This window comes from Diabrotica undecimpunctata, chromosome 9 (genome assembly GCF_040954645.1).
Source record: "Diabrotica undecimpunctata isolate CICGRU chromosome 9, icDiaUnde3, whole genome shotgun sequence".
In the NCBI taxonomy this organism is placed as follows: domain Eukaryota; kingdom Metazoa; phylum Arthropoda; class Insecta; order Coleoptera; family Chrysomelidae; genus Diabrotica; species Diabrotica undecimpunctata.
In genome coordinates, this window is record NC_092811.1 from 68,395,093 (window position 1) to 68,467,181 (window position 72,089).

The window sequence follows — 72,089 nt, forward strand, 5'->3', positions numbered from 1 at the left end:
TTGAGTAATGTGAAAATAATAAACTAAATAAGTATTATATAAACGTGATTTAATTGCTGAAAAACGTGGTGTATGCGTAATGATCATCATCAGAATTTTTTTCAAGAATACAGCATTTTCATTTCTACTCCCTGAAATTGAAGAATAAAATGGAATTGGAGGACTTGTTTTGAATATGTTTTAGTTATACAATAAAGCATCTTAAAAACAATAGTTACTAAGTTTATTTCATTAAAACAGTGTAACCTTAACCTAATATTAAACAATTAAAAATTTTGGCTTGATAGATATCTTAACACAACCAAATTATTAGAAAAAAAAACAAATAAGTAATATATTAAAATTATAAGCCCCAATAATGCTTATCAATATCTTGTAAAAATAACAGTTTTGATAGCAGCTTTCCTTTTATTCTGTTTCGTTGCTGGGTTACTGTTTGACCAGTTTTAGAAAAGAGTCGTTCAGACGGTACGGATGTGGCTACAACTGCTAAATATTTATTTTCTTTCCACCATTTAATTGGTTCTACTTTTATTGATAAAACTGAGCTTTTTAAATAAAGAGATAACTCAGATGAAGGGGCAGATGTTGATATTTCTTTTGTGTTTTCAGAGATTAATCTTGAATGATCTTCCCATAAATCAAATACTTCGGGTATAGCTAAAACAATTAAAATTTAGATTAATTATCATTCAACAAATTAAGGCAAAAAATGTTTACCTGGTTCTTTTTCTTTTTGTTCATTGACGATACAAAAGCTTTGTTGAGAGACGTCCATTTTCAGTTGCAGTTCCTCTTGTATATTTTGAATTGCTTTTGCACAATCTAATGGAGAAGTAAAATACATCTTCTTAAAGCGAGGATCAAGAAGCGTGGAAACTGATAGTAAATGAACTTGTTCTGCCATTCCAAAACGTTTGTTACATTCTCCTAAGAGAGATTCTTTTAATTACTTCCCAATTTAGTATTTAGGTGTACTTCCTTCAATTTTCTTCTTTATATTAAAAATCATTGGAATGACAATGCTACTAGTTGTGTATTTTTCACCAGACAGTTGTTTTGTAGCAGTTTCAAGGGGAAGCAATATATCTTGAACCTCTTTTAGCTCTTCTGCTTCTCGAGCATTAATCATTCCTGGTGCTGATGAATGTCGATTGACAATTTGATTAATTATATCTCTTAATTCGAGAAATCTAGTAATGGAATAATATATTGAATTCCATCTAGTGGAAACTTCTTGAATTAGTTTTTTCATATTATCTGGGTCTTGGGCTTTTCTTAACTCATCACTAGCATTTACACTGTGCTTAAACCACGTTATTATTTGTTTCATTTTTTTTTAAAGTTCTGTTAAGGGTTCATAAGATCCAATGGCTCGTTCAGCGATTAAATTAATTTGATGTGCAAAACAGTGCAGATGTTTTTTTTCCCAAAAATTGTCTCCACTGCATTATTGATGTTTGCAGCTCCATCAGTGATTATGGCCGAAACACGTTCCGTCATAATATGCCAATCTTCCATAATGGTAGTCAATACTTCCCGCAAATATTTTCCTGTATGTGACTGACATAACTCAGTGACTCCCAATACCACAGAATCTATTTTAAGATCATCAACAAAATGTAATGTTAACCCAATAAAACTTTTAGACTGCATCGTTTCAGTCCATATATCTGTGGTTATAGTATACGATGTTAAAGACTGTATTTTTTGGCGAAACAAATTTGACACAGCGATGTACTTTTTATCTAAAAAAGCATTAATAGTTTTCCTGGAAGGTATTTTGTAGAGGCCACTAGAGAGCTGCTTAATTAGGTTTTGAAATCCCTCATTATCGACAATGGATATCGGCTGGTAATCCCGACAAATCATATATAGAATGGAATTTGTTATTTTTAAATATTTTGTACCACTTTCACTATAAGATTCTAACCTTTTAATAGACTCTACTATTGTTTTTTGTCTTTTGTAAGGAGTGGGTGCATAATAGCCACTTGTACTAGGTTGTTGAGTAAAAGAAGATGATGATGTTGATATTTCTGAAAGTGAAGAAGTACTTCGAGTGTCGTCGTTATACTCTGTATCAGTAATTACATCTACACTTTCTTGTACATCACTGTTGACTTTTTTTATAGAAGAATTACCATTTTTGAAAGAAAATTCTTTATGTGTGCTCTTTAGGTGGCATTTTAAATTGGATGTATTGCCACATGTTTTAATTGTTTTAGAACATAATCGGCATTTTGCATAATTTTTATCTTCAATGCATTTATCAAAGTATTTCCACAAATCACTTTTAGGTGGCATGTCTGTTTACACAATTATAAACACTACTTTAAATAAAACTTTAAAATGGTACGTAACTCTAACTAATAGCTCCGATTTCGCCTTTCAGCCTCACAATTGAAGTCAAACTATAATAGAGGAACAAGGATATGAAACTATAACACAATACATACCCACCATGTGGTTATATAATATGAACTATAAATTGAAATTTAATTTTTAAAGTATACATACCCCATAGGGAATTCACAGATTCACAGGTCGGGGAACCCCGGACCTACACAGGTGGTTCATAATAGATGACAGAGTCAGGGAACCCCAGGCAATATCATTGTTCGCGGTAGCGGTAATTTACCAAAATGTATTGAGTGTGGCCTATATGTGGAATCAGTCATCACGATCTTGTCGTTGTAATACATTTAATATTCACATAATTACTGGACTTTCTAAAATAACTATTTTTTACTAAATTTAATAACATATTTTAGCCAGTTTGATTTCCCCAGATATTAGTCATTTTAAAAAAGTTTTTCCCCAGTCCCCAAAGATTATCAATTTTCCCCAGTTCTGAGGAAAAATCCCCAGACCTGGCATCCCTGCTATAAATAGAGGGATAAGGACGAAGGACAAGATAAAAATAAGTACACCCAGAATTTAGCCACAATTATGGACATGGAACAAAATATTTGAGTTTGGCAGTGATGAAATTTATGTTAAAAATGAAACACATGCAATCAAAAGCAATAAAGGCAGCTTTACATCTAGGCTATGCAAGTCTCATGCTATGCAAGTCCGTCTTGCATGGCACATCTCTTGCCTAGCTTGACCTTTTTACATCAGAGATATTTCTGTGCAATTTTAGATCCCACTTTCATTGTTGCCAACAGAGAAAATATTTATCAATTTGAGGTTATTTTATTTTAAATAAATATAATTAAGTACTAAAATAAATAATATAATAAATAAATATACACTATTTATGGTTATTAAAAGGGTGAAGGATGTCAACCAAAGAAAAGAAAACATTGTTATTGTTGAATATTGCTGTTGTAGCAACAATCATGAAAAATAATAAAAAAATAAAACCTAGAAAATGCTGGGTCAAACCTTGGTTGAATGCAGGACTGGGAAATTTGAAGTTACCCCAAGAGTTCTTGGATGCTAGAGACCTTCAAAGTTTTAAAAACTTTCTTCGAATGAACGAGTCCACTTTCCTTAAGCTCCTGGAAAAAATTAATCCCTTAATTCAGAAAAGAGATACCAATTTTCGCCAGTGCATTCCATCAAGGACAAAATTAATTATAACTTTAAGGTATCTGGCAACTGGTGAAACGTTTCGATCTCTAATGTACAATTTTAAAGTATCAGAATCAGCTATATCTCAATTTATTCCCATTGTGTGTAGGGCAATTTATGATATACGCTAAAGATAGAGATAAGGTTATGTTTTATTCTGTAATCTATTATAAATTGTTATGTTGGCAACATGAATTTTAACGATAAATTGCAAGAAAATAGCATGAACAATAGAACATGTTCTAATTTTTCGTCTAGCACAGGAATTGCATGGAAATAGCCCGTGGGCATGCGCAGTTCCATGATCTGTCTTGCATGGCTCTTGCCTAGCATGAAAATAGCATAATGTAAAACTGTCTTAAGACATATAAAACTTAATAGTTTAGAATTACCAAGAAAGAAAAAGTAAATAGTTTTTAAAAAGTAAACAGTAAAATTTCAGTATAAATAATAAAGTTAAAAAGACATCTCTTGCAATTATAGCAACTAGTTTTGGCACTGTTGACAAATCTATCCGCTAATCTATCAAAGGACATTTACCCAAAAATCTCTAATAATCAACTGCAATTAATCTCGAAAGGAACAAATATTTACTCGTTCTTGTTTTATATAAAACATTGCAGAATCCATAAAATAATATAATCAAAATGTACTTTTTAAAAGCATTCTTTTATATTTGAAGCATACAACATATACATTCTAAGGACATGGCAATACTGCCAATTCTAAATATTTTGTTGTTTGTTCCAGGGTCTGACATTACGTCTATATTCTGGGTGTACTTATTTTTACCTTGTCCAATACCATCATAATGATACTGATAATTACTAAAAATAGAATAGACTAAACAATGAGATGTGAGATTTACCGGGTAACTTCATTCAGCGATATAAATTGTCAGCCGGTAATCTATACTTGTTATACTTTACTGGTGTTCGATGTTTTCATTTAACATCGATGTTACCATCGATGTTAACGAATACTCAATATCGATGGCAAAACATCGACCATCGAGCGTTCAACATTGATGTTTTTCAATCATCGATGAACATCGCGCATCCCTACCGTACGCGCAACTGGTTCGCGCATTCTATTGCATGCGGGTGTACGGGTCAGATGTGCGGAGCGTTACACGTCTGTTCGCTTCGGAGGTCGGAGAGCAACTGATGGGGGACATGAGTGAGGGTTGTTCGTTCCATCGATTCGTTTGTCCACTCCGAGGAGTGCACAAACCAATCGTGGCCCTGGTCTGCCTACCTTTCGGCATACGACCTGTTCTAACCAATATCTAGGGAAGCTCTGTCAAGCGAACTCATCCCATCGCCGCACTCCAAAAATTTGCGGCGAAAGAAGAGTCCCCTTTTTTTCCTTTATTAAACCCAAAAACAAATACAATGGTACAAAATTAAAGTTTTTCTAAATGTTACATAAATTTCCTAAATCTAGTTTCTAGCTGTTATCTATTCTATTCTAATCTAGTTTTATAGTCCATTTCTATTTATGTTTTCCTAATCTACATCCTAATCTATACTATTCGCTACTAGTATCCTGTCACTGGGGGGTTTAAGATCGCACTTATTCGTGATCGCGGGGGGTCACTTTTTATTAGTGGTCCCGGGGCAAGGGCAGTTTGTGTATGAGGGTAATTGTGTATGTGTGAGTATGTGTGTGTGTGTTTTATTATGTGTTGTGTTGGTTATGGGATATGTGAATGTGTGTCCATGATTTTATTGGTCGGCTTCTTCGTCGTCTAGTATCATTTGTTCTCCCCAGTCATTTATCCATTGTACTATTTCCTTGTTTGTGGTGTCGATGTTCGTTGGTGGATATGTCATGTGTATTTGTGTTAGTTTGTTTGTCAGGGTCTGTCTCGCTGTGGTTCTCTGTGGCAGTGTGCAGTCGTTTATTATGTGTTGTTGGTCTTCTAGTGTGTTGCAATGTGTACAGTTCCCGTTGGTGTTTCTTAGGTTAAATCTATTGTAATATTCCTGTGTATGTCCGTGTCCCGTGAGAAGTTGTGTGGTTTTCCAGTTAAATTTTGGTTCTGTCAGTTTCAATTGTTGTATTATGTTGTATGTTTTGCGTCCTGTTGTTGCGTTGTCCCAGTATTGTTGCCTTTTGTTTAGTTTTGTATTCAGCTTTATTTGTTTTATATCTTGTCTTGTGTTTACTGATCTTGTGTTTTGTGGATTTAGGTGAGCTTGGTTTGCCAGGTTATGTGCAATTTTGTGGCCTGGTTCGTTCTTATTTGTTTTGGCAACAGTGTAGAGTATATTGTGTTTTGTGAGTATTTCTAGGTGCTTTTTTATTTTTATGATCGTTTTATTTCTGTTGTTTCCGTCCTGGAGTTGTTGTAATACTATTTGTGAGTCTGTGTAAAAGGTTATTGTTTTATTTTGGTATTCCAGTATGTTTTGTGTAATGTTTTCGGTGTTTATGTGTAGTGCCATGGTTTCTAAGTCATTTATGTTTCCAGTGGTGTCGATTCTGTAATTTGTTCTAACGTTGGTCTGGGTTATTTCTATATTGGTACCTATTGTTTTACTGGTGTTGTCTTCTATGTTTTTGACGCTCGCATCTGCTAACGCCCTTATGTCCGGTGTAGTAGTGTCATGGAGTTTTTGTATAATGCGTGCTGTCGGGTGTGGTGTCTCTATGGTTCTGATTTTGTGTGTGACTATTGTGTTTTTGTGTTCCGTGTAGGTTTGGTGTGCTGCCAAGGCATCTACGCTTAGCGGAGTCGTTCCGGCGAGTACATGGAGAGCCGATGTGGGGGCGGTGTTATATGCCCTCGTGATCGCTCGCAGAAATGGTCTTTCTGCGGCGGCCAATTGTTTAGCGATTCTGCTGTCTGTCGCTCTCTTTCCCCAGATCTCTGCTCCGTATAGGAGCATGGGTTTTATCGCGCCTTCGTAGATGGCCTTGAGTGTCTGTGCTTTGCGGCCCCAGTCTTTTCCTGCTATTATGAAGAGCTTGTGACCAATGTCGGCTGCTTTTTGTCTGTTCAACTTAACATGATCCATCCATTGAAGGCCCGTGTCTATGGTCAGTCCTAAGTACTTTAGGTTTGCTGACGGTGTTATTAAATCATCTTTGATTCTGACTCGGGGGGGCCTGGTTGGTTTATGCGGGATGAACAGAGCTTCAGTCTTACTACTGTTGTATAACAGTTTGTAAGACTCAGCCCATTTTTCACAAGCCGTCCATATTTGTGCCCATTTGCGTTCTATTTGGCCTAGAGATTTCCCAGTTAGCAGGATTATCTGGTCGTCCGCAAAAGCCTGTATTATGTCGTATTCTGTTGTCACGTTAGTTTGCTCGATCGCTTCGAACCAGGATTCCATGAGGAGGATCCAAAGTATGGGACCCAGGCTCGACCCCCTGCGGGCAACCTTTTTCTGTCTTATTTTGTATGTGTTCTGTCTTGATAGTTCGGTTTTTGAGGAAGTTTGTGCAAAGTTTGAGGATGTTCTGTGGTGTGCGTGCTTTATATAAACTGTTTGTTATGGCCGGTGTCCATGCCGAGTTAAAAGCGTTTTGTAAGTCCAGTGTTATTATAAGTGTATGGAATTTGTGTTTTTTGTTGTAGTTGATTTTATCTGTAATTTGGTTTATCGCGTCGATTGTCGTGTCTTGTCTAAAGCCAAATTGGTTTGTGTTGAGTTTTTGTTCTGTTTCTAAGTAGTGTGTTAGTCTTTTGGCTGTGAGTTTGTCTATTATTTTCCCTAGTGTCGGAAGGAGGCAGATCGGCCTTTTGCCCCCGTCTTTTTTGGGTAGCCAGACCATGTCCGCCTTCTTCCAGCACTCTGGGAATTCACCAGTCTGTAGGCATTCGTTATATAGTTCCGTCAGTAGTTCTGGTTTTGTGTTGTGTATTAACTCAATTAGCTCTTTGCTGAGTCCGTCTGTCGCTGTGGCTTTCTTGTTTTTCATGTCGCGAATGGTGTTATTTATTTCTTGTTGTGTAAATTTTGTGTCGTTTTCGGTGTCGTGTGTGTATTCTTTTTCCCTAAGTGCTTTGTGTGTTTCCTTGTCGTCATCCTCGCTATCGTGTGGGAAGTATTTAGTGTGGAGATGTTTTATTGTGTCGTCTCTGTTTGTCGTGTATGTTCCGTCTGGTTTTCTGATGGTGTTTAGTGTACTGTTGCTGTCCTCTTTCTTCTTTATTATTTTGTACCCTAGATTCCAGGGGTTGTCAGGGTCGTGATTTGTCAGGTACTGCCTAATTGCTGTCTTTTTTGTTTGTTTTATTGTGTCCTTGTATCTTCTTCTGCTAGCGATGTAAGCTAGTTCGTCTCTGCGCTTATTTATCGGGTCTGTTTCCTTTTGATACTTTCTTCTACATTTGTTGGTCGCTTTTTTAAGTTTGTGTCTAATTCCTCAGACCACCAAATTTGATTTGGTGTTCTGTTTTTCTGTTTTCTCCTGGATGATTATTTTGCAATTTGGATTATGTCCTGTTGTAGTCTTTCAGCTTTTAGGTTTATGGTACCTGACAGATCCCAATCCTTTGTGTTTATGAGTGTGTTCAGTTTGTCCTTGTTTATGTGGGTAATGTTTAGTTTGTGTTTGTTTATGTTTAAGTTATTTTGTGTTCGTCTATGTATGTTGAATGTAATGTATTGGTGGTCGCTGAGGGTTTCCTCCTCCACGACCATCCAATCGTTGACTGTAGTATTTTTGGTCAGTGTTAAGTCTATCCAACTTTTCCCCCTCAAGGTGAGAAAAATTGGAGGACTATTGTGTTTATTGTGTATGTATATGTGGTGTAGGGTCGTCCAGTCTATTATGTCTTGTCGTCTGGAGTCGGTTGTATTACCTCCCCAGCTTGTATATTTCGCGTTAAAGTCCCCTAGTATAATTGTTTTGTTGGAGTCCGTTTCTAATTGTGTTTTGTGTTTGTCTAGAGTGACGTTATTGTCTCCTCCTGGTGCGTCGTAAATGTTTGTAATTGTGTAAATGGTGTTGCCCGATTGGAGGTGTATCGTGGTTGTGTTTTGGTCGGTCCTGTTTGTAATAAGTGTAACTTGTTTTGTCAGTTTTTTGTTTACGAGGATAGGAGCTTTTGAATAGCCCTACGGTATTATAATCAGTATTTTGCCAGATGTTATGGCCGGGTTCTTGTATGAGGGCTATATCAATTTTCTCGTTGGTCATTTTATTTATGAGCTTATCTGTGGCCTCGAGACCTCTTCCAGCATTAAATTGAATGAAAGAGGTCATCGTAGTGTTGTGTTGTGTGTGTTTGTTTGTTTTGTTTTGTGTTTGTTTGTGTTTTGTTTTTGTTGTGTGTGGTTTAGTTGTCTAGTTGTTATAGTCCGTTTGTTGTTTTGCTTCGTCCATCTTTTTTATCTGAATGGGGCATTTCATGTCTTTTGCCATGTGTCCCCGCGGCTGCAGATCCATGATCTGGCAATTGGCACAGTTGTACGTCTTGCTGGAGCAGGACGCACCCTCGTGTTTGCCAGCACACTTGAAACATATTGGGTGTTGTGCACCGCAATATTTTTGTGAGTGGTTAAATCTGCAGCATCGGAAACACATGCTGACTCGAATATACTCCTGGACGTAAAACTTGGTAAGGTCAAAATAGATGAAACCATCCTTCAATATTTGTTTAATTACATCGGTCGGTCCCTCCACTATAACATTTTCAACCCATGCATTGCGGCAGGGTTTTGCGTGTATAATCTTTAGATTTTCGAGTTGATCGCCAAATTTCTCGTCCAGTGAGTCGTTCTCTGCCCTTATTGCTTTCGCAAAATTGTCTCTGTTCTGTCTTTTGTCCATTCCAGTGATCATAATAAGTGGGTCTTTGGTCCTTGTGACGTCTTTTGTTTCTATGTTCTCGCATTGTTGTGTCCTTCGTTTCAGTTCCCTGTGTTTGTTTTGGTCCTCAGTTGTTATGATTATTGTGTTGTCGTCTTTGGTTCTTTTTATCGTCCTATCGTCTTATCGTCGTTTTCTAGGTCCTTAGGTTTTATTGTATGTCTTAGTTCGTCCATTGGTTTCCCCTTGTCTCCGTGTTTTAGTTTGATCATCGTGTCGTAACGTCTTCTAGTTTTGGGTGTGGTCCATGGTTCTTTTTCTTACGGTTTTTCGGTCGTTGTTTTTGTGATTGTGGCGTATGTTTTAGCCGGAGTTGGTAGTACTGGTGTTGTTGTGTCTTTCTGTGTTTTTGGTGCCTGTGTAGATGTTGATGGCCTTTGTGTTGGTGTTGGCTGTGCTTGTTGTGTAGCCTGTGTAGGTTGGGTTTCTGGGGTGTGTTTGTGTGTTTGTTTGGGTATAGAGGGTGTGTGTGTTTTTGTGTGTTTGTTACCAATTGTTTCAGATCGTGTAGTTCTTTTAATAGCAGCTTGTTTGTGTGTGTCTCTTGTGTTTCAAATTCAGTTGTGTTTTTGTCGTTCATCATTGTTATTAATTTATCCTGTAGGTCCGTGATTTTGTTTTCCTGAAGGTAAAGGTGCGTGATTAATTGGTCGTATATGTGTATGATAGAGTTTGTATTTTCGATAACTGTATTGCGGTCCTTGGTGTTAAATGAGATTTTGCCCCTGCCCTCGGGTGTTGTTCGTGAGACTGAGGCAATTGTCAGTTCTCTTAGTTCCTGTATCTTTACGGCATTTTCCATGATAATTTCCCTCGTGGATTTGTTGAAATTTATATGTTGGTCTATGATTTGATCTTTTGTTTTGATTTCTTGATCCGTATTGTTAACTAATTCTAGATCAGTGTTGGTTTGACAAGAGGAGGAGGGTGGGCCTACGCTTAGGCTCCTTGCTCTTGTTGGAGTCCGTTGTAATCCAACGGACGCCCGAGGTATTTCCTCTTCCATAACTTTTGTCCGTATGAGTTTTAGTTAAAGTCTAAGTCTGTGTTTGTTAATAAATAGTTCATAAAATAGAATAAATGTCAATTGAAATAAATGTCCATTAAATACACTGATATATAGGTTATTTTATTAAAGAATGTCACTATGTTTATTAATTGTAAAATTAATCGGCACAGAATGTTTTACCCGATTATCAAAAGCACTTTTAGTTTAAAAGATAGTTTTGTGAAATGAAATGTTTATGTTGAGTCTATTAGATTTGCTACTAATTTAAATAATAAAGTCTATATAGAAGCATAAGAGTCTATTTGTTAAAAAGTTTTTATTTTCACTCGCAAAAATTTTTTATTTTTATTTTGTTTATTTTGTTTTTATTATGTTGAAAATGTGATTTAGTGTGTGAATTTGTGAGTCTATTAATTTATAGGACTTACATTGTTCCGTGATTTATCCAATTTCACTTGTCACTTACACTTCCACTTTTGTGAACTTCACTTTTCTAGTTTTGATTTTTACGAATTTAATGTGTATTCACTTAACTCCGGAAATATTTATTTACTGCACATGTCTGTGACGTAACTATTACGTATGTAGTTTACCGCACATCCTATTATTGCCAGATAGGGCGTTTCTTCGAGGTACCGAACGCGCATCGGCGCCTCGCACACGGATGCGCGGGCGGACGGGTCGGTGCTGTGACCGTCCTCTACGGTGTACTAGGCGCAACTGAGAAAAGACCCGTACGCGCAACTGGTTTCGCGCATCACCTTCGGGCGGGTCGGTCTAGCGGAGCGATTTCACGTGTACGTCCGCTCTGTACGGAGGTCGGCGGTAAACTGACTGATGGGGGACATGAAAGTGAGTTCTTCGGACCTCCGATTTGTTTGCCCGCTCCGAGGAGTGTGCAAACCCATCGTGGTCCTGGTCTGCCTATCTTGCGACATACGACCTGTAACTACTCAATACTTAACGAAACTCTGTCAAGGGAACCCACCCCAACACCGCACTCCAAAAATTGCGATGAAAAGAAGTCCCCCCGATATCTTTATTGAAAATAAAATAAAAGTATACATTCTTAAAATTATTATTTTTTTTTTTTTTTTTTTTGTTTTTTTTGTGGCATTGACTTTCGTCATTCAGCCAGTCTCGAAGGTTATAATATATCATTCTTAATCTGCAGCTAATCTATCTAACTAAGGTAGTGTCTTTTCACTGTTTTCGTGCCGTTTATTAGTGTTTTTCGCTTTCAGCACTTTTAGGTTTGCTTTTCGCGGCGCACTTTGCACGTTTGTTTACTATTGGTTCACATTTACTCCGTTTTGTCTTTTATTCGGAAGATTTTGCGTTTATTGCGCTGAGTATTTTACGGAATACACTTTGTCACTATGAGTTAGTGTTTTCCTTCGGGCAAAGGTATTGTCGGTTTTTGATTTTTATTTTTATATAGGTGTGTTGGTGTAGGTGTGTGTGTTATTTTATTTTAGGTGTCTTGTGTGTCTTCGTCGTCGAGGATCATGTCTTCTCCCCATTCGTTTATCCATAGGGTGATTTCTTTGTCCGTGATGTCTATGTTGGTAGGTGGATATGTCATCTGTTTTTGTGTTAGTCTTTGTGTTAAAGTTTGTCTGGCTGTTTGTCTTTGTGTGATTGTGCAGGTGTTGATTATATGATGTTGGTCTTCGGGTACTTTACAGTGTTGGCAATTGCCATCTGTGTCCCGAAGATTGAATCTATGATAGTAGCCTTGCATGTGTCCGTGTCCTGTGAGTAGTTGAATTGTTTTCCAGGTGTATGTCGGTTCTGCAAGTTTCACGTTTTTTATTATATTGTATGTTTTCCTGCCCTTGTCTGTGCTGTCCCAGTGTTGTTGCCATGTGTTTAGTTGTATGTTTTGTCTTGTTGCTTTTATGTCTTGTTTAGTGGTGATGTGTATTGTATCTTGTGGGTTTGTGTGTGCCGTTTTGGCTAGGTTATGTGCAATTTTGTGCCCTGTATCATTTCTGTTTATTTTTGTGATGTTGTATTTTATGTGGTGATCGGTCATTTTTTCGAGGTTCTTTTTTATTTTTATTGTTTTGTTACGGTTGTTACCGTTTTCTAGCTGCATTAACAGTGCGGTAGAGTCTGTGTGAAATATGATGTTTTTGTTTGTGTGTTCGTGTATGTTTTGTGTGATTATGTCTGTTCCTGTTTCTAGTGCTATGGCTTCTAAGTTATTTATGTTCTCTGTTGTGTCTATCTTGCGGTTTATTCTGATTGTGTTTATGGGTTTTTCTATGTAAATGCCGATTGTTTTGCTTGTTGTGTTGTTGTGTGTTTTGATGCTAGCATCAGTGTATATCTTTATGTCCGGTGATTCTATGTCTTGTGCTGTTTTGATTATTTTGTTTGTCGGGTGAGGTATGTCTGAAGTTTTGAGTTTTAGTCCTGTTATTGTGTCTTTGTTGTCTGTGTATGTCTTGTGTATTGCGAAGGCATCTACGCTGAGCGGTGTTGTTCCGGCCAGTATATGCAGGGCCGATGTTGGAGCGGTCTTGTATGCTCTGGTGATCGCTCGCAGAAATGGTCTTTCTGCGGCGGCCAACTGTTTGGCGATGCGAGTGTCTTTCGCCCTATTTCCCCAGATCTCTGCTCCGTAGAGGAGCATGGGTTTTATCGCTCTTTCGTATATTGCCTTCAGTATTTTCGGTGTTCGTCCCCAGTCTTTGCCGGCAATAATGAACAACTTGTGCCCAATGTCGGCTGCTTTTTGTCTGTTTATCTTTACATGGTCCAACCAGAGCAGTCCCGTGTCAAAAGTCAGCCCCAGGTACTTGAGGTTATCTGACGGTGTTATTATTTTGTCGTTTATTCGGATTCTGGGTGGTCTGGTTGGCTTGTGCGGTATAAACATGACTTCTGTCTTATCTCTATTGTAGTTTAGTTTATAAGTTTTAGCCCATTGTTCACAAGCTGTCCATATTTTGTCCCATTTCGTCTCTATGTTGTTCAGAGATTTTCCTGTTAGTAGGATGATTTGATCATCAGCAAAGGCCTGGATGACGTCGTATTCTGTTGGTGTTTCGGTCTGCTCGATGGCATCGAACCAGGATTCCATTAGGAGTATTCATAATATGGGTCCCAGGCTCGATACCTGCGGGCAGCCTTTTTGTGTTTTGTCCGTGATGTTTTCTGTTATTATGCGTCTATTTCGTAGGAAATCGACGCACAACGCTTGTATGTTATGTGGAGTGTTGGCTTTGTGTAAATTGTCTATTATGTTCGGTATCCAGGCAGAGTTGAAGGCATTCTGTAGGTCTAGTGCTATAATTGCTGTGTGATATTTATGTTTTTTATTGTATTTTATTTTACTGTTTATCTGGTCTATTGCATCTATTGTGGATCTGCCCTGCCTGAAACCGTATTGGTTGTCGTGTAGTTTTTCGTGTTGTTCGAGGTGATGTGTTAGTCGTCTAGCTGTTAGTTTGTCGAGGACTTTTCCGAGTGTTGGGAGGAGGCAGATTGGTCTTTTGCCACCGTCTTTCTTCGGTAACCAAACCATGTCCGCTCCCTTCCAACACTCAGGAAACTCTCCCGTGTTTAGACAGTCATTGTATAGGTTCGTTAGTATATTTGGGTTTATTTCGTGTATTATTTGTATGATTTCTTTGGATAACCCGTCAGAGGCTGTTGCTTTTTTGTTTTTCATCTCTGCTATTGTGTGTTTGATTTCGTCTGTCGTGAAGTGTTTGTCGTTCGTTGTGTGATGTTGATATTGTTTATACCTGATATGTGTGTATTCTTTGTGTATTTTTTCGTCTTCCTGTTCTTTGTCATCTGGGAAGTATTTCGTATGCAGATAACGTATTGTTTCTTCCCTGTCTTGAGTGTAGGTGCCGTCTGGTTTTTTTATGGTGTTTATTGTGTTGTTATTATCGCCGTTTTTACGGATAATTTTATATCCGATATTCCACGGATTGTCTGGATCATGGTTAGTCAGGTATTCCCTGATAGCCATTTTCTTCGTGTTCTTAATTTGGTCCTTGTAGTGTCTTCTTTGTGTGGTGTACTCGATTTTCGCTCTTCTTCTGTTTATAATATCTGTTTCCTTTTGGTACGCCCTTCTCATTTTATTTGTTTTCTTCTTTTGGTTTTCCAAATCGTTGTTCCACCATATTTGATTTGACTTTTTTTCTTTATTCCTTTTTTTCGTGGTGTTTTGTACTAAGGTTATAATTTGGTTTTGTGTTTGTGCGGCTTTTTCGTGTATTGTACCTGTTGTGTTCCAAGTTTCCTCTAGTGTGGTCCTGTTTAGTTTTGTTTTGTCTATGTCTGTAATATTGTATTTTCTGTGTATTATGTTGTTCTTGTGTTTTTGTTGTCTTTTCGTACTCAAGGTGATGTACTGGTGGTCACTTAGAGTTTCCTCTTCGCTGACCTTCCAGTCCATCACCCTCAGGTCTTTTGACAACGTGAGATCAACCCAGCTTCTTCCTCTTGTCGAGAGGAAGGTAGGAGGGCTGTTGTGTGTGTTATTTATGTATATGTTATTTAATGTCGTCCACTCAATGATGTCCTGTCCACGTTTGTCTGTGATATTTCCTCCCCAACTGGGGTCCTTCGCGTTGAAGTCACCCGCAATTAGGGATTTGTTTTTGTCGGTTTCTATGTGTAGTTTTTGTGAGTCGAGTGTGGTGTTTATGTCACCTCCTGGTTTGTCGTAGATGTTCGTTATTGTCGTGTTTGTGTCGTTTGTTCTGAGGTGTATTGTCGTGGTATTTTCGTTTGTACGGTTTGTAATGAGTGTGACTTGTTTTGTAAGTGATTTACGTATCAGTATTGGTGCTTTTGATGTCTTGTTTTGTCCTAGTATTATGTAGTCCGTGCTTTGCCAGGCGTTGTATCCTGGCTCCTGTAGTAATGCTATGTCAATGTTTTCTAAGTATAGTTTATGTAGAAGTTTGTCTGTCGCTTCAAGGCCTCTTCCCGCATTGAATTGGATAAAAGAGGCCATGTTGCTTTGTGTTGTGTTGTGTGTGGTGTTAGTTAGTTAGTTGTGTGTTGTTGTGTGTGTTTTTGTTGTGTTTTGTTTAGTTTGAGTAATTTGTCTGTTGTTTCGTCTCTTCCGTTTTTTTATGTATATAGGGCATTTCATGTCCCTTGCTTGATGGTTCCTAGGGTGGAGTCCCATGATCTGACAGTTGATACAATTATAGTTAGTGGTCTTGCATGCGCCCGCTTCGTGTTTTTGTCCACATTTATAGCACGTCGGTTGAGCCTCTTTACAATACTTGGTTACGTGGTTATACCTACAGCATCTATAGCATATGCTGATCCGCACGTATTCTTCCACGTAACATTTCGATAGGTCGTAATAGATATATCCGTTCTTTAGGATATCCTTGACTATGTCAGTTGGTCCTGTAACTATTAGGTTTTCCTTCCACGGGCTCCTACATTGCTTTTTGTGCACAATTTTTAGTTTGTCTAGTTCGTCGTTGTATTTTTCGTTTAGAGATTCGTTTTCTAGCTTTAGCGCTTTTATAAACTGATCTTGATCCTGTCCTTTTGGCATGCCGGTAATTAGTAGTGTAGGGTCCTTTGTTTTCGTAATATCTTTCGTTTCCAGTTTCTCGCATGTTGTTGTCCTTTGTTTAATTCTGTCGTGCTGTTTCTTGTCCTCTGTGGTAAGTATTATCGTATTTTCATTTCTTGTTCGTCTAACTGTGATATTGCTTAATTCCGTGGGCTTTACGACCATTCTCATGGTATCCATGATTTTACCATTGTCACTGTTTTTTAGTTTGATCATTGTATCATATCTTCTTTTCGTTTTTGGTGTTGTCCATGGAGTCTCTTCCGGTTTTTGTTTTGGGGTCGTGTCTTTGGTTATTGTGGCATAGGTTTTAGCTTTTGGAATTGTCCCTGTTGTGTTTGATGGTTGTGTAGGGTTTTGTGTCGGTTGTTTTTGTGTTGGTGTCTGGTGTTGTGTGTTTATAGGTTGTGTGTTTTTTAATAAATTTTTGATCTCTAGGAAATGATTATTCAATTTATTGTCAAAATCTAAATTCTGTGTTTTACTTACGGACAAATTATTTATTATTGTATTTTGGAGCTCAGTTATTCTGCTCTCCTGCGCGTAAAGATGAGTTATTAAGTTATCGTACAAAGAGATTAATTTGTCCGTATGTTCTATAACCGTGATTCTGTCTTTACTATTAAATTGGATCTTACCTTTGCCCTCCGGAGTAGTTCGCGACACTGTGGCTAGGATAATTTCCTTGATCTGTTGAATTGTCTCTGCATTCTGCATGATAGCGTCCCTTGTTGATTTTTCTGTCGTTGGTTTTTCGTGTTTCGTCAGTTTTTGTGTCGATGTTGTTGTCGTTCTTCTTCTATTCCTTGTCTCGTCCTCTTCGGTCTCGTATTCCGTACTATCGTACCTTGTCCTTGTCATAGGTGGAGGTGTCCTTCTGAGGCCCATCGATACTCTGGGCATCTCGTCTTCTTCAAAATTTAGCGATGTCGCCATCACTTTTCCGTGGTTCACTTTTCACTTATCACTCGATATGCAATTTGTAAGTATAGACAAATTGAATTTTGCCAAATAAAAAACCAGATCCGAGTTATGATCTCGAATCTGGTTTACTTTGTTTTTATCCCGCACTGGTCCTAATTTGTAAATAGGGGGAAATGAAATTTTTTCATAAAAAAGCTGGATCCGAGTAAATACTCGGCATCCAGCTGTCTTAAAATGTTTTAAGAGTTTTATTTATGCAAACACTCCGGCGTGCTCCGGACGGTAGTTAATGTCGGTAAGGTTCGTTTGCAAATGAGCTTTTTGCTTCAGCTGCGCATTTGCACGCGCACGTCCAATCCGAAAATTAACGGTGGGCGTGGCCACACGTGCAGCGCAACGTCCGACTAGCACTTTACACTCCGGTCACTTTTAACACACTGAACTTTTTTGGTTACTGCGCATCACGGCGCGCGTCTTTACACTCCCACGGTTTGTGCGTGTTGGCTTTGCAGAGCGTTCGCCCGGACACGTCCGCTCTGGTTGAAGTCTCGATGCAAACTGACTGATGGGGGACATGAGAGAGGGTTGTTCGTTCCATCGATCCATTTGTCCACTCCGAGAGGAGTATACAAACCGATCGGGGCCCAGGTCTACCTGCCTTTCGGCATACGACCTGGTCTAACCAATATCTAGTGAAGCCCTGTCAAGCGAACCCATCCCATCGCCGCACTCCAAAAATTCGCGGTGAAAGAAGAGCCCCCCTGATTTTCTTTATTTATAAAATACGTGGTTTACAATTGTTACAGAGTTTACATATAATGTGTCTTTAATTTCTATTGTGGAAGTTATTTACTATTGTGGATGGATTGGTGAGGTGAAAAGGGTTATATGTTGATCTATTTCTACTTACATTACTAGTTTGTCCTAATTAAACTATTCTAGCTGTGCTAATTTAACTAAAATCTATTTGTTTCTATTAAAATAAAATTTGAATTCTTATAATTATTCTATGTCCTATTTTATTCTATGTCCCTATTCTATTTTATTATCTACTGGTTATCCTACTATTCTAAGTTTAGTGTCCTGTCACTTTTGGTGTCCTGTCACTTTTAAAGTTTGTGTCCTATCACTTTCACTTTGCAACTGTCCTGCTGTGCACTAAAGTCTTTTGTACCGTGTCTCCAGCCGCAGAGGGCAAAGGTAATTTATTTGTGGCCTGAGGCCGATTTTACTGGCTTTACTGATGCCCGATTTTATGTAGGTGTGTATGTGTGGTTGTGTGTGTGTTTTGTGTGTGTGGGTGTGTGTGCGTGTGTGTGTGTGTATGTAGATGTGTTTTGATTGTGTATTAATTTGTGGGCTTGTATGTGTGTTCTACTGATCCATTTCGTCGTCATCTTGTATTAGTTGCTCTCCCCAGTCGTTTATCCATTTTGTTAGTTCTTTGTTTGTGGTGTCAACGTTCGTTGGTGGGTAAGTCATGTGTATTTGTGTTAATTTGTCTGTGAGTATGCGTCTTGCTGTTACTCTTTGGGGTATTGTGCAGTCATTTATTATGTGTCGTTGGTCTTCGGTTGTGTTACAGTGTGTACAGTTTCCGTTGGTGTCTCTTAGGTTGAATCGTTGGTAGTACTCTTGTGTGTGTCCGTGTCCGGTGAGAAGTTGTGTGGTTTTCCAATTGAATTTTGGATCCGTTAGTCTTACTTGTTGTATTATATTGTAGGTCTTGCGTCCTTTTGTCGTAGTGTTCCAGTCTTGTTGCCATTTTTCTAGTTTTGTATTTAGTTTGATCTGTTTTATGTCGTCTTTAGTGGTTATTGTTATTGTGTTTTGTGCCTGATTTGCTAGATTGTGCGCAATTTTGTGTCCTTGCTCGTTTCTATTTATTTTTGTGATGGTGTACAGGATATTGTGTTTTGTGAGCGTCTCCAGGTTCTTTTTTATTTTAATGATGTATTTGTTTCTGTTATTTCCGTTATACAGTTGTTGTATAAGGATTTGTGAGTCTGTATAAAATGAGATTGTTTTGTCTCTGTATTCTAGTATGTTCCGTGTGATGTTTTCGGTGTTAATGTGTAGAGCAAGGGTTTCCAGGTCGTTTATGTTTCCACTTGTTAGTATTTTGTAGATAGTTCTAATGTTTGTTCGTGTTGTTTCTATGTTTGTTCCTATTGTCTTGCTTGTGTTGTCTCCTGTAGTTTTGACACTTGCATCTGCGTATGCTTTTATGTCAGGTGTATTTGTGTTATGTAGTTGTTTTATAATTCGTACTGTCGGGTGTGGTGTCTCTATCGTACTAGTTTTTAATGTATTTATTGCGTCCTTGTGTTCTGTGTAAGTTTTATGTGTTGCCAAGGCATCTACGCTCAGCGGAGTTGTTCCGGCTAGTATATGGAGGGCCGATGTGGGGGCGGTGTTATATGCCCTCGTGATTGCTCGCAAGAATGGTCTCTCTGTGGCAGCCAGTTGTTTTGCGATTCTCGAGTCTGTCGCTCTTTTTCCCCAGATCTCTGCTCCGTATAGGAGCATGGGTTTTATCGCGCCTTCGTAGATAGCCTTGAGTGTGTGTGCTTTGTGACCCCAGTCTTTGCCTGCAATTATGAACAGCTTGTGTCCAATGTCGGCTGCTTTCTGCCTGTTAAACTTGACATGTTCCAACCATTGAAGGCCCGTGTCTATGGTCAGCCCTAGGTATTTTAGGGTTGCTGACGGTGTTATTAAATCATTGCTGATTCTGACTCGGGGGGCCCTGGTTGGTCTATGTGGGATGAACAAGGCTTCTGTCTTTCTACTGTTGTATAACAGTTTGTAAGACTCAGCCCATTTTTCACACGCTGTCCATATCTGCGACCATTTGTGTTCAATTTGGTTTAGAGATTTTCCTGTAAGCAAAATTATCTGGTCGTCGGCGAAAGCTTGTACTATGTCATAGTCGGTTGTGACGTTTGTTTGCTCTATGGTGTCGAACCAAGACTCCATCAGTAGAATCCACAAGATGGGGTCCAGGCTCGACCCCTGAGGGCAACCTTTTTCTGTCTTGTCTTGTATGTTTTCGGTCGTGATCGTACGGTTTTCTAGAAAATTCGTACAAAGTCCAAGTATGTTGTGTGGTGTGTGTACTTCGTGTAATTTGTTTTTTATGGCTGGTATCCATGCTGAATTGAAGGCATTCTGGAGATCCAGCGTTATTACAAGTGTATGGAATTTGTGTTGTTTGTTGAAGTTTATTTTGTCTATGATTTGTGTTATGGCGTCTATTGTCGAGTGTCCCTATCTGAAACCAAATTGGTTTTTATTTAGTTTCTCGTTTGTTTCTAAGTAATGTGTCAGTCTTCTGGCCGTTAGCTTGTCTAGGATCTTCCCCAGTGTTGGAAGGAGGCAGATCGGCCTTTTGCCCCCATCTTTTTTGGGTAGCCAGACCATGTCCGCCCTCTTCCAACACTCTGGGAATTCACCTGTGTGTAGGCAGTGGTTGTACAGTTCCGTCAGTAATTCTGGTTTTATATTGTGTATGATTTCAACTATTTCTTTACTGAGTCCGTCAGTGGCCGTGGCTTTTTTGTTTTTCATGTCTCGTATTGTGGTCTGTATCTCGTCCTGTGTAAAATCTATGTCATTTTCTGTATTGTGCGTGTATTCTTTCGTTCTCAGTGTTTTGTGTGTGTCGTTGTCATCTTCCTCATTGTCTTTTGGAAAGTATTTCGTGTGTAGGTATTTTATCGTGTCCTCCCTGTTTGTTGTGTATGTTCCATCTGATCTTTTGATGGTGTTTATTGTACTGTTGCTGTCTTCTCTTTTTTTGATTATTGTGTAGCCTATGTTCCAGGGATTGTCTGGGTCGTGATTTGTCAGGTACTGCCTAATTGCTGTTCTTTTTGCTAGTTTAATAGCGTCTTTATATTTTCTTTTGTTTATTGTATATGCTATTTCGTCCCTTCTTCTGTTTATGGGATCCCTTTCCTGTTGGTAACGTCTTCTACTTTTATTTGTTTCCCTTTTTAATCTGTCTAGTTCCTCATTCCACCAAACTTGGTTTGGCTTCCTGTTTCTTGTTATTCTTCTCGAAGCTTCCTTTGTGATTTGGATAAAGTCTTTTTGTATGTTTTCAGCTTTTAGGTCGGTAGTACCTGACAGATCCCAAGCCTTTGTGTTCACGAGTGTGTTTAGTTTGTTTCTGTCTATGTGTGCTATGTTGAGTTTGGGTTTGTTTGTGTTTAGGTTGTGTTGTGTATGTCTTTTGATGTTAAAGGTAATGTATTGGTGGTCGCTAAGAGTTTCCTCCTCCACGACCATCCAATCATTTACTGACATGTTTTTAGTCAACGTCAAGTCTATCCAACTTTTCCCCCTCAAGGTGAGAAAAGTTGGAGGACTATTGTGTTTGTTGTGTATGTATATATGTTTTGTGGTTGTCCAGTCTATTAAGTTTTGTCCTCTGGTGTCGGTTATGTTACCTCCCCAGCTTGTGTGCTTCGCGTTAAAGTCTCCTGTGATTATTGTCTTGTTTGTGTCTGTTTCTATTTGTGTTTTGTGTTTGTTTAATATGTTGTTGTTGTCTCCTCCGGGTGGGTCGTAAATGTTTGTGATTGTGTAAATAGTATTGCCGGATTGGAGGTGTATAGTTGTTGAATTTTGGTCCGTTCTGTTTGTTATTAGTGTAACTTGTTTTGTGAGTTTTTTGTGTACTAATATAGGCGCTTTTGAGATTTTGTATAGCCCTACTGCGCTATATTCGCTATTTTGCCAGATGTTATGGCCTGATTCGTGTACGAGGGCTATATCTATCTTCTCGTTGTTCATTTTATTTATCAGTTTGTCTATCGCCTCTGGACCTCTTCCAGCGTTGAACTGGATGAAAGAGGTCATACTGGTGTTGTGTTTGCTGTGTGTGTGTGTGTTTAGTTTTGTGTGAGTTGTGTTTTGTCTTGTCTTGTCTTGTTTTGTCTTGTCTTGTTTAGTGTTCGTAGTCCGTTTGTTGTGTGGCTTCTTCTAGTTTTTTCATTTGTATAGGGCATTTAGTGTCTTTTGCCATGTGCGATCTGGGTACTAGGCCCATAATCTGGCAATTTGCGCAGTTGAAAACCTTGCTAGAGCATGTTGCTCCTTCATGTTTCCCCGCGCATTTGAAGCAGATCGGGTCTTTTGCGGTACAGTACTTTTTGGAATGGTTGTACTTGCAGCATTTGAAGCACATACTTACTCGTATGTACTCCGTTACATAGTATTTAGTGAGGTCGAAGTATATGTATCCGTTTTTTAATATATCTTTGATGATCCTTGTTGGACCTTCAACTATTACATTCTCAAGCCATGGATTTCTACATGGCTTGGAATGTATGATTTTTAGATTGTCGAGTTCATCGCCGAATTTTTCTTCGAGCGACTCATTTTCTGCTCTGATGGCTCCAGCAAAGTTTTCTCTTGTCTGTCTTTTGTCCATGCCCGTTATCATAAGTAACGGGTCTTTTGTTCGGGTCACGTCTGTTGTTTCAATGCTGTTGCATGTGGCCGTTTTTTGTTTTAGTTCTAAATGTTTTGTCCTGTCCTCTGTAGAGATTATTATGGTATTGTCGTCTCTTGTTCTTTTGATTGACATATTTTCTAGGTCTTTAGGTTTAATAGTCTGTCTTAGTTTGTCCATAAGTTTTCCGTCGTTTCCTTTCAGTTTTATCATCGTGTCATATTTCTTTTTTGTTTTTGGCGTGGTCCAAGGTTGTTCCTGCTGTGGTTTTGCTACGGTCGTTTTTGTAATCGTAGCGTATGTTCTTGTTGGTTGTGTATTTGTTGTGTTCTGTGTTTCCGTGTGTTCGGTTGTGTTTGTATTTGGCTGTGTGGATGGGTGTGTGTTTGGTTGTGTGCTTTTGTGTGTGGATGAGTGTGTGGTCTCTTGTGTTTGTGTGCCTAGTATTTGTGTAGGTTTTGGTGTTGTGGCCGGTGTTTGTGTTTTGTGTGCATTTATAATTGTGTTCTTGATTTCGTTTAGCTCTTTCGCTAAGTATTTTTGTGTTTGTTGGTTTGTTGTTTCAAACTCGGTTGTGTTCTTTTTATTTAGGAGGTCGATTAGACTGTCCTGTAGTTCAGTGATTTTATTTTCCTGAAGATATAGCTGTGTTATGAGTGCATCATACATCTCAATAAGCTTGTTGGTGTTGTCCAGGACATTTATTCTGTCTTTCGTATTAAAAGAAATTTTACCTCTGCCCTCTGGTGTTGTTCTAGAGACAGAGGCGATCATGTTTTCTTTAATTATTTGTATTCTTGTGGCGTTTTCAATTATAATTTCCCTCGTTGGCCGGTCAAAGTTGTAACTATTTTCAGGGTTTTGCTCCCTGTTGGTGGTCAAGGATTCGTGTTTGCTTCCAGAAGCCGAGTCTCTGCTGTGACTCCTGCTTCTACTCATTTTTGTGGGCGCCATGGAGACGCGTGGCGCGTCTTCGTCCATATTTGCCGTATCACTTATGTTTATTTGTGTTGTGTGTTTTCACTTGTCAGTGTAAAGTATGTGTTTATTTTATAAAGTTTGAAAAAAGTTTTAGATAGTTTCAAAATAAAAGTTTTATTCACTGTGCACTATCAGAATATATATATATATTAAAATATTAAAAATGTCTTGGAATATATGCAAAAGTTAGTATTCTCGATAATAGAGTTCAATTATATTATTTAATTTAATAATAAAGTTCAATCATTTATTTAATTTAATTTTAATGTCGTATATTGTTTCAATGTTCATTTAATACTTTAAAATATCTTACGTAAGTTCATTTTAATCCTTTTGCATTAACACTATACCACAGTAACTTAACTTAAACTTATTTTTAGATTTCACTTAACTATTATTTTATTGTCACTAAAACTAATTTACCATTGTCACTTAAAAACTAAAGTTTTATTTCCGCACGAAAATTCGAGTTTATAATTGTCTATACATGTTTATGACGTATTTAATTTGTCAATCGCGCGCTTCCCGTTTAGAAAGGAGCTGCAGAGTCGGTCCGCCGGCTAGGTACCGAACGCGCATCGCCGCCGCGCAACTGGATGCGCGGACGATCGCACGTGCGGGCGGGAGGCTGCTCCCGATATCCTCTCCTCGCGGTGCGCGGTGGTCACTGACTAACTAAAAATTGAACCGTACGCGCAACTGGTTCGCGCATTCTTTTTCATGCATGTATGCGGGTCAGATGTGCGGAGCGTAACACGTCTGATCGCTTCGGAGGTCGAAGAGCAACTGTCTGATGGGGGACATGAGAGAGGGTTGTTCGTTCCATCGATCCATTTGTCCACTCCGAGAGGAGTGTACAAACCGATCGTGGCCCTGGTCTACCTGCCTTTCGGCATACGACCTACTGATGGGGGACATTGCTAAAATGGCGTGCCCTCCAAGTAAAGACTTGGCCGGACCCTGAGCTTCCTGGCCTTTCGGCATACGCTCTTAGCGAAACCTCTGCCCCTACGAGTCCGACACCAAAGTGAAGGTGCCACGGGGCGCGTACCAAAGACGTCCCGTGGGTCCCCCCGTGGGGGTACCCCGTAGGGTTACCACGACACGTCTAGCACACGCAACCCGCGGGGGCTCCACCTTCCCCGTAGTACCTGTGTTGTGAGTACCTTGCCTACCCGTTACTCCCACACTACGGGCGGGTAGGTTCGGCAGGCGGAGGAATTTCCACCTCACACGTAGACAGGTCGCCGCCGAGGATCTCTCCTCTACCACTCTTGGATCTCCCGGTGGGTACGTGCCGGGGCACCTACACCGCTCCTGACCGCCGTCAGGAACGGTGTGTCCACACCCCTCCTGACCAAGGTCAGGAGAGGTATTTACGGGCCCAGCTCGTTCAACCTCACCAGGCTCTTTTGGAATGGGAGTAGAGTGGTCCCACGAGTAGTCTCGTCTCGGATACTAGGAGTGTAGACCGGTGACCGTGTCGCCGAAGCGACCGTGTGCGTTTCTACAAACCCGACACCTCTAGCGACGGCTCTCCACCTCCCTATTCCTACTCATTAGTCGCCTCTTACGACAGGCAGGGCTTTCTGACCCCGGCCGTATTCTTATCTCCGCGGGCCGGACGGAGACTGATGGGGGACAGTGGGAATCTCGTTAGTCCATTCATGCGCATCATGACGAGGCATTTGCCTATCAAGGTGGAGCCATACCTCTTTTGGGCTGCAGGCCGGGTGATGCCGGCTGGGTGGCTACGATTATCACGCAACCAAACCCCCGCCATCCGGAAACCGGCCTTTTCCTGCTGGTCTGTTCCGATCCGGAAAGTAACAAACCAGCAGCGTATCGCCCTTTATAGTCCGATGAATGGCCAGCTAAAAATCGCTCGAGATCCACCACCCTTCTCTTCACTTACTAACTTGACCAAGCCAAATCGAAGGCAAATAATATAATAATAGAAAGTTTAAAATAGTAAATATAGGAAAATAGAATATATCTCGGTAGCGGGATGTTTTAAGTACCAGCAATTTTTGTGTTGATCTGTGTCTATAGCTCGTTGAAGGCTACCCTGGTCTGTCCTAGTGCATTATACCTTCAGTCTAGGTATCCAATCAGTTCACTCGGTTGCAGCTGCCGAATCCTGTCATTGCCGACAGAGAAGAGCGAACGCGTCACGCAGTAAGAGTGCTTATTACCACGATTAACATTAACCGTAACAGCTGCACTCTTAAGGCGCAGTTACCCATATTTATTTATATATTTATATTTATAAGTTATTCTATCCATTGTTGTTTAGTTTCGGGAATCTAAAAAGAAATAATAAACCATCGTAAAAATAAACAAACTACTGATAAATTGTTACATATTATTTATTGTATCTTTTGAGAGTACAAATGAAGGCTCTGAAGACGAGACTGTTTTAGAACCGATTGAGAACGAAGGTGCACTATCACATTCACCTTCTGCTTCTAGTGCTATTCAAAATCAGGATGATATAGAAGGTGGAGATAAAACACCGTCCAACCAGTTGTCATAAAAACGGCTAGAGGAAAAAAAAGAAGAAAAGTAACTCCAACAGAGCAAGTACAACATCAAATGGATGAGGCCCTTAAAATTTTAAAGGCAAATGTTAATTGCAAGCCGGAAAAGGATATTTTACAATTATTCGTTGAACCGATTCTCACCAAATTGAGGGCAATTGATGGAAACACTCAACAATTAGCCATGCATGAGATAGAAACATAATGTTTCGGTTGAGAAATTCAAACCATCATAGGTCAATTCTGCAGAATAATATAGGACAACAAACAGCAGCTCATACATCACAATCACATTAACATCAATCTCAACCTTCCCCATACTCTCAGCAGATGTCGCCATATTCTCAACATTCTCTACCCTGTCCAATGTCTGAACCAACTACCTATGCTCAAAACCTTGGTGGCTCTACACAATGGCAATTTCAAGCACATGATCCACGCTATGATGAATCAACCCAATCAACTTTAAACAATCAAACAAACGATTCATACAATGCCTGTTAAAACTATGTTATTCGAATTAATATTTTTCGTTTATAATTTACTGATATGTTTATTTTCGCTTACGTTGTAATAAAAAATAGAGGTTATAACTAAAATAATATACATACCTTTATTTCATCCCTTAGTTCTTGATTTAAAGCTTTACATACTTATTGAACACAATTTGCAACAGTTTGTCTGGAACATTTGAAGAGGAATCCCAAACTTCTATAACTATCACCTATAGCTACAAATCGTAACGTAATCGCCAGTCTTTGATCGATTGGCACACTCATCCTCATATTCGTATCCTGTTGTTTGAATCTAAGGTCCAACTTTTGTCCATCAAAATTCGAAGTCGGCTGCAGCCATTCTGCAGAAATTTTCAAAATATCCGGAAGGCTCTTTTAAAAACTCTGATTACATTGAGACCTACTGTATCTACAATATCATAAAAACTCAAATAAGTATATATTTTTTTAAAATACACAGTCTCAAACTGTTATTGGCATAGCCTAAAAAATAAATTTACAATGGATGTAATTTAGGTTACGTACACAATTTGAAAGTCTTATTTTTTTACTTACCTCTGCCGACCTCTCATATACGATGTCACCCACCACCTCTTCCTTTTGCGTTTTTTCATTTTATTTTGTAATATAATTCCCGCATAAATATTGCACATGCTAGCAGACGCAATAACTTGTTGCCTAGGGTCCATGGCCGTTGTTGCAGCACTGATATTGGTTTCGCATTGGAAAGGCGAACTAAATGCGTCACATATCTGTATGAACCACATACCATTTTGACACACCTGGTTTGCACAATGGCAAGCCAATGCGAACTACGCACCACTTTCGTGGTTCGCTGAACCACGCGCCGTGTAACTGCGCCTTTACCAGCGTTAATCGCCATTCCCCTCTTCTCGAAGAATTCGACGGCTGTCCAGAGCTGTTCTATGGCTCCTGCCTCTTGTAGGGGTTCTTTGAAGCCCCATGGGGTATGTCCTCTTCCATGGTGCACTTTGTTTATATCATCTGTCACTTTTACTGTTTAGGTTACCGTTCACGGCAGTGTTTGTTTACGGTTTGTTTATATTAGCTTATTTTGGCTATTTATTATTATTTGTTATGGGTGTTTATTATTTCAACTCTTTTCACCAACTTATTGCTTATTATTGTTTTGGGTATTTATTAATTTTACTATTTACACTAACTTATTATTTATAGTTTAACTGTTTATTATTTTCACTAATCACTAAAAGTATATTAGTTTTGTTGTCGCTAGTTTCTTCTTTAATTAAAATTAATTCACTGGGTGCGCGATTTGAATAATGCTATATTTGCATTGTTTTTGCCTGCCGCATTTCACTAATTCACGTCTTGGCCGGCGAGGTACCGGACGCGCATCGGCACCGCGCAACTGGCCGTCGGGCGGGTCGCTGTTGCGTCTGCCTCTCACGGAGTATTAAATTCGACTAAATTTTATACCCTACGTGCCTACGTGCAAACAAGCGTCTACCGACAGCGTGTACCAAATGGCTCTCAGATATGTACATAGGCAACTCACAATACATATTTCAAAAAATTACACTACAAGACACGTTTAATCGATCAAACTATTCAACGTATTTTAAGCATGATTGTGCGTGGAGACTGTAGGTCGTGGGCTTTTATTTTAAAATTATTTTGTATGAAACTATTTGCCCAGTAGCAAAATTACGCGAAAAATATTTGAATAATTTAATCCATTAAATTTGTAGGTCTATTGGTATACCTACCTACGGCTAGATTATTTCTCGAATAATGAAATCACAATTTTCTGAATGGCCAAATAAATGTTTTTGAGAATATTTATTAAAACTTGTGAATTTATTTTCACTTTAAATGTAATCACGATTATACATAGTATATTACATAATGCGTCTTGTAAATATTACGCATGTAAAGTAAATAAAATTATCTGGTTATTTAAAAATCAAAATGATTACCTACCTATTTCAGACCAATACCTATTTATACTATTAACGCACGTGGATATAAAAGCATGGTATAAAATACATACATTTTTTTAAACAATATAGTAGCATTTTGTATACCGGTACCTGCAAAAAAAACAAGGATTTCAAATTACAACTTATTTACTTCATACTGTAACTATTAAACAAAATATATTTATTTTTCATAAGAGCACTAATAGAAATACGTTGGCTTTCTTCATTATTAGGCTTAGCTAGACATACAGTTTGGGGTTTTCTTTTCTTGTTTGTAGAGAAGAGTCTACGTTGCTGTGTGATTTTTTTATTATGCGGAAAATTAACGTTTTCTTTTTATCAAGTTATAAGTTCTGTCTGTAGAGGTTTGCTTTAAAGCATCTACTATTCTTGAAACTTGGATGGAACTATTGGATTTTCATAAACTTGCAGTATGGGACTCTCAGTACCTATTGAAAAAAAAAAACTAAATCTAATGTCCTACTACTGACTGCGGGGGCCAAGATGGAATGAATGATTAAAAGAAACATAAATCTGACCCCTATTACAGTAAAATACACATCCATGAAACGCCAATAAACTTTATTACCAATGTAAGTTTAATAATAAAATGCTTGCCCCTCTGTTACCTGTTAACACCCATAACAATAGTTCATACTTTACCTATATATTCATTGATATTACAGCATAATAATATCCTATAACATGAAATGAGCTTAAAAATATACTATTAATTTTTAATTAATAAGCCAGTTGATGTTGTCAATTCTGGACAATATACCTACATTATATTTTTAAATAATTTTAAGTGAATTTTTTATTTTAAATATTTTAAACCAAAAATATATATGTAAAAATAATATGTGGTTACTAAATAAAATCTTGATATCTGATACATACCACTAACTCCAGGTTGAGGTTCTGGTTGTAAAACTGGGCCTTTCTGCTTCAAATATCTGCAAAGTAAGTGAATATGTTTACACATATTCCATTTAATGCATGAGTCTATGCATGTACAAGAATACTTGTGTAAACATACACCACATTCTGTACAGAAAATGTTACAGTTACTGTTAGCTTGGTTTTCTTCAACTGTATATATTTCAAAATTATTTGAAGATGATGACGGAATTGCCCAGCCATTTCCATTACTAATTATTAAACCAGCATCCATTTTCTCACTGCTTTTATGACGATTACGTAATTCCTTTATTTTGGTACATACTTTGCCCTTATTTAGTACAATTATTCTACTAAATAACTTATTGCGTATAAATTTCATGATTTCATGGATTGCCTTATCCAGTCTTTTGACCTTTTGGCCTTGAAAATAAACATATTTTATGGTCCTGTGCATCCTCTTCAGATGCATGTTTGTATTCAAACCACTATATTTTCGTTGACAGTAGGCCCAAGATTCAACATTATTTACAAAATTATCCATAAAGTAGTTTGCAAAGTCGATAGTTAACGGATCACTTAACATGGTCTGGAGAAAACTTTGGAGCATTGCATCAAATGCGGAAATGTCCCTTTCCTGAAGGATGGTCCTCAAGTACTTATAGACCAGCACCTACAAACGTAAGCACATAATGATTCTTTTGAACTTCTTTATTTAAACAGGAAATATTAATATGACAAATGACTCACTCTTGTATGTTTTAATTTAAAAACAAACCTGCTTTTCCTTTAATGCAATTTTTGTCAAATTCTTTCGCCATGTCCGATCCACATGCCAGGAACAAAATAAACTTAAAGTGAATGTTAATGAAAATTAATTTTCTAAAAAAACATATACACACCGAAACTGAGATGGTCCCATTATTTTTTCCTATGCTTTATAGTATATCTGCGCCATATCTGACATAAATGTTTTACAAAGAATTACTTCTCCAATTCTTTTCCTTACACAATTAAAAAAAATGGTCATAACTTCTGTATCTGCTCTATTCGAAATCAAGAAGGCACAGGGAAATCCTTCTCTTAGATTATCCAGGACTAGTAATGTATGTAGCTCAAAATTGTACTGATTTAATCCATGTGTTCCATCCACGCAGATACAATCAGACCCATACTTCTTAAGAACCTAAAAAATAAAATGAAAAAAGATATTCTTCATAAAAAGAGATGGAAATAACTACCTTTAGTTTATTACATTTTTTAAGTTAAATTTGGGCAAATTTATTTATTTATCTGCCAGAGAAGAAAAATATAAATAAGAAATCACTAACCTCTTCTTGCCCTGGAGTCATAATAATCAAAATGAAGTCATCATATTTTAGTTCTGGACAATGCTGTAGATAGGTTTGCTGTGCTTTATACAGTAATACACAATTAGAGCTATCCATTTGCTTCACCCACGAATCAACACTTACTGCACCATTTTGATGACGAAAAACTGTTGACTGTAAATTAAAGCTTTTCTCTATGTTATAAAGATCTTTTTTTGTAAGAAGATGAATCCTTTGTAGCTGGGAATCAGTATGCAGAGAATCTTGTACACTGTCCAATATCTGAGTCACTGGGATTTTTGCAGCCAATGTTTCTCTTTCATCTTTTGTTAAACATAGGTGGCCAATATCACTTTCATGACCAACATGAGTTTCCAAGAATGTAATTTCAGAATCACCACTAGGCTGCATAATAAGCTTTATTGATGCTGGACAATACCCATTTATTCTGTTACTTCCCTGGGTTTTTAGGTGACGTATACCTTTGCTTGAGGAATTAAAAATGCCCGATCTATGACAATAATACATTGAAACTGTGTGGTCTTTTGCAGAAAAAGCACCTCTTCTTTTCACAAAAAAAGAACTAGTATCTCTTTCAAGTAGTAAATTCTTCTAAACATGTAAATTTGTGGTTACAAAATTTCAAAGTTAGTTCATGAATATTTTCAAAATGTTTATGCAAATGTAATGTCACCACTGATGAATAATCACAAAGTGGACATTTTTTGTTGCCTTGGACTGATCTATTTTGAAGATTTTGTGTAGTAGCATGTTTTTTTTATGGTAGTTAAATTTCCTCTTATTTTCAAATGTTTTGTTGCAGATACTGCATTCAAACTTATGTTCTTTCTGTAGGTGAGGAATTTCCTCCCCTGAAATATAGAAATGCAAGTTATAAATACCATTTATAAAATAAATTTAAATTGATTCTTACCAGAATGTTTAAACTTGATGTCTCTTTTTAAATTCCATTGCTTACTGAAGTCATTTCGCATCTAGAACACTTTATTTGCACCTCCATAACACAAATCAAAACACTATAATATCAGTTATAGACAGAAAAGAAAACAATCAACAATCTATTTTATAAAACTGTCACTGTATAAAAACTGACCGAAAAATAATTGAATTCCTGGTTGCCTATCTGTGTCCGAGAGCTATTTGGTACGCGCTGCCGGTAGACGCTTGTTACGTGCAACTGCTTTCGCGCATTTTATTTTATGCGGGTCGATATGCGTATGAATTCTGCTGGAGCGTAGCACGTCTCTGAGTGGGTAGGGACAGGATTTTTTTTTCTAATTTACATATGACCAGGCATCTTGAATCAAATTCTGGTCGTGACTTTCTGAAGGAACAGTATTTGAATATGTCGACGGTGAAAGTTCACAACCTTCTATGTCAAAATACCCAACTTTACAGGAGAGCATAAAAACTGTATTTTACATAAGTTTTGCAAATTATTATAATTTTTTTCATTACTCCGTTTTAGGAAATTAGTTTACTTTAATTTAATAAAGAAATCTTTGATATATAAAAAATAATATAATCATAAATTGACATAGGAGGTTGGGTACCTATCAGTATTCATAAAATTAATGACATAGGTGGTGGCAAAAGAAACAACAAACTCGCATTTTACTGTATTTTTCAGTTCATATAATACCCATAAATGATTGATGATTTCAAAATAATAAAAACATAGTTTAATGTGGCAAGTTATTATAAAAATAATGAGCCGCAAGAGGTATAACACTTTTAAGCTGCTGCAAATGGTTGAATTTTAATTCATTTATTTTTTGTTTTTCCTTGTACATTTGTGGATAAGGGTCGTTAGATATTTTTTGGCACGACGTTTTAGCTCCGAAAAAGCGCTGTCCATAAAGCTTAGTTTATAATACAGTCTTCCTTCTGGAGTGTACTTAATGGCACACATTTGGTGTACTGTTGTATCTGTGGTCTTCGTAACTGGACGGATGGACGAAAATCTAAAATATAAGACAGGATTATTCAATAACAGTAAAATTGAAACAATATTAGTAGTAGGTGCATACTTTTATAGTTATTTAATTACCTTTCATAATTCGGCCCAGAATAATCTTTAAAAAATAATCGTAATTAATCGTAAGTGAGATATTTGGTCCTGTAAGGAAAATGCTTTAGTCGTGCTTCCTTAGTAACTGCTAGGTATTCGTGGGGTAAATAGATATCTCTATTTTTTAATTTCTTTTCAATAGTTGCATGGACTAAGTCACTCCATCTGAGTGTGACAGTGCAGATGCTTTTAGGCAAGGTGACAGCTTTACTGCCTGCAAGTCAAGGCAAAGGATTTTGCACTTGTTTTGTACTCCTTTTTTCTTGTTCCTTCTCTTTTTCTGCCCGATCCATTTGTTTCTCCTTGGCATGTGACGCATAATCTTCATCAGACAAATTACCAACGCTATGCTGACAACAAGTATCGCACTGATCTTTTTTAGGCGTAAATAGTGAAATATTTTTTGAAACAATAAGTTCTCTGAAACTGGTTCTAGACAGTCGTTCTTGTCCTGTTTCCTTACACCTTTCTAAGTACAACCTACGCAACTGTTAAAAAAAAAGAAATTATTGGTTCTAGGTAAAGCTTACTGCTGCCCTTTCGGCAGTAGTGGGATTCAAGCTTAGGTAATGAGTCGATATATTCCGCGGCAAACTTTGATTTTGCAGTTTTTTCTGTGTTAGCTTTTCTTTTTGAACCACCACCAGAAGTGGAAGGGGTATCATTAATATTTTTATCAGATCTCATTCCATGTTCTCCGTTTTTCGCCCAGTTCTGGCAAGATCAACTATTTATAGATAGGGTGTTGCAAAACATTTCCTTACACACTTCTTTTCATTCATTATTTATTTTTAGGTGATAATGAAAACTATTCTCTCGTCTATCTCCAGACGTTGGTCTTCGTTTTTGGACAGGTTTTTTACGATCTAATAAGGACGAAACAAAGGTTTTTCGTTCATTCCAAGACAAAAATTCCCAAAAGTGTTTAAACATTTGGTTTCTAACTTCATCCGAAAAAATTTGACAAAACCTTTTATTCGATCTGTTACAGGTTTCTTTGGTACAACGAGGGCAAATCTTTCTTTCTTTAGCTTTAACGACTTTAGCGATTCCTTTATTTATTGTTTCTTTTCTTCTATCTTTATATTCATAAATTTTACCTTCCCTTCTAAGTTGCATCTTCATGTTTTTTTCCACTTTGTAGGTTCTGCTTTACGATTCCTCTTTCTTGTAGTATATTCATCACCCGGTGTATCTACAACAGTTGCAGTAGAAGTACCAGGCAATTCCTCTTTATTAAAAGTGTTATTGCTGCAGTTAGTAATGTTGGGAGAAAAACCAGGATCACTTTCTTTGTCATTGACTAATTCTAATTCAGAGTTTTCATTTACCACATAATTTATGGTAAATGCATTTTCATTTTTACTATCGTCCTCGTTTTTTTCAATTATGATAGCATTGTCTTTTAACCAAATAGGAACTTCGCTGGATAGTAATATGTTACTAGGAACTTCACTGGATAGCAATGTGTTACTAGAAACTTTGCTGGATGGTAATGTGTTACCTACTGATTCTAAAAAATAAAATAAAATTGGATTAACAGAAGTTTACGGCCTGAAAATCATTCAGAATTGCATACCCAAAATAACTGAAGTTTGTGTATCATTATCAGCTAATTCCAGGTTGTTTATCTCAGGACATGGATAATCTGAATTTTCATGGCAATTTTCTACTGTGTAATTATTTATTTGACTACTGTTAATACAATTAAGATCGAGTTCCTCCTGATTACAAGAATCTTCAACGGTATGTAACGCCACTGAGTCTAAAATTAGAAATCAATCATTTAGGTATGTTAAAAAAAACGGACAAACAACACTAATACCTAGATGTATTGCTAATCATATTATAAAATATCTAAACTTACCAAGATTGTTTAAACTTCCCAGACAATCATCGTTATTAACTTGAATATTGAGAGCAAGATTTACCAACACATGGCCTCTTGATGTAAACCCCTACTTGAATCTCTAGACATCGTGTTTGGCACTTTATAAACTGTTTATGATACGAATATTATACGAAAACTATACAACTGTTTATTATAAATATGAATACTATAAAAAGTAGATATAATAAAAGCAAACAAAGATTTAATTTCACGAAACGAAATAAATTCACGTGTTGAATGCACATTGAATCTGTTGACATGAAAGGTAATAGTAATTTAGGTTAGGTGAGAAAAGCCGGACTCAAACTCCAATATTCGTGGCGAAGTATAAAACGAGTCATGTGACATAGAAGATCCGGGATATTGCTGGGATCTAGAGGCCAATTAATGAAATAACGACATAGGAGCTTGTAAACAGTAAAAATACATATGTATCTTTAATTTAGGGTAAAAAAGAAAATTGTCAAAAATTGACATAGGAGTTTGGGAACTTTCACCATCGATGTAATATATTCAGTTTAAAATTAATTAACTACTAACTATAAAGTACTAATTCTAATTTATAAAACTATAGGCCCTAATCCTCTAATTGTAGAGTTATTGTGAAGTTGTCACGTTTCGCAAAAACGTCTATCTTTTGTAAGATAACATTCGGCCTCTACGATTGTTTGGTTATCTAGACTAAACTATTCTAAAAATACATAGTCTCGTTTCTGATATCGGTCCGCACCCAAAACGTGAGCCGCAACTACTCATCCTCAGGTGCGAACCGCTATCACAGTTCTCTGTTCTATTTATTTATGTTTATAATCTACAAGTTATTGAATCAGAGTCAACGTCTGCCAGAGACAGATTTATAAACATTAAGTTCACCTCTCTGCAGTTTCGGTAAGCCACAGAGACTTATTCCAAAACTATCAGAGACGATGCATATATTGACTCTGTGTGGTAGTTCGTCAATTTTTCATTATTTATACTTCAATTATCAATCGGTATTATTTCAGCCTTTTCTAGCAGTTAGCTTATCTAGCCGTATGTCCTCTATTATAAAGCTCTAATTGGTGTTTTGAAACTTTATCTGCTAGGATATTAAGAAGGTTGAAATATTCTTCATTGTGCAGCATTTTATGTGTTGTTTTATTCTTTAGTTATTTTCTAAGATTTCTGACTTCCGCGTAGGTTTCATATTGTAACAGAGCATGTTCTGTCGTGCCAATTTGTCCACACTCATATAGATCACTCTCAGCGATGTTGAATCTATGGACATATTCAGGATACGGGCCGTGTAACGTTAAGTTATGTAGTAACCCGAGTTTTGGCTTAAAGTACGTCGGGATCTCACTCAGCCTCGGTAGAAACTGGTTGAGTCTTCTCGCTTTTTGAGACTTGTCCCACTCATTCTGCCGCTTTTGTCTTATGATATCATTGATATCTCTCAATGTCCGTGTTTCGACTCCAAGTATATCTTGTGCTTTTTCAAATTTGCTTTCTTTAGCCAGTACGAGCTGGCTCGTCTTTTGACTTCTAAGTGAAGCGGCAGAACTGCTGTTAGGACCGTCAGGGCTGTAGTAGATATAGTGCTAAAGGCTCCAGTCATTCGGACTAGGAAACTTCTTTGCGCTCTATCTACTTTCTCTCTATTTTTGATATTGGTGAGTCTGTGTGTCCATACACTGGCTCCGTATCCTATTATTGATGACAAAATCGTGCTGACATACACTCGTACTTGTTGAAATGGTAATCTGTAGTCCCGTTGGGCCAAGCTAGCTATGCCATGCATCAGTCTTGCTGCCTTGTCACATTAGCTGGTAATATGTTTACTAAACAATCTGGACTCATCAGTGATGATTCCCAGATATTTAGTGTCATGCATTCGTCTAATAGGCATTCCATCAATCCTTATTAAGGGATCTCTTTCCAGCCTACCTTTTACTAAACTGTACACCGTTTTTGATTGTGAAATCAAGAGTTTAACTCTCGATGTCCACTGTGATACAATTGTTAGTATACTGTTTGCTCGTTGTCGAGCTGTCTTCTATTATCAGCATCTATGATCAGTAGTAAGTCATCCGCATACGCAGTCTATCCAAGTACTGCGTATGCGGAAAATTCAATACCCTTTGAATCACCATTCTTTTAAGTCTTTTCCAAATTTAATTTTAGTTGAATTATATTTTGTTTCAGAATAAGCAGAGGACGTAGAGTCATTGAAAATGGCTTCTCGGTGGCGAATATATCGTAGAACTATAATAGCGAGCGAATCAACTGTAGTGACAGTAGTGAAAGGTACAGTTTTTCTACATAATGTTTTGATAAATAATTGCCAGAAATTTGGAAGTGAAGACAAATATATCATCACTGCCAGTACTGTTGATCGAACTGTAACTGGAGAAGTGAACATGACAACAATTTATTACCCATATATATATATATATATATATATATATATATATATATATATATATATATATATATATATATAGAGAGAGAGAGAGAGAGAGAGAGAGAGAGATTTTGGAATTACTTGATGGTCACGACACGATTTAAGAAAAGCAATGTCACAGAGAAGACGGTATTTGCGTGTTAGAAGATTAGAAAAAGATTTAGTAAGAATGAAAAATTCCTCCCCGTAGAGGCGAATAAAATGTTCGGATAAATTTCCGCGGTCATATGAATGAAAATTACTTAGTTCTCGGGAACAACCGCGTTGAGCATTTATTACTCAACGTTTCGGCACCCATTTTGGAGCCATTATCAAGAGTAATACGGTTCGGTTCGAGTTCGGGGTCTCAATCTGCCTACTCCCCTCACTCGAGACGTACTAGTATCGTGTTCTGTATTGCAAGAAGGCACTGTCTCTCGGCACTGAGGTCTCAATCTGCCTACTCCTTAGTGTCGAGTGACAACCGGTCTTACCCTGTGTGGCTGCTTTATACTCGCTGTATGCGCGGGAACGGTATGCGCTGACGTGGCCTGGGCGGGAGGTCGCTGAAGTAGGGGTCGCCATGTTGCCGGCAATCGTTTCGCGTCATCGCGCGTGTTCAAGCTGTTAGGCCGTTTTTCGATTTCGAAAGCTTCACGAATGATTCTCGATTTTAAGGAGCGGATGGGGGCGATGGTTTTTGCTTTTTCGAAATCTATTTTGTGGCCTGTTTGAATATGATGTTGGGCTAGGGTTGAAGTAGTATCGGAATGTTTGACAGATATAGAATGTTCGTAAATACGGTTATGGATTCGTCGGTTTGTCTGTCCGATGTATGTACGTGGGCAACTGGAACAGGGTATCTCGTAGACACCATGGTCTTCATTAGGGATTTGGTCTTTTACGGATCTGACGAGATTGGACAACTTGGAGTGAGTAGTGAAGATGGTTTTGATATTTAGAGGAAGAAGAGTTCTACTGATCTTGTCAGTGACACCTTTAATAAAAGGTAGAAAGATTTTGGGTTGATCCGGCGGCAAGGTTTCTTTTTTGGATGGGATGGGGTTTAGATGTTTTTGAATGCTCTTATTGATTTGGGTTTTGTGGTAGCCGTTTTGTAAGAGTGTTTGCCTTATTGAATGAATTTCGGATGACCTATGATTGTTGTCGCTAAGTCTTATGGAACGAGAAATGAGAGTGTTGACAACTGAATTGAGTTGGGCGGGGTGATGATGTGACTGGGCATTAAGATATCGGTTTGTATGAGTGGGTTTCCGGTACACGGAATAGGAAAAACTGTGAGGTAAGTTTTTCTGAATAAGAACATCAAGGAATGGCAAAGACGCTTCAATCAACTCAACTTCCATCGTGAATTGAATACTAGGATGTATTCCATTCAGGTGGGAGAGGAAGAGATCTAACGTGTCTTTACCATGAGGCCAAATGACAAAAGTGTCATCAACATACCGTAACTAGCAGGTGGGTTTGAGATTTGATGAGGACAGGGCTGCTGTTTCGAAATGTTCCATGAAAATATCAGCTATTACGGGAGAGAGGTGAGATCCCATTGGGGCACCTTTGATTTGACGATAGAAATGATTTTGGAATGAAAAGTATGTATTAGACATGCAGTGTTTTATAAGAGATAGTGTGTCTTGGGGGATTTGATGTTTAGAGTCCAAGATGGAAATGGTTTCATCGATGGGAATGTTGGTGAACAAAGAAACAATGTCAAAACTAACTAGTATATCTGAGGCTGAAATAGAAATATTTTTCAGAAGATCAATAAAATGAAAAGAGTTTTTGACAAAAGACGAAGCTTTTTCGGCTAATGGTTGTAAGGATAAAGCGAGATGTTTTGCCAATTTTTGAGTGAGGCAGTTGTATGCACTGACGATGGGTCTTAGGGGAACATTGGGCTTATAAATTTTTGGAAGGCCGTATATCTTTGGAATTCGGGATGATTTTTCTCTGGGTATAAGAGATTTTTTGATGTCTGAAGGTAGAGGAGACTTATTTATGATGGATTTGGTCGTTTTTTCTAGATAGGTGGTTGGATCATTTGGGACGCGTTTGTATTCTGTGGAATTGAGAAGTTCGAACATTTTGCCCGAAATAATTAGAAGAGTTAAGAATGACGGTGAAATTACCTTTGTCGGCCGGAACAATGACAATGTCAGGGTTGTTATAAAGTTCTTTGAGGGCGTGTCTTTCCGAAAGACTGATATTTGACGGTGGGGGTTTGGAAGTACGGAGAATTCTGGCGACTTCGGCTTGGTCGGAAGGAAGATGAGAAATAGCTTCTTCAGTTTGACAAATGATTTTCTCAGTTGGGATTGAAAGAGGTGTGACAGAAAAATTGAAGCCTTTTGATAGAGCTTTGGTAGCTGAATCGGATATGTGGATATCTGAGAAATTGCGGACAACAGTAGAAGGTTGTTGATTCGAAATGGGCTTTGGATTTTATTGAGAGATAAGTTGGTCAAGTTTACGTTTCTGGGTTTGGGTTTTGTTGTCAGAAATGTGTTGGGCCTTTTGGTGAGAAAGACGATCGAAAGTGTCCCATAATAATGGATGGATATTAAAAGAGTGGATGTCATTGTAAATTTTAAGAAGTTGGGAATTTGTTGTATCTAAGTTGCGTCGGGTAGAATGAATTGAATTTCGAAGAAGCGAAAAACCAGTTGCTCTAAGAATTTTGGAAATTGATGAAGATTTCTTCTTCTTCTACGGCACTACAGCCCAAAATGAGCCTTGGCCTCCTTTATTTTTTGCCTCCACCCTTGTCTGTCTGTGGCTGCTCTTCTCCATACACGGACTCCTAAAAGTGCTTGTGCGTCGCTGCTTACTGTGTCTTCCCAGCGCTTTCTTGGCTTTCCAACTGGTCTCTTTCCCTGCATTCTGGCGTTCAATGCTCGTTTTGGTAGCCTATCCTCTCCCATTCGTATCACATGTCCGGCCCATTGCAATCTTTGTATTCTAATGAAGTCTGACAGGGGTGTTTCCTTATACAGTTGATAGAGCTCGTTGTTATATCGAATTCTGAAGATTCCGTTTTCCCTCACAGGTCCTAGTATTCTCCTCAGTACTTTTCTTTCGAATGTGTCGAGTTTGTTTTTGGATGTTTCTTTCAGGACCCATGCTTCGCTGCCATAACATGCTATTGGCCGAATTAAAGTTTTATAGATTCTCATCTTTGTATTTCGGTGGACACTTTTAGACCGAAATATATGGGAGAGGGCAAAATAAGCTTTGTTTGCCTGCGTTATCCTTTTTCGTATTTCTCCATCCTCTGCTCCATCGGTATATACTCCCAGGTATGTAAACTTTCCAACCGTTTCAATGTCATCTTCATGCATAATGTTTTGTGGGATTATATTTCTTCTCGTCTGTACCATTATTTTTGTTTTTTCTGTGTTAATTTCCAGACCTAGCCTTTTCGTTTGTGTTTTTAACTCTGCGTATGCTTCCTGTGCTCCTGTTGATGTTCTACTCATAATATTAATATCATCGGCGTAGGCAGCCAGTTGAACCGTTTTATTGGTCAGTAGGTTTTCTCGTCCAGTTTGCATTTGCCTAACCGCATACTCCAGTGCCAGGTTAAACAATGTTGGTGCCAGCCCATCTCCCTGCTTTAGTCCCTGCGAGATTTTGAAAAAGTCTGTCCGGTTGTTTTGTATTCGTACACATGCCTGAGTTTCATCCATTGTGGCTTTAATGAGTCTAATCAGCTTATGTGGTATTGCTAATTCTGCCAATATATAGTATAGTCTGTCTGATGAAGATTTAGTATGATGTTTAACTTGAAGAGATTTTGGAATTACTTGATGGTCACGACACGATTTAAGAAAAGCAAGGTCTCAGAGAAGACGGTATTTGCGTGTTAGAAGATTAGAAAAAGATTTAGTAAGAATGAAAAATTCCTCCCTGTAGAGGCGAATAAAATGTTCGGATAAATTTCCGCGGTCAGATGAATGAAAATTACTTAGTTCTCGGGAACAACCGCGTCGAGAATTTATTACTCGACGTTTCGGCACCCATTTTGGAGCCATTATCAAGAGTGATACGGTTCGGTTCGAGTTCGGGGTCTTAATCTGCCTACTCCCCTCACTCGAGACGTACCAGTATCGTGTTCTGTATTGCAAGAACTGTCTCTCTGCACTGAGGTCTCAATCTGCCTACTCCTCAGTGTCGAGTGACAACCGGTCTTACCCTGTGTGGCTGCTTTTATACTCGCTGTATGCGCGGGAACGGCTTTTCGAAATCGAAAAACGGCCTAACAGCTTGAACACGCGCGATGATGCGAAACGATTGCCGACAACATGGCGACCCCTGCTTCAGCGACCTCCCGCCCACACCGCTCAGGCCACGTCAGTTCAGACCACGTCAGCGCATACCGTATCTCAAAATAAATAAAATACAATAAAATAAGTAAATAATTTTTTTTTTATTATAACTAATAAATTAACAATCAGAATAAAACAATGTATTCTATAAGTTAATGTGATGAGTTTAGGTCCTGTCCCTTGGTTCTGGCGTGATGTGGTCCCCTCCAGTGAGAGAATCACGGGTCCATGTTACTGGTCTGTTGGCCAACGTCGCTTTAATCTTCTGATAACTCGATGTTGAGGTATTGAGGAAATTAATGGATTGGAGTGTATGTTGACTTTTTGAATGTATTGTAATTTCTTTTGCTGGTATACTTCTTTCACTGTTGAGATATTGAGATCCTCATAGATTCTTTGGTTGGTTACGTACCAGGGTGCATCAACAATTGCTCTTAAGATTTTTGATTGGCATCTTTCCATAATAGCAATATTAGATTTACTACTACAGCCCCATAGCTCTATGCCATATGTCCATATTGGTTTGATAACTGTTTTATAAATTAGAATTTTATTATTTATTGACAGCTTGGAGTTTTTTCCAATTAACCAATTGATTTCTTTTTGTCTTAGTTGTATTTGTTTTCTTTTTTTGGTGATGTGTTCTTTCCAACACATGGTTTGGTCCAGGTGTAGCCCTAGGTATTTGGTTGTTTTAGTCCTGGGTATTTCCTCATTGTTGATATATATTGGTGGTGGTGTTTCTCGTCGTAAAGTAAAAGTTACGTGGGTTGACTTGTTTTCATTTATTTTTATTTTCCATTGTTTTAGCCAGTTTTCAAGCCCATACAAATAGTCTTGGAGTTGTTGTGTAGCTATGTTAATGTGTTTGTGACTTGTAAGTGCTACTGTGTCATCTGCAAATGTGCCAATTGTTACGTTATGTGATGTTGGTAGATCAGACGTATATAATATATATAATAAAGGTCCCAGGACGCTTCCCTGTGGAATTCCCGCCTTAATGGGATGCGTTTTGGATATTTCTCCATTTACTTTTGTTCTAAACTGTCGGTTTTCCAAGTATGATGTAAGTATTCGAAAGAATGGTGGTAATATTTGTTTAATTTTATAAAGAAGTCCTTTATGCCAAACCTTATCAAAAGCTTGACGTACATCTAGTGATACCATTGGGCAATATTCCTTTTCTTCTAATGCTGAATTGATTTTATGGGTTATTCGGTGGCATTGATGGATAGTTAAGTGTTCTCGTCGAAATCCAAACTGATAATTTGGTATCCAATCTGCACCTGTAAAGTCTGGATCTATTCTTTTTATTAAAAGTTTTTCTAGTAATTTGGAGATTGTTGATAATAGACTGATAGGTCGATAGGATGAGACTTCACTTGGATCCTTTCCTGGTTTTGGGAATAATAGTATTTCTGCAATTTTTAGATTGTTAGGCCAATAAGTACATCTTAATATTGCGTTAAATATATATGTAAGGATTACTATACCCTTTTTTGGTAATTCTTTTAGCATTTTTAGTGTTATTAGGTCAATTCCTGGTGACTTTTTGATATTTAGTCTTAAGATTTCTTCTTTAAGTTCTTTGGGTGTTGTTAATTTTATTGGATTTACTGATGGTTGTTCTGAGTTTAAATAATTAATAATTTCTTGATCTTCTTCATTGTTGTGTGGTTGGAATACTGTTGCTAAATGTTCAGCAAATAATTCTGATTTTTCTTTATCGCTTCTTGCCCATTGGTTCTGTGTGTCTGTGGTTTTTCTTACTGGTGGGGATATTGCTTGAGCTTTTAAGGATGATTTGATTGGTTTTCATATTGAATGGTCGTATCTATTAAGTTGTGTTACATATTTTTTTACTGACTCTTCTCTTGCAATTTTTAGTTGTGTTTTTAATTTATTGGTTAAGCGATTGTAAAACGTTTTATCCGCTGGGTTCCGACTTTGTTGCCATTTGGCTCTTGCTCTTCTTTTTTCAGCAATGAGCTTTTTAATTTCTAATGGAATATTTATTCTGTTCTCGATTTTATTTTTATCTGCATCGTTCGGTGTCGCTTTTTTTGCAGCGTTTTGCAATAAAGTTATAAGGTTGTTTGTAGCTGCTTCTATTTCTGAAGGGCTTTTTAGTCTTACATTTAGTTTAATGTTTTCATCCAGTATTTTTCGGTAAAGGTTCCAATCTGTTCTAGGTCCGTGCAGTTTTGGAGTAGGTTGTTTGTTAATAACGCATGTGCTAATTGTTGCAATAATTGGTGAATGATCTGAAGATAGATCATAACTTGGAACTATGTCCATAAAGGTGTTAGATATTCCTTTTATGATGCAAAAATCTAAGAGGTCTGGTCTTTTTTTGGGGTCCGTTGGCCAGTACGTTGGTGTTCCTGTTGATAAATATGAGTATTTATTTTCTTGCATTAAGCTATAGAGCTCTCTCCCCTTTGTTGTTATTAATCTTGATCCCCAGTAAGTGTGTTTACTATTAAAGTCACCAGTTGCGATAAATTTTGGACCTAGAGTATTGAAGAAGGATCCGAAATCGTTTTTTTTTTAATATTGTGCTTTGGAGGGCAATATACTGCTGCTATTGATATTTCGTAAGGTAATGAGCACACTTTAATTACTGTAGCTTGGATACAGTCTGTTATATAACTTTCCATCATGAAATGTTTAATTGATTGTTTGATCAAGATTGCTGTACCTCCATGGGCTGTCTTGTCTGGGTGGTTAGTATGGTACGTTAGATAATGAGGTATTTTAAAATACGATTTGTCTGTAAAATGTGTCTCACTTATTAATAATATATCTATAAAATTTTGTTGTAGAAATATTATCACCTCGTCCTTATGATTCAGCAGGCCATTGGCGTTCCATTCAGCTATTCGTAAAAAGAATTTTATTTGCATACGAGTTTACTTAGCATGTATATTACCATGCTGTTTTGTTGCAAGATTTGATTAAACATGGCTTTGAATTCTTCTAAAAACTTCATAAGAATAGTGTTTAAATCTTGGTTATCTGAAGGAGCAGCAGGAGGTTGTCTATTACTCGCTGCATTAGCATAGCTTACATTTGGTCTTACTGTATTGGGTATAAAGTTTCTGTTGCGTGCTTGCGACATATTTTGGTGATGATTATATGTAGTTTGTGCTATATTTTTATTTCTATTCAAATTACGATAATATTCGCATCCTTTATAGTTAGCTGGGTGATCTCCTCCACATAAAGCACACGTAGCTGGTGTGTTCTTATTCTTTTTACAGCTGTTTGTACTGTGCTGCCCTCCACATTTCACACAGACATATGGTCTATTGCAATATGTTTTTGAATGACCATATAATTGACATCTCATACATTGGATGATATTTTTGTTTTTTATGGGTGGTTCAATTTGTATATTGCAGTGTTGTAATTTCTGAATTTTATAAATATCTTGGTTATTGTCTGATGGTTCAAGGTCAACAAAGAACATATTTACCGGCTCTTTTGTAATCCTATGTTTAGCATTAATGATGTTTCTTACCTTGTGACCCAGTTTTGTCAGTTCTTCTTTGATATCTTCTGTTGCATGTGAATAGTGAAGGTATTTAATTACGACTCTATAGGCCCTTTCTTCCTTTGGTTGATATGTGTGATGAATAATGTTGTTCTCTCTCATATATCTTGATAATTTTCTGTATATTTCTGGATCGCTACAAATTATTTTGACTGTATTATTTGCCATAGTCCTGGTTTCGTATTGTTCAGCTTCAGCTATTTCTGTAAATTTTTTTCCTCATTTCTGGGAAGTCGCTTACACCGTAAACAAATATTGGTGGTGGTTTAGGTTTTCTTGGCGCTGTTTCATTTTGATTGGTTTCATTTTCTTGGGTATCCGTTAGTGTATTATATTTGTTCGATAGTGTAATGATATCATCTTCTTTGTCTGTTTCTACATTTGATCTGATTTTTCTGCGTTGACACATTTGCACTTTCTGGTTCGTCATCGCTTGTTGATAACATTCTGTAGTATTGCTGGCTATTTCTGTTATTTATATTGCTGTTGTGTGGCGCGTTTTGTTGATTTATATATTGTTCTTGATTGGGCGGAAATATCATATTCGTCGAAGAATTTGTGGTTGGTTGATTTATTTGCATATTGTACATACCTGGTGTTTGTGATGAGATTTGTGGATAACCCTGTATATTGTTGATTTGTGATTGACCCTGTGTGTTGTTTGGAATCTGCATTTGTGGGTAACAATTCATTTGGTTTGATGGATACTGGATTGGTAATGGCTGGCTGTTTACATTTTGCATTTGTTGGCTAACTATGTAGTTTTCGAATCCTGGTCCATTCCCCGTTGGAAACATTATAAATAAATTACTGAATTGTTTTTAAATTTAATTTGATGAGTTTATTGTTTTTAAGTCTATTACTAATTGATTGCTTTTTAATCACTTAACATTTACTTATCTGTTCAATTCGATAAAACCGGTCGCACGTTGATAACGGAGAACCACCTAACGTCCGCTCAGTTTGGAGTATCGATGTGAACTAAGTAAATAAATAACACACATTTTTAAAACAATAAATAAATATAGCGATCAGTCCATCTGCAGCCGCTTCTCTTTCTCTTCCTTGTGCTTTATGGTTTTTGTAACAAAGGCAATGATTAGTTCGAAATCGGGCTTGCTGTCGATGACTTTATCGATCAGCTCGTGAGGCTCGCCTAGTGGAGATCCCAGGCTCAGCTGCAGTTCATTTCTCCCCGTGTGGTGTGCAGGGAAACGATGCAGTCGAAAACAACATGCCGCGCATCGTCCACCACTTCACACTCAGGACATAAATCGTCTCCGGACCTAACGATTCTATGGGTGTATTTCCGAAACGATCCGTGCCCCGTCAGAAACTGCGTGAAGTAGTAGTAGACGCGCCGATGCCGACACCCGTACCACCTCACTACATCTGGGACCAGGGACCTCGTCCAGGCCGCCTTTTCGACTTCGGCTGCCCATTCCCTCTGCCACATCTCCAAGCTTCTGGCTCTTTCTTGTGGCCCTGAACCAACCGCCCCGTTGCCCCTCTGATACATTAGAGCTCTTTCCCTGGCCAGGATGTGCACGGGTACAGAACCAGCCACTACCTGTAAGGCAGTGGTAGATACAGTTCTGTACGCGCTGCATACCCTGATCAGAGGTTTCCTTTTAGCCCTAGAGAGCATGTCCTTATATTTCTTCATCTGGAGGACCTCGTGCCACAACGGGGGCCCCGTATAAGATGATCGATAATATTGATTGTAACATAACTGATCTCTTCTGAGAGCCGGCCCCCCCTATGTTTGGCAATAATTTGGTCAATGCTGAGGTCCTCCCTTCCGCCTTTCGACATGCTTCTTGTATGTGCTGTCCAAAGGTAAGTCGGTCGTCGAAAGTAATATCGAGATACTTGACTGTCCTTTGGGGTCTTATTTCGGAGCCTTGATATTTGAAAACTAAGTCATCCCTTTTTCTTGGTCCTCTCAGAATTATTATCTCTGTTTTGTCTACTGCTAATTTTAAGTCGTTCTTCTCTATCCACGCCGCGCTCGTGTTTATTGCTTTATTTATCTTTTCTGTTCTGCCCCAATTCATACCATCCTCAACCAATAGGGCTAGATCGTCTGCGTATGCTATCGCTTTGACTCCTTTGACTCCTTGTCTCTGCTTGTGAATTTCTAGTACCCCATTGTATAACATGTTCCAGAGTAAGGGTCCCAGGACTGACCCCTGGGGTACTCCCGCGGTCATTTGTTTCTTTTTCTTCTTGGATATGCATACGGATCGTTCAGAAAGGTAGTCCTTTATTATATTGGACATATATTCCGAAGCCCCGCTTTCGACTACTCGGTCTACTATGAGGCCCCAGTTTGTTGAATTAAAAGCATTTTTTATGTCCAATAGAACAAGAACCACCCATCTTTTCTTGCTTGATTTGGCCGCGTTCCTTATCCAGGTCGCGGCGTCGACTGTCGATCTGCCTTTCCTAAATCCGTACTGTTGGTTGGATATGACTTTCTCATCTTCCAACACGCCTTCCAGCCTCTTCTTAATAAGTCTTTCGTAGAACTTACCAAGGCAGTCCAGAAGGCATATTGGCCGATAAGAGGTCGGTGAATCAGGGGGTTTCCCGGACTTTAGGAGTAGAACCAAGTTCGCCTCCTTCAAGTCCTTAGGAAACTCTTGTTTCTGCAGTAGATCATTAAATATTCTTCTGATCAAACCTGGTTTTTCAGTTGCTATTATCTTTATTGCCTCTGGTGGCAGCCCGTCAGGGCCGGGAGCTTTCCCTGTCTTCGTATCCTAACTAGCGGTTTTCACCTCCTCGTCTGTGAACTCCTCTATCATGTTTGGGAAAACCTTGGTGAAATCTGGCATGTTATCCAAATTGTATATATCGGTGGTAGGTGAAGAGCTGATCGTCGAGTACATCCCACCCGTACACCTTCCTGTATAGCCCTTCGCTCGCGAATGTGATGTCAATGTGTGATTGGCTGGCCCCCCGTACGAAGGTTGGCTTATTGTTGTTTAGCACTTGGAGGCCAGTCTGGTCTATCCATTGATTCCAGAGTTCCCTCTTTTTGTCGTTTATGGGGAAACCCCATTGTCTGGACTTCGCATTTATGTCCTCGGCGATCAGTATTTTTTTTTCGTTGATAGCGGCACCCATTATTTCATTAACGATTGTTTCGTATCTCATCATAGGAGTGTTTGGAGATACATAGCATGCCAGGAGGCTGAAATCCCTCAACCTAATGAGTAAATGATTTCCTCCCCTGACAATGCTCTGCACTCCGACATCCCTATTTTTAATGAGCACCGCTACATTTTTTCCCTCGTCTTGTATCCACCCACCGCCTGTTGTTATCTTTTTGTTAGATTCGGGTACGATGAGCAGATCTATATTTAGCTTGCAGGCTTTTGCGTAGATGAGGTCGTGCGCTCGGCGCGCCCTGCCTACGTTCACCTGCAAAATCCTTATACCAGGTTGATCTTTGGTGTTCATTATGGTTCAGTTAACTGAGGACGCTTCCGCAGTGGATTCGCGTCTTATATTAAAATTAAAATTCTTATAGACTAGGATAAAAAAATAAATAAGTATAGATAAAATCTATAGTGTATAAATAAAAAGTTTATAAATATAATATGTATAAATAAAATAAGATAGATAAAATATATAAATAAAATAAGAAATGTGTATATATAAAATTTTTAAATAAATAAAGTATATGAATATGTAAATATAATAGATAGCATTTAGTGAATAACGTGGATATAATGTTGTAATACTTGGATGCCTTTATCCATGAAAAGCTGAGAGAGATGGGTTCCTGTCCCGCCGGTGAGCTGTATAGGGGCCCACTCGCGTTCTCTAGGGAGCCATCTCTCGCTTTTTCGCTTTCCTTGTTACATTTACCCACCCTTTGGGGGTTCCCTGTCCCCTCCCCTGTCATACACCCACCATAGGCTGGGCACTGCATCCTATCCATTCTATGGCCTTCCTTCTTACAGGTGAGACAGTACTAAGTGCTGTCGCACTGCACTGCTGTGTGTCCTGATTTTAAGCAGTTGTAGCAGCATGCTGCCCTGCTCTTACCTTTGCACTCATATGTGCTGTGGCCATAGTGAAGGCACTTGTAGCACCTTGTTGGGGTATATCTTTCACTGATAGGACATGATACCCAGCCTATAATTATGGAGCTGTATCTCCTCAATTTTTCAGCTGTTGAGGGGCGTACGGCTACGGTCGCCACCTGCTCCCCATGTTTATTAGTTCTTAGCGTCTTTATATCAATTTCTTTTCTCGGTATTTTTTTTTAACACCTGTGCGGTGTTTGTATACTGCTATCTGGTCACAAATGACCAATTATCAGTTATTTTCTGACCTAACATAATAACAGCAAATGCTTAAATCTAAGGCTTACCCTATGGCTTACTCTTATCTATTAACTAATGCACTACAACTAACATGCAATAATTTCACAGCACTATACTCTGCTTTTTACACTAAACTGTTACACATTTACACTAGCTCAAATGGTTTTGTCCTTAGGAGTCTTTTCTTTAGTTCAGTGTTGTCAAGAAGCTGGATTGCCTCGACATTCACATGACTATGCAGCCTCTGCTCGTGACTTGCTGCTGTTCTTTTGATTATTTCGATCACAGTTTCCATACCCAGGTCCTGGTGGAGGTTGCTGTTACGGATATACCAAGGAGCATCAACAATGTTTCTCAGTACTTTGTTTTGAAATCTCTGGATAATATGTATATTACTAGCTTTGGTACAGCCCCAGAGTTGGCACCCATATACCCATAAGGAATTCGGGTATCATTTATTCTAACTGGTAAATTTTCTATTTTTTTATTTGTAAAGTTAACGTGTGCAGATTTAGTCTCATTTAATTTTATTCGCCATTTTCTGGTCCAATTATGTATTTTATTTACTGATAGTTGCAGCTTATCAGTCGCTTCTTCACTAGTGTCTCCTATCGCCAGTATGGCTGTATCATCCGCGAAGGTGGCAATAGTATTTTGTTCTAGCTCTGGAATGTCACACGTATACAATAGGTACAGGACCGGACCTAAGACACTCCCTTGTGGCACGCCAGCTTTGATCTCCCTTAAGTCGGTGTAAACTTCTTCTTGTTTTACTCTGAAATATCTATTCGCAATGTATGATTTCAAGATTTCTGAATACTGTTTAGGCATGAACGTTCTTAGTTTATAGTTTAAACCGTCATGCCAGACTTTATCAAACGCCTGTGCTACATCCAAGAAGATTGTAGAGCAGACTTTATTTTCTTCTAATGTTTTTTCTATTATATTCGTTATTCTGTGAACTTGATCTATAGTGGAATGTTGATTTCTGAAACCAAATTGATGATTTGGTATAAGATCTTTTCTTTCTATTATTGGTTATAATCTTTTCAATAGAAGTTTTTCAAATAGTTTTGACATCACCGGAAGGAGTGATATTGGTCGATAGGATGTCACTTCATTAGGAGATTTACCTGGTTTGGCGATCATAATTACTTCGGCTACTTTCCAGAGTCTGGGAACATATCTCAATCTAAAAGCAGCATTTATTAGGTATGTCAGCTTAACTTGGCTTTTCTTGGTAGATTTTTTAATAATTCGCCTGTTATGAGATCATATCCTGGAGCTTTCTTAGGATTTATATTCTCTTTTATCTCTGTTGATACTTCTCTAAGTGATGTTAACGTTATTCTTTCTTCAGTTTGGAATGGTTCTTCCTGTGTAAATTCAAATATGGTTGTATAAATTAATCATTACATTTTTCCTCCCCTGTATTCATCCGATCCTAATAGTACCGCTGAGGGCTCGGAAATACATATCGCCGAGAGAAGAGCACCAGTCGTTGAAAAGAAAAGACGCAACCCGGCATGTGAATCCATGCACGCATATTGAATTGATTTCGTTCGTTGTTTTGTAGTGCAAACCCTGGTAATTAGACCCAGCGGTAAGTTTTTACCTAGTTTTACCTAAACCTATAAATTGTTTTTGATTGTTTATTGCAACCATTTAAATTTTAATAATTATTTGCACCAATGAGGAAAAGTCCATTTTTCTCGCCAGAGTTATCGAAGGAATAGTTCTGTTAATTAAGTACTATTAATTTGTAATAGTACATTTGTTTGTTAATACCCCACATTGGTCCTTCGAGCCGGATTTGAACTCATTTGTTGAAAAAATATTTTGTTTTATTTAAATTTTAATGGTTGGTTTCCTCGAATGTCGTATTTTTTATCGTTTTGAGGGTTCTTATCTTAAGTTTGCGTCTCTTGTCGTGGCTCGAGAATAATTTATGACCTTTTTGTAAAGTCGACCATATGGGACTTTTTAGAAGGGAATTATCGTCATTTTAATAAAGTATCGAATTACAAATCGGTAATTTCGGGGTTTTAGACCACATTTTGTACATTTTCGTTTGTATAACATTATTGGAACTTGTTAGGAATTTAAAATGGAAAAACTTGAAGAAAAGAATAGGAAGCTCAAATTTTTAAGAAAAACTGCTTTAAATGATATTCAGTTAATTTTCGATTTAGGTTTTAAGGCCCTTTCAGACGTTTCTATTCGCCCTTTATTTAAAATTAGACTAGAAGAATTAGATTCGATTCGCGAAGAGTTCTTAAAACATCACACTAATATTATTAGTAATATTCTTTCTGTACCAGACGCGGATACGAGGGTTGAAGAAAATGTTCGGGAATTATTTTTGGAACAATTTTATAAAATAAAACTATTTAGTGCGGAATTATTTGAGCCACAATTTGAAACTCCAGAACCGTTTAGATCAGTAGTAGTTCCACAATCAAATATTCGCTTGCCTAAAATAGAGCTGCCTAAATTTAAGGGTGATTTTAAGGAGTTTAGTTCGTTTTTAGACTTATATAATTCGGTTGTACATAATAACGCAGGCCTAGCAGACGTAGAAAAGTTTAAGTATTTGAAAGGATGTTTAGAAGGGACTCCACTTAGTTTGATTCGTAATTTGTCAATAAATAGCGATAATTATCAAATTGCTTACGATCTAATTGTTAAACGCTACACAAATGTTCGTCGTTGTGCGACCGCGCATTGGGATGCGATCTTGGGCATACAGAAAATATCGGTAGTTAATTCGAAAAATCTGGCTAAATTAGTAGATACGTTTTTAGAAAATTTAGCCGCATTGAAAACATTAGGTCTTCCGACAGAACATTGGGATTTTATTATGTTTAATTTACTTTTGTCGAAATTAGACGCGGATTCAGTAAAGTTATTTGAGTTAGAAAATAAATCGAATAAAATCCCGTCATTTCAAAAATTGGTAGAGTTTATTGAAACTCAGTACATTGCTTACGATAATTTGAATAGTAGCTTAAGTGAATCTAAGAAATCGTCGAGGGCTCCAACTTATACGGAGCCAAAGTGTAATTATAAACATTCCAATGAGTCAAGGCATAATAGTAGTTCATCCTTTGTTACAAATTCGTCGTCAATATGTTGTGCTTTATGTAAACAAAGTCATTTTCTTAACCATTGCTCGTTGTTTTTGAAAAAATCTCCAAAAGAAAGATACCAATTTTGTAAAGAATCTTCCTCGTGTTTTAGGTGTCTTAATCAGGCTAATCATTCTGTCAAGTCGTGTCCAAAGGCCTTTAAATGTAGTAAATGTAATAGTCACCTTCATAATAGTTTGTTGCACTTTGATAGAAATCGTTCCAATAGTCAGTCGTCCATAGAAAATACTAATAATCCAGGGGCATCGGGAGTCGAACAAAATTCGCCTGAAATATCACATTGTGCTGCTAGTTTTATAGGGAAGAAAAACGAGACAAAAAAGGAAATTTTGCTCGGTACCGTTTTAGTTCACGCGATTGATAGTAAGGGGTGTAAACAGCCCTTGAGATGTTTGCTAGATTCAGGTTCAATGAGTTCGTTCATTAGTCGTAAAGCTGCCAGTAGATTAGGTTGGCCTAAAACTCCTTGTTCATTTGAAGTTAACGGACTCAATTCGATGCAAACGAAACTGAATCAAGGTCAAATAAGTTTTTCTATCCAACCTCGTCATCAGGAGTCACCGGTGTTTCACTTGGAGGCTATTATTACAGATCGGGTTTGCTCGGATTTGCCGAGCACCAAAATTGACATATCGACGTGGAATTATATTAAAAATTTGAAGTTAGCCGATCCCGAATTTAACTGTAGTCAATCTATAGATTTGTTAATTGGTTGTAGCATATTTTCGAAGGTGTTGTTAGAAGGTAAAATTGAAGGTAAAGTGGGACAACCAGATGCCCTAAATACCGTTTTTGGTTATATTTTGTTAGGACCTACTAGCACACCTAACCTTTCGTCGACTTCGCTTGTTTGTCTTTCAAATATTGAAGACCCACTAGATTCTTCGTTAACGAAATTTTGGGAACTGGAAAACGTACCGGAAAAGCCAGTTTCAGAACCAGAAGACGTTCTGTGTGAGAACATTTATCTGGAAACGCATAATCGAGACGTCTCGGGTAAATATGTTGTGTCTTTGCCTTTTCGTGAATCGCCGCCTTGTCTGCAAGATAGCTATGATATTGCTTTAAATAGATTGCTATCATTAGAACGACGCTTATCTCGTCAACCAAGTTTGAAAAAAGAATATTCTTTTCATATGCAGGAGTATCTTGATTTAGGTCATATGCAGTTAGTCTCTAATGCCGAAAAGAAAAGGGGAAAGTATTATATTCCACATCATTGCGTTGTGAAACCAGATAGTGTTTCAAGTAAAATTCGAGTTGTATATAATGCGTCTCAGAAAAGTCCCACTCGCGGTAAATCTTTAAACGACTATTTACTGGTCGGTCCTAAGCTGCAACAGAACATAGTCTCGCTGTTGTTGAATTTTAGACTTAATCGTTTTGCGCTGTGTGCGGACATTCGTCAGATGTATCGTAATATTTTAGTCGCTCCTGAACACACGGATTATCAACGCGTGTTATGGAGATTTTCTAGCGCTGAGGAAATTCAGGAATATCGTTTATTAACTGTTACTTTTGGAATAGTATCTTCGCCGTATCTCGCTTTAAGAACTCTCCAACAATTAGCATTAGACGAAGGCTCTCGTTTTCCTAACGCCGTCTCGCTTATTCGTCACGCTTCGTATATTGATGATTTTGTTTTTGGTGCTTCGACTCTCGAAGAAGCACAAACTTTAGTTGACGAATTAGTCGCTTTGTTAAAGTTAGGAGGCTTTGAGTTGCGGAAATGGTGTTCGAATGAACCCAAATTGTTGTCGCAGTTTCCTGAATCCCATATTAATCCTCACTCCATTAATTTTGATCCAGAAGCAAATGGTCCTTCATTAAAAATCCTTGGTTTGAAGTGGATTGCACAGTCCGACGTCTTTCAATTTTCAGTCAAATTGCAAGACGTCCCTTGTACTAAAAGATCGTTTTTGTCCGAATTAGCTCGAATTTATGATCCTTGTGGTTACTTAACACCTATTACCTTTTTTATTAAACATTTAATCCAACAACTTTGGGCAACCGGTCTTAAATGGGATGATCGTCCTCCTTCGGAAATAATTCGGGTATGGGAACAATATAAGAGCGAACTATCTCTTATTTCACAGTTCAAAATTCCTCGTTTTTTGAATATTTCCTCATGTCCCATCTTAGAGCTTCATGGATTTGCCGATGCTAGTGAAAAGGGATATGCTTGTGTCGTTTATATTCGTAGTATTGATACTCGTAACCTAGTTCAAGTTAATTTACTGTGTGCCAAATCGAAAGTAGCTCCTATAAAACAGATTACTATACCTCGATTAGAATTGTTAGCTGCTGTTCATTTGGTAAAACTTATGTCGTTTGTGTTAGAGTCGTGGAAGCATATAATATTTCAAAATGTGTATGCTTGGTTAGATTCTCAAATCGTATTGCACTGGATTAAAAGCTCCCACTCGAGATTCAAAACTTTCGTCGCAAATCGCATTTCGTATATCCAGTCCCATAGTCAAAATTATTCTTGGCATTATATCGAATCTCGAAATAATGCAGCCGATGCGCCTTCGCGAGGCATGCTACCGGCCGCTTTTCTATCAAAATTAGACTGGTTAACAGGTCCTTCGTTTTTGTATAATATTCCATTAATTTTTCCAGAGGTTCCTCCCTCATTGCAGGAAAAATCCTCTTTGGAAGAGATAAAGAAAGCTTTAGTGTTTGTTTCTACTCGTGAGGAACATTTTCTGTCTTGTTTGCTGAAAAATAAATCGTCTTTTACCTCGATCCAAAGAATTTTGGCTTTTATGTTGCGATTCGCGCACAACTCTCGTTATAAAAGGTCGAAACGGTCAGGACCCTTAACTTTCGTAGAATTAGAAGACTCGTTGATTATTCTTGTCAGATTTACACAAGAAAAGTATTTTGAAGAACATCTTCAATCAAATTCTTTTCCAAAACCATTTCGTAAGTTGGGAGTATTTTTAGATGATAGTACTCAGTGTTTAAGAGTAGGTGGTCGTCTATCTCAGTCTTCGTTATCGTATGAAGCAAAACACCCGTTTTTGTTACCAAAAAAATCTCGCCTTCCTACTCTTCTAGTTCGTCATTATCATGAGAAGTATTTACATGCTGGATTTAAGAGTACTCAGTTTTTGGTTAGTCAAAGGTTTTGGATAATGTCTTCTAAACAAGCCGTTAATTCGGTATTGTCCAAATGTATTAGATGTTGGAAACAATCTCCTAAAAACTTACAACCCCCTATGGGTAATTTGCTTAAATTTCGTCTCGGTGCCATTAAACCCTTTTCGATTTGTGGGTTAGATTATGGTGGACCGTTTTCGATAACCATGTCTCGTTACAGGGGAGTTAGAACTCAAAAGCCCTATTTGTGTCTATTTGTATGTTGCGCTACAAAGGCTTTAAATCTTGAATTAGCTAGTGATTTGACCGCGGAAGCTTTTTGGCCGCTTTACAACGTTTTTATTAATTTTGTTTTGTTCGGCTTTTGTCAATATAACCGCGACGAAACCACCATTTTAATTTTAATTTTTTTATTGTAGTTTAAGTTTTGAATATTTGTTTAAGATTTGTATAGGAATTGTTTGTATTAATTATCGTTTTAGTTGTTTAAGTAATGATAGTATTTAAAATTTTAGAATTCGTTTTGTTTTTTAAAGACCTTATGGCCTTTAAAGGGGGGAGAATGTTTAAATTCAAATATGGTTGTATAAATTAATCATTACATTTTTCCTCCCCTGTATTCATCCGATCCTAATAGTACCGCTGAGGGCTCGGAAATACATATCGCCGAGAGAAGAGCACCAGTCGTTGAAAAGAAAAGACGCAACCCGGCATGTGAACCCATGCACGCATATTGAATTGATTTCGTTCGTTGTTTTTTAGTGCAAATCCTGGTAATTAGACCCAGCGGTAAGTTTTTACCTAGTTTTACCTAAACCTATAAATTGTTTTTGATTGTTTATTGCAACCATTTAAATTTTAATAATTATTTGCACCAATGAGGAAAAGTCCATTTTTCTCGCCAGAGTTATCGAAGGAATAGTTCTGTTAATTAAGTACTATTAATTTGTAATAGTACATTTGTTTGTTAATACCCCACACTTCCCATCTCAGTTCTTCACCATCATTGTGCGTGCTTTCTAAATGATCCCCATGTTTATTAGTTCTTAGCGTCTTTATATCAATTTCTTTCCTCAGTATTCCTGTGTACATTTTTATGGCACTTTGGAGTCGTTCCTCCGTCACCCCTGGATCCAAACCTGTTATGTTAAAAAATCATTCTTTGCGTCGGATTGCCATATTTATCCCTGTCATCCTTCTATCCATTTCTTTTCGTAATTTCTCTGCGGCCCCTTTGCCCTTTAGTTTTACTAGTATATCCCCCCCTTCTGTTTTTTTGAGCCTATCTACTTTAACCCCTATCTTTCCGATGTTAATTTTTTGCCGATATTTTTATTTCAATACTTCCGTGTACGATTTGCCCCGTTTTGATTAGGAGGGCTTCCTCTTGCTCGTTCTTTACTCCTTTATCCATTTCTTTACCTCTTACTTGGATTTCCCATACGATGTTTTCTGCCCGGCCTACAAACTCCAGGGCTTTCCGTACCTCATCTTTGTTTATCTCATTATTGATAACCACCCTTATTGTTTCAGGTGTATCTTTCCTTTCCCTTACCCGTTTGATGGCCTTCTGGGCCATTTCGTACATACCTTGTTTTTTTTTTGTTTGGCCACATATGTGTACCATTCCCTTCTCTGGCTGGCTATGGAACTTTCATTCCCGTTTTTTATATATTCCACATTTCCTTCTTCGCAGACCTCTATTAGTTCATAAACTTCCTCCCTGAGAGTACGTATCACGTCTTCTACCCCCTCCCCCCCCTCGTCTTTTGTATCCTTTTTTGTTATTATAAGGCATTCTTTTTTAGTTATCGTCTCCTGTAAGCTCACCTGTTCCCATTTTGTCTTTTCAAATACTTTTTCTTCCCATTTCTTTTTTGTATTTGATTAAAGTTATTTCTATCTCTCCCTTTTTTTAAAACGCTTATTATTTTTTCTGTTTTTTTTTCTTTACCTTTCTTGCAGTATTTTTATTTTACAATGCTCGCACTTAGTTTCTTCGTCCTCCCCTTTTGTCGTTTTTTATTTAACTTTGGCTGGTCTTAATCTGAATTGTATTAATTTCTCCTATTAGTTTGCTTGCTTTGGCTTTTTGTTCCCCCTCGATGGGTCCTTTTCCATTTAGGATATCCATTACTTCTTTTAGTTTCCTATTTTGTCTCCTCTTGGTATCTCTCGCTTTCTCTTTCTTCCTTCTTTTCTTTCTTGAGTTATCTCAAAACTGTCTCTTTTCCTCTTTTTCTTTTCATTCATCTCTTCTCGGTCATCATCGTCGAACAGCGAGGCTGTCAGGATACTTTCCTCCATATTCTGCCAGTTTGTGGTTCCTTGCTCTTCATTTTTTGCTTCTTCCTCTATGTCCACCACATCTGTGATTTCTATTGATGATTCCTCCTCCCCTGAATTTTTTTCTTTCCCTTTGTCTTTTTTGTTCATTGCTCTTAAAATGTCCTCTCCCACCAACGTTGAATGTTTTGGAGGACCTGACCTGTTCATCTTCGGCTGACTTTTGTGCCAGTTCAGCATCTCTTCTTCGAATTTCTTTTTTTCTTCCGCTTCGCTCAATCTGCCGTCTTGCGGCTGTTCTACCCCATTCTCGTTTTCATTCATCTTTATTTCTTCCTTGTTCGTTTGCTTATGTTCGTCATCGTCGTTTCCGTCCTTCTTTTTGTGTGTAAAGTCCATGCAGTTCCCACGAGTGGGGACTGCTATACGTCCGGCGCGGCAGTTCGCCCTTACCACGCTAAGGCTAAGTTACTTCGGGAGGTCGCCAGGTATCCCGAAGGGATCATTTGTGATGCTCTAACCCTCGCATCTCTCATATCTTTGGCACGATGCCTTTCACCGTGATATTGGGGATTTTTTTATCGAGGTTTACTCCTCTAGGCTTTGTTTTGTCACGGTTGCCTCCGGACGCAGTGGCAGTCTGTATGAGAAGGCTGCTTGGAGTTTCCACGTAACTGCTGCCTCCCCTGTTACGTGGGAATTGGAACAGGACGTGTGACGGAAAAGGTGACAGGTGGGATGGGGTACTCTTATGAGATTTGTTGGGGGGTTGAGAGAATTTTTTTTTGGGTGGACGAGATTGGAAATTGGGATTGAGTAGCCGTAAGAGAGTTGGTAGGTAGTTGTATTGCTGAAGGCAGAAGGCGTCTCAACTGCTTTGAGTACTACTCTTTTAGTTCTTTCCTGATCTATAGGATATGCGATATATTCTATATTTTTGTTTTCTTCCTTCTTTAGTTTTTCGTAGAATTCTTCGAGCACTTTGATCATTTTTAGGTAGTTTACTCTGTCTTTTGTCTGCATAAATATGCTCCTTCCTGATTTGGCAAACTTATTTGTGGAACCTATACCTCTGTTCGCTGCCACCTTTAGAATTTGTTGGCTATAATGTACGGATTTTAAGATTATCGCTGGAGGTTTAGGCTCCTTTTTGGCCTTTTTTTGATTTTTTTTGGTTTTGCCCCAGTGTGTGGTTCTTTCTTTTTCATTGTTTTTTTGTTTGTTCGTTGGTGCTTTTTTGTGTTATTTTTTCAGTTTTTTCACTGCTACTTTTCTTTATTGTTATTTTTGGCTTGGTTCTTTCGGTTTCCTCGCAGGTTTTTCAGCTTTCCTGGCTTTCTTTGTTTTCCTGCTCTGCTGTACTTTCCAGTCAGAGTTATTTTCTTCCGTGTCCATCTCGTTTTCGGAGTCTTTTCCTTGGTTCACAGGCTTTTCACTATGGCTTGATGTTTTGTTTTTTGGGTGCATGTTTGTTGTCGTACGTGGAATTTATGGAGCTGGAGATTTTTAAGATTTGTGCAGTAAGCTCGCTGTTCTGCTTGTCTTTAAAATCAATGGTTTTTTGCCGTTGATTGATTTGTCCACTTAACCCTTTTATCTGGTCTCCGTATGATGTGTGAAGAAATTGTATCTCCTTATGGAATTGAGCGATCTCCTGGGTTAGAGTTTTTATTGAATGCGCCATTGCTTTATCGTCCGTTTCTTTTGATTTTTTTGTTTTCTCCTCTTCGAAGTCGCTGTCCCTTGTGGAATGTTGCCTCTTGTTCCTTTGCTTGTTAACGACAAATTCGTCTACAGCGTCCTGAGCAGTTCCTTGTATTTCGTATTTATTTAGCTTTTCAATAAATGTAATATCCTGAGGGGCTTGTATTATGGCTTCATAAGTTAAATTTTCTTTAAGATTAATTAATGTGTTTTCTAAAGGAGATAAAAAGAATTCATTTTCCTGATGGGAGTTAATATTTAATTCAAAATTATTATTAGCAATTTCCGAATTATTGTTTGTATAATTTAATAGCCGTGTCGAGAAATTATTTACATTGTAATCGTCTTGGATTTAGCCTCCTCGTCTGTCTCTGAATATATCTATTTTATAAATAAGCTAGATTTGCTTTAAATATACAAATTAATTCCCCTACATAACGAAATGTGAAATAGGGTAAATTTTACAGTGATTGGCCACTTAAGCATTGGAGTTTGATAAATATGTAATTATTTTGTATTAAAAATCATATATTTAAATAATACGCTAAATATTAGACTAAAGTATCCTCTTTATGACTCTGTATGTCATTTATTGTTTAAAAATGTTTATTATTTATAAAAAAAAACCTTGCAAAAGCAGATTTTATAGTGATTTGCCTAATTTTGATAATAATTGGCAGAGTAAGTAGATAGTAATTGGCCATCAGTAAGAGGCTAAGTTATCCTAGGTACATATTTTTCTTATTTATGTATCCTACCTGCGTTATTTTAATTTTGGTTAAAAAACTAAAAAACCATTAAACATATATATATATATATATATATATATATATATATATATATATATATATATATATATATAATTTTAGTGATCAAAGATGAATTTGGTTTCAAATATTTAAAATAAATGCAAGAAATTACAAACCAATTACAATGTTATCTTGTCAAAACAAACATTACACAAAAAGTTCTCCACTTCGGAGGTGTTCAGCAGTCAACAGTGCAAGAGCCGTCCCTGCACGGACCACAGGGCGCATGCATCGAACATTAGCGACAACGACGGCGCGTAGCTGTCAAGGAGAAATAAGACATTCTTTTTTTGGTTTTGTTAATTTTAAGTTCTTATAAAATAATTATAATAAAGGTGTTAAAAGTCAGAATAAATATTTTTTATACAAGGAATACAGTCCACAATACTTCTGAAGGCTCAGAAATAAAAACATTAACATGGTCCTTCGAGCCGGATTTTATCAACAAGCAACAAGTTAGTGTATTTTTTATCGGCAAGTGAAAAAGTTTATATGGCATGGTATGTGGTGAGTACACATTTTTCATTCCTATAATACCTATCCTGGAATAAAAGAGATATTAATTTGTGTCACAAGGTTATTATAATTTCGGTTTGTTAGGATTTATTAATAGCAAGCTTTAAACTTTATTAATATTATACATAGTCGATGCAATGGATCAGTTAACAATTTTAAAAAGAAAGCGTGGTATCTTTAAGGCACAAATTACAAAATTTGATTCATTTATAAGCAGTTTTACTCACGATAAAATAGTAGAATTACAAGTTAGGGTTGACAAATGCAAAGAATGGTGGAATGATTTTGATCAAATACAAAGTGAAATTGACTTATTAGACACATCAGAGGAACAATTACAAGAAAGGTTAGATTTTCAGGATGCATATTTTAAACTAATAGCCTCTGCAGAAATTATATTAAAGAATGAAGTTAATTTAAACGATACTATAGCAAACTCAGGTCACAATACTAGTTTAGATCGAAATAGCTTAAAAAATGTACGGTTACCACCACTGGAGGTTCCAACTTTTAATGGTTGTTATCAACATTGGTTAGAATTTAGAGATAGTTTTACTAGTATGGTCATAGAAAATTCTGATTTAAATGATGTTGACAAGCTTCACTATTTAAAAAGGGCTTTGATAGGGGATGCCCAGGATGAACTGGAGCAGCTAAAAACTACTAGCAAAAATTTTACTATTGCATGGCAACTTTTATCTGAAACATATGAAAAGAAAAAACTTATTGCACGTGGTCATATTGAAGCTATATATGAATATCCAAAAATAACTCAGGTAAATAGTTTAGAATTAAAGAAATTGTCAGGTTGTATAAAAAGAAATTTAAAGTCACTAGGTATGTTAGGTTATCCAGTTGAACATTGGGATGTTCTTTTACTTTGTACCATAGAGAAAAAGCTTGATTATTACACAAATAAGGAATGGCAAGAAAAGGGTCCAGTTAACGAATTTTCTACGATACAGGAATTCTTAGCATTTATAGATCATAAAGTGCAACACTTACAAAATTCAGAAGGGGATAAACAAGATATAGAGCAAATATCAAAGGAAACAAAAAAAAGGGTGCAAAAAATGACATTATCAAAGTCATTCATTGCAACGTCCAAACAATGTGCACTTTGTAATTTACCGCACTATTTTTATTCATGTAAAAAATTTCATAATTTATCAGTGTCAGCTAGAAGACAAGAGGTAACAAAATCAAAAGCATGTTGGAACTGTCTAAAGGATGGACACTTAGTACAACATTGTACATGGGGAGGTTGTAAACTTTGTGGAAAACGACACAATACTCTTTTACATATGGATGGTAAATTTATAAACAATTCTCATTTACAAACAAATGCAACTCAACTCAACGGATCAAAGGTTGAATCACAAATTTGTGGTATATCTACCCAGAAAGAAACACACACACAGGGAAATGGCATATCTAATCAGGGAAAGGAAGTACATATTCAGGGACAAGGTGCATTCCATAATAATTCAATGGAAGGTACATCTCAATTAAACTTTTTGGGTCAGACAGGTTTTTTGGAATCACATTCGGGTGATATAGGTCAGACATGTTTTTTAGAATCACATTCGGGAGATATAGGTCAGGATTCAATTAATTTTTTAAATCATTCTAAGCAAGGTATATCATACAGATTAAAAACTGATATTTTACTTTCAACGGCCTTAGTATATATGCAAGACAAATATGGAATTTTGCATGAATGTAGAGTTTTATTGGACTCAGGTTCACAGTCAAATTTTATATCACGTTCATTTTTTGAAAAATTACAATTACGGGCAGATAAGGTACACATTCCGGTTAAAGGTTTAGGTCAAGGTCTAACAAACATTTCTCAGGCATTAAATGGGACACTTTTATCAAAGTTTAGCAATTATCAAACAAATGCATTTTTATTGGTAATTGATAAAATTTCTGACAATTTACCAACTTCGGATTTAAACTTGGATTTTATAAATATTCCTAAAAACATTGTACTTGCAGATGAAACATTTGGGGTTTCAAAACAAATTGATGTATTACTGGGAGCATCAGTTTTTTGGCAATTATTATGTGTGGGTCAGATAAAACTTGGCAAAGATCAACCAATTCTCCAAAAAACTAAGTTGGGATGGGTTATTTCAGGGCCAGTTAGTCAATCAATTAAGGTTAGCAACAATTCAGTGGTATGTAATTTTTCGTCTAATGTTTTGGAAAACCAAATTGAAAAATTTTGGTTAATAGAAGAATTTGGTGCAAAAAAGGTTATGTCCAAGGAGGACATTTATTGTCAAGAGTTGTTTGAAGCTAGCACGATTAAAAATGAAAACGGTCATTTTGTTGTTAAATTACCAACAAGGTCAAACATTTCTGACTTAGGAGATTCTTATAGTAATGCACTAAAAAGATTTGAATTATTGGAAAATAAATTAAATAAAAATTTGGAAATGAAAATTAAATACCATGAGTTTATGCAGGAATATATCCAGTTGGGTCACATGTCAAAGGTTGAAGATAAAACTGATTTCAATTCAGAAACACCCAACTACTATCTTCCACATCATGGAGTTTTAAAAGAAACGTCTTTAACTACAAAATTAAGGGTAGTGTTTGATGGGTCAGCTAGAACTGACAGTGGTTTGTCATTAAATGATGTTCTAATGGTCGGACCAAAATTACAAGATGATTTAATGTGCATTCTTCTTCGTTTTCGAAAACATAATGTAGTTATAGCTTCAGACATCGAAAAGATGTATCGACAGGTTTTTGTTTGCAAAACTCAGCAAAAACTACAACAAATATTATGGAGGTTTTCGGATGAGCAACCAATTGAGACATACAAGCTGAAAACGCTAACATATGGGACCGCTCCAGCAGCATTTTTGGCTATAAGAAGCTTACAACAATTAGCTCATGAGAATCAATTGAACCTGCCTCTAGCTTCCCAGGTGATTTTAAAGGATTTTTATGTTGATGATTTGCTTACAGGAGGGAGTTCAATTGAAGAAGTAAAATCATTAAAGGATGAATTAAATAATATTTTGTGCACAGCAGGATTTTCACTTAGAAAATGGGTATCAAACAAACCTGAAATTTTTGATGAGGATATTCAAATAAAGGGAGACATTGAACATTATCTTGCAGATGATGTTACAACAAAAACATTAGGGCTTTATTGGAACTCAAAGATAGATTCGCTTCAATATAAAATCAATTTTTCTAATTACACAAAGGTTAGCAAAAGAACAGTTCTGTCTTTAGTTTCACAGATATTTGATCCTCTTGGACTAGTAGGGCCAGTTATAATTAAAGCTAAATTAATAATGCAATCACTATGGCAATTAAAATTAAATTGGGATGAGTCTTTACCTTTAGATTTACACACAGCTTGGAACCAGTTTAGGGAATCAATTGCAGATTTGGAGAAAACTCACATTAGCAGGCAAGTTTTGTGTTCTAATTCAATTAATAGACAATTACATTGTTTCAGTGACGCTTCAGAGTCTGCTTATGGAGCAGCACTCTACATTCGGTCACTGGATCAAGGTGGTTCTTGCTTAGTTCATTTATTATGTGCGAAATCAAGGGTAGCACCCTTAAAAACAATATCTTTGCCTAGATTGGAATTGTGTGGTGCTTTATTGGCTGCCAAATTGGCATCGGAGGTTATCGCAACAATAGGTGTTAGCTTTGATGAGGTACATTTTTGGTCTGATTCAATGATAACTCTTCATTGGATTTTGGGTGAACCGTCACAATGGAAAACCTTCGTTGGAAATAGGGTGTCGGAAATACAAAGGCTTTCTAATGGATATAGCTGGCATCATGTTGACTCGCATGATAACCCAGCCGACATAATTACGCGCGGATATGAACCAAAGTTATTAAACACTTCAAAATTGTGGTGGAATGGGCCACCATGGTTAGCTTCTCATAAATTGTCTTGGCCTACTAAGGCTTTGTCAAATTCACACATTTCTATCATACCTGACCAGAAGGTAATTCAAACATTTATATCAACTGTGCAATTTGCTGAAATTTGGAACCGTTTTTCCAGCTTAGCTAAATTGCAGCGTGTTTTTGCATATATACTTCGGTTTGTCACCAATTGTAAATCATCTAATAATAAGACAACGGGTCCTTTTACTGTAGATGAAAAAGAAAGAAGTTTTTTCTGTTTGGTATATATGGCACAAAATGAAGTATTTCATCAGGAAATACAAACAATAAAAAAATCAAAACCAATACATAAATCGAGTAAAATCTTATCATTAAATCCTTTTCTTGATGATACAGGACTATTACGAGTTGGTGGACGTCTTCAAAAGTCAGAATTGTCTTTTGACCAGAAGCATCCAATCATACTCCCGAACGGTCATGTATTAACTAAACTTATAGTGATATCGTATCATCATGAATACTTGCATGCAGGTCCACAAGCATTGCTATCAATAATTCGTTTAAAATTTTGGTTATTATCTGGACGTAGCACGGTTAGGCACATTCTGCATAAATGTGTTACTTGCTTTCGTGTCAAACCTACATTGCTTGTACCTCTTATGGGAGATTTACCTAAATCTAGACTTCTGCCTACAAGGCCATTTTATAATTGTGGTGTAGATTATGGGGGTCCCTTTGAATTGAAAACAAGCTATTTACGGAATTGTAAAGTAGTTAAATGCTATATATGTATTTTTACATGTTTTACAACAAGGGCGACACATATTGAACTTGTATATGATTTAAGTACTAATTCATTCTTAAATTCATTTAAACGTTTCATTGCTAGAAGAGGTCTATGTAAAAATATGTATTCTGATAATGGAACTAACTTCGTTGGGGCAAATAATCATTTGCAGGAGTTATATTCATTTATGAATGATGCAACGGTAAAATCAAATTTTTTAGATTATTTTTCGGAACATAAGATTCATTGGCATTTTATTCCAGCTCACTCACCACATTTTGGTGGCATCTGGGAATCAACTGTAAAATCGGTAAAGTTTCATATACGAAGGGTAATGTGTAATAATAAATTTACATATGACGAAATGTATACTTTGTTGACGCAAATTGAGTCTCTCCTAAATTCCCGTCCTTTATTACCTCTGTCGGAAAGTCCAGAAGACCTTGGTGTACTCACCCCTGGACATTTTCTAATTGGAGCACCACTTGTAGCACTGCCACAAGAAGAGCTAACTGAAATAAATCCGAATAAGTTGAAACGGTATCATCACCTGACTCAGATAATTCAGAGTTTTTGGGTACGCTGGTCACGTGAGTACCTCTCTTCACTTCAGCAGCGAACCAAATGGAGAACAGCAGCTGACAACGTGAAAATTGGATCATTGGTTATTATTCAAGAGGATGGTCTTCCTCCTACTAAATGGGAATTGGGTAGAATATTGCAACTACATGCTGGGACAGATAATGTTGTGCGGGTTGTGACTGTGCGTACTTCTAAAGGTGAATTCAAAAGGCCTTGTGTAAAGTTAGCCGTCCTGCCAATGGATGAACAATAATGGTTATGGTTTACAAGAAGCGTTGTTTGAAAGGCATCACTTAAGCCTTTCAAGGGGGGCGGCATGTTCAGCAGTCAACAGTGCAAGAGCCGTCCCTGCACGGACCACAGGGCGCATGCATCGAACATTAGCGACAACGACGGCGCGTAGCTGTCAAGGAGAAATAAGACATTCTTTTTTTGGTTTTGTTAATTTTAAGTTCTTATAAAATAATTATAATAAAGGTGTTAAAAGTCAGAATAAATATTTTTTATACAAGGAATACAGTCCACAATACTTCTGAAGGCTCAGAAATAAAAACATTAACAGGAGGATTTCATCTTATTTTTGGAAATACATTTTATGTGGTATTTTCTGTAACAATTTGAACATTTTACTCCATATTGACTACGTGTTATATTATTAACACACGTATAGCACAGCCCAGTGTATATAGTTTTGTTCTTAAATGGATTAGGAGCAGATGATTTAATAATAACCATATTCGTGTTAATTATTCTATCTTGACTGTTAAAGTGACCATAAAGCATCACCATCGTCTGTGTGTACTATTTTAGATACTTCCTTGGTTGTACAGCTATAAACACTTCCATTTGGAGAATATTTCATATTGGGATCATTGTTTTCTATATCACCTGCTGTGCTTGTTACGGCTTTTGGATCTGTATTATTTTTAAAAACAAGTTTAACGTTAGTGTTGTTTGGTGATCTTTCTGTATAATTATGTCTAGGCGTTCTTTTTGCTGCTGCTTTTTTGATTCATTTTTTTCCTTTTAGTTCTTTTTTGTTCAACCTTTCTGTCTTACGTTTCTCCTTTTTCATCTCCAGTTCTTTTTTGATAGCTATTTTATCTTTAATTGCCTTTTTGCCATTGGAAGAAGTTGTTACAAATGAAGGGGAAATTGTTGCAAATGAAAAAGGGAAATGTTACAATTAATAAGAGGAAGGCCAAAAGCCAGGTGTTAATCTTTTAATTGGAAATTATATTTAATGCATATAAACTGTAGTGAATAAGAATACTTATGGTTAAATACATGTCAAACAATAGGGAATGTCACCAATGCTAAAGAAAATGTAAAGTCTACTTGAAACACTACAATAGATTAGGCTTAGCTCAAGAGAATGAGAGTTGTACTCAGAGAGGAGGTCGGCACGTTTGCTTGCCTGTAGTAACTTAAGGTTAGATCAATCCTAAGGTGATCTTGAGATGGGCGCCATGGTGAATTTTTGAATATCACTCCAATTTGGGATATATGTAGTTATATACTAACTAAAAAATAAAAGATGATAGGAAACAAATAAAAATCTGAAATGCTTTATACACTATATTATAATCTTAATGTACTATCTCAACCCTATACTTGTATACACTAAACAATTACTAAAATATATCCCCAAAATATATATTTACAAAAAAAAACAGTTACCTAAAAAAATATGACCCAAAATATAATTATATACAAAAAAATTGATCTGCACAGCCCTCTAACAATGAGATAAAAGGGTATGTTAATACTGTTTGAATAACTCACATGGAGTAAATAGCAATTAAAATATCACAAAAAGAAAATAAAATAATTATACAAGTTGATAAAAGGCAGTTTAAAAGTATGTTAAGCAATAGTCAGGTAAGCACTTGGAACAATACTACATCAATTTGATATGTGAAGGTACATACAAATGACTATTATAAGTGTTATAATAAATATATAAATAAATTATTTACGATTAAACGATTAAATATAAAAATATAAATAAATAAATAAATTCCAAGTAAATAGGGAATAATAAAATCAAAGCAAGTAAAAGGATTCAAAGAGTTGAGGGAACTACCAGGGATTGTGCACAAACCTGTTTCGTAACCCACTTAGGCTGAAGGCCTAAGTATCCGAGGATGTATATATGTGTTATGTAAAAAAAAAACAACAAAAGGGGAGGACGAAGAAACTAAGTGCGAGCATTGTAAAATAAAAATACTGCAAGAAAGGTAAAGAAAAAAAAACAGAAAAAATAATAAGCGCTTTAAAAAAAGGGAGAGATAGAAATAACTTTAATCAAATACAAAAAAGAAATGGGAAGAAAAAGTATTTGAAAAGACAAAATGGGAACAGGTGAGCTTACAGGAGACGATAACTAAAAAAGAATGCCTTATAATAACAAAAAAGGATACAAAAGACGAGGGGGGGGAGGGGGTAGAAGACGTGATACGTACTCTCAGGGAGGAAGTTTATGAACTAATAGAGGTCTGCGAAGAAGGAAATGTGGAATATATAAAAAACGGGAATGAAAGTTCCATAGCCAGCCAGAGAAGGGAATGGTACACATATGTGGCCAAACAAACAAAAAACAAGGTATGTACGAAATGGCCCAGAAGGCCATCAAACGGGTAAGGGAAAGGAAAGATACACCTGAAACAATAAGGGTGGTTATCAATAATGAGATAAACAAAGATGAGGTACGGAAAGCCCTGGAGTTTGTAGGCCGGGCAGAAAACATCGTATGGGAAATCCAAGTAAGAGGTAAAGAAATGGATAAAGGAGTAAAGAACGAGCAAGAGGAAGCCCTCCTAATCAAAACGGGGCAAATCGTACACGGAAGTATTGAAATAAAAATATCGGCAAAAAATTAACATCGGAAAGATAGGGGTTAAAGTAGATAGGCTCAAAAAAACAGAAGGGGGGGATATACTAGTAAAACTAAAGGGCAAAGGGGCCGCAGAGAAATTACGAAAAGAAATGGACAGAAGGATGACAGGGATAAATATGGCAATCCGACGCAAAGAATGATTTTTTAACATAACAGGTTTGGATCCAGGGGTGACGGAGGAACGACTCCAAAGTGCCATAAAAATGTACACAGGAATACTGAGGAAAGAAATTGATATAAAGACGCTAAGAACTAATAAACATGGGGATCATTTAGAAAGCACGCACAATGATGGTGAAGAACTGAGATGGGAAGAACCATTCCAAACTGAAGAAAGAATAACGTTAACATCACTTAGAGAAGTATCAACAGAGATAAAAGAGAATATAAATCCTAAGAAAGCTCCAGGATATGATCTCATAACAGGCGAATTATTAAAAAATCTACCAAGAAAAGCCAAGTTAAGCTGACATACCTAATAAATGCTGCTTTTAGATTGAGATATGTTCCCAGACTCTGGAAAGTAGCCGAAGTAATTATGATCGCCAAACCAGGTAAATCTCCTAATGAAGTGACATCCTATCGACCAATATCACTCCTTCCGGTGATGTCAAAACTATTTGAAAAACTTCTATTGAAAAGATTATAACCAATAATAGAAAGAAAAGATCTTATACCAAATCATCAATTTGGTTTCAGAAATCAACATTCCACTATAGATCAAGTTCACAGAATAACGAATATAATAGAAAAAACATTAGAAGAAAATAAAGTCTGCTCTACAATCTTCTTGGATGTAGCACAGGCGTTTGATAAAGTCTGGCATGACGGTTTAAACTATAAACTAAGAACGTTCATGCCTAAACAGTATTCAGAAATCTTGAAATCATACATTGCGAATAGATATTTCAGAGTAAAACAAGAAGAAGTTTACACCGACTTAAGGGAGATCAAAGCTGGCGTGCCACAAGGGAGTGTCTTAGGTCCGGTCCTGTACCTATTGTATACGTGTGACATTCCAGAGCTAGAACAAAATACTATTGCCACCTTCGCGGATGATACAGCCATACTGGCGATAGGAGACACTAGTGAAGAAGCGACTGATAAGCTGCAACTATCAGTAAATAAAATACATAATTGGACCAGAAAATGGCGAATAAAATTAAATGAGACTAAATCTGCACACGTTAACTTTACAAATAAAAAAATAGAAAATTTACCAGTTAGAATAAATGATACCCGAATTCCTTCGGGTTCGGACTAAAACATCTTTATCACCTTTATGCGTTTTGTGAGCAACTCCATTTATTTTAGCTTGCTTTATGGTTTCCCTTCGATAAATTTTTCTTTTTCGTTTTTGTGGTTGATCTGTAGTTCGAATTTGACAAATGCTATCCTCTATAATATTAGAGGTATTGTGTTGAACAGTTTCTGCCAGACTGAACTATTTCTCTAATACAAAAGAAACAAACATCACCTGTTGTTAGCAAAGAACGCACATAACTGATAAATTTATAGACAAGAATATTTACGTTTAGCGATGACTGTTGACTAAGATGGGACATGTGTTGCTTTTACAATAAACCGGATGGACATCTGTTGTTTTTCTAAAACTATCCGAATTTTCTATGTAGTTTATTTCGGACATCTAGGATTTTTACACAACTGAATGTGTGATATCGATAAAGAAACGACTATTCTATGAGAACAACATATAAAGTCAAATTTGCAAAAAATGGACGTGGGTTGTTTTTCAAATAAACGTTTCAATGTGAGCGAAGTCGAGCAACACTTTATACCGTTTTGTGTCTTAAGTGTACCCGATTATATAATATGTGAAGTAGAAAGTGTTCCGATGATTCACAAATATGAAAATACTTAAGTTGAATAGGTGAATTTTGGACAAAAATATAGATGTGATGTTGGATTACAAAACTTGTATCCTGAAGATACTATCATAATGAGCGAAATACGTGTCTGCTATCAAATTAGCTGGTTTTGCTAATAGTAAAACTGTTGGACAAAAATGCCAAAATTGCAAACTTTAATATTTAAAAAAACAGTCAAGTATTAAAATAAAAAGTAAAATGTTAATGACAGTTGAAAATACATATGTTCAAGATATTTAAATTCAAAATTTTAATGGATGCGATTAACTTGAAATTTGAGTTATTGTAAAACAAAAATATTTTACAATGTGAAATTATTAAAAATCCTGATAACTAGCTATTTTTCATTAAATTTAGTCAAATATTTATTTTCAGCAACATTTTATTTTGTGTAGCCATTTATGAACAACATAAGTCAACATAAGTTGACAAATTAAGAATTTTAACATTTTTAGAGTTTTTTACCTTCTATGGAAATATCCTCAATGCAAATGCAAGTGTTTTCCGGCAAATCGGCTGGCTTCACCTTTATCTACAGCAATCAGTAGCCTGCTGACTTTAGTTAATTCTACTGCACTCTCATGCAATCTGTAAAATTCCCTAGCACTTTTATGTCATGTCCTAAATGTCTTGCCAGCCAATCATGTTCATTCTCTGACATGTTGAACAACTGACAAACCGTCGCTACATACTTCCTTAGCTTTGTTCCACTGATCAGAGACGCATTTTCAAGTTGTACCTCCTCACATGTCTTATTCAAGCAGTCATGACCTCTGAGGTGTCTCAATGATGGATTTGATCATGCAGAAATGTATTTGTTTTGCGAAGAAATGTTACACTGATACCGGTGTCGAATCAGTAAATCGATAGACCCCTTATGAGATTATCGATTGATTGATAATCATAATTGATTGATATGATTATTAGATTATGGACGTCAAAATTACTGGAACTTTTCTTCCTCTCTTTCCTTCTACTTCAACAACAGTTGAGTATCGGCCAAATTGCGCTCAATCGGTGTCAATGATTCCTTTTTATCATCTGTACTTTAATCTTCCCACCTTGGTCTGTTGATATAATCGCTCATCTTTTTTTGAAAAGAATGATGCGGGATAAAACTAGAGTAGCAAGCCTTACCCAGGACTTGTGATTTCTCTCCTCACTTTCAATTTCATCTTTAGCTGTCAAAATATAAGCATCTATATATTTGTTAAGCA

General features: G+C 37.1%; 6 protein-coding genes across 6 annotated transcripts; 1 reads left to right on the plus strand and 5 right to left on the minus strand.

The window, feature by feature from the left end:
- Positions 1-1,386: 1,386 nt before the first annotated feature.
- LOC140451065 (E3 SUMO-protein ligase ZBED1-like) lies at positions 1,387-2,307 on the minus strand. The gene has a single exon (XM_072544783.1). The coding sequence runs from the start codon at positions 2,305-2,307 to the stop codon at positions 1,387-1,389; it is 921 nt and encodes a 306-aa protein (XP_072400884.1).
- A 9,587-nt stretch (positions 2,308-11,894) lies between these two features.
- LOC140451066 (uncharacterized) lies at positions 11,895-13,511 on the minus strand. The gene has a single exon (XM_072544784.1). It carries the CDS (start codon positions 13,509-13,511, stop codon positions 11,895-11,897), a length of 1,617 nt encoding a protein of 538 aa, XP_072400885.1.
- A 4,776-nt stretch (positions 13,512-18,287) lies between these two features.
- Positions 18,288-19,892, minus strand: LOC140451067 (uncharacterized). Its single transcript, XM_072544785.1, has one exon. The coding sequence runs from the start codon at positions 19,890-19,892 to the stop codon at positions 18,288-18,290; it is 1,605 nt and encodes a 534-aa protein (XP_072400886.1).
- Positions 19,893-26,548: 6,656 nt separating this feature from the next.
- Positions 26,549-31,130, minus strand: LOC140451069 (uncharacterized). Its single transcript, XM_072544788.1, is given in 6 exon segments — positions 26,549-26,751; positions 29,272-29,480; positions 29,610-29,944; positions 30,050-30,122; positions 30,174-30,457; positions 30,603-31,130. Coding segments are annotated over 6 exon segments (1,632 nt in total).
- Positions 31,131-47,750: 16,620 nt separating this feature from the next.
- On the minus strand, positions 47,751-48,377 carry LOC140451070 (uncharacterized). The gene has a single exon (XM_072544789.1). The coding sequence runs from the start codon at positions 48,375-48,377 to the stop codon at positions 47,751-47,753; it is 627 nt and encodes a 208-aa protein (XP_072400890.1).
- Positions 48,378-60,488: 12,111 nt separating this feature from the next.
- LOC140451071 (uncharacterized) lies at positions 60,489-66,337 on the plus strand. The gene is made up of 2 exons (XM_072544790.1): positions 60,489-62,378; positions 62,418-66,337. Exons 1-2 carry the CDS (start codon positions 60,956-60,958, stop codon positions 66,335-66,337), a joined length of 5,343 nt encoding a protein of 1,780 aa, XP_072400891.1. The 5' UTR covers positions 60,489-60,955.
- The last annotated feature ends 5,752 nt before the right edge of the window (positions 66,338-72,089 follow it).

Coding starts and splice junctions, on each gene's coding strand:
- LOC140451065 (XM_072544783.1), bottom strand. CDS start 2,307: ATGCCACCTAAAAGTGATTTGTGGAAATACTTTGATAAATGCATTGAA.
- LOC140451070 (XM_072544789.1), bottom strand. CDS start 48,377: ATGAACACCAAAGATCAACCTGGTATAAGGATTTTGCAGGTGAACGTA.
- LOC140451071 (XM_072544790.1), top strand. CDS start 60,956: ATGGATCAGTTAACAATTTTAAAAAGAAAGCGTGGTATCTTTAAGGCA. Junction 62,379..62,417: donor ATCACATTCGGGTGATATAG/GTCAGACATGTT, acceptor CGGGAGATATAG/GTCAGGATTCAATTAATTTT.
- LOC140451066 (XM_072544784.1), bottom strand. CDS start 13,511: ATGGAATCCTGGTTCGATGCCATCGAGCAGACCGAAACACCAACAGAA.
- LOC140451067 (XM_072544785.1), bottom strand. CDS start 19,892: ATGGAGTCTTGGTTCGACACCATAGAGCAAACAAACGTCACAACCGAC.